Below are 63,139 nucleotides of genomic sequence, written 5' to 3'. Positions count from 1 at the left end.
ACATTGCTGTGTGATAGATACATCAGTAGGTTGCCTCTCCCACACCCTAACTGGGGACCTGACCTGCAGCCCAGGCATGGGCCCAGATTGGGAATCGAACCAGCGACCTTTTCGTTCACAGGCCGGCACTCAATCCACTGAGCCACACCAGAAGATGTACTTTTGAGTAAAGGTCTTAATGACTTGTTGTATAAAATGAAAAATGTTTCTTAATGTTGAAGCAAGTTAACTGGGATTTTCCTGCTATTGCAACCAAAAGCACTGATACTGCTGTTTCCTTCTTAAAGTTTTCACACAGGATCCATGGAGTGGGGAAGTAATGATCATCCTGTTTTACAGATGAGGAGACTGAGGCTGGGTGGGGAAGTGACATACCTAAGATAACGCAGCTAAGGAGAGGGAGAGTCAGGAGTAGAGCCCTTAGGTGGGGTGGGCAGTGGGGAGCCATGGAAGGTTTGAGGCTTGGAATAATGTGGTGAGACGTGGGGATCAGGTGGGGGTGGGGCGTAAAGAGACATTCCACCTCCACACCTTGCTTCTGCAGTCCCACTGTCTGTGATGCCTTCCCTTTCCAACCCCAGCTGTAGCCACGCCTCCTTCAGAAAGTCCCTCTGGCCCCCACTGTTTTCATCATCTCGTCATACCCTCCACTGAGAGCTCACAGGGTTTGGGAACAGTTGCCTGTCCCTCTCCCTTTCCCAGCCACCATGCCATCCTGTTTATGCATCGCTCTGGAAAAAACTGATTACATTCCAGCCTGACCTTCTCTCTGTCGGCGGGGCCCATTACTGCATCAATCACACGGCTCAGAGGGGGAAAAATTATTTTATCTTTAACGATACTTAAAAGCGCTCAGCGGGGCTGTCACGGGGACTGGGCACAGGCAGCTGCCGGGCCCTGCACTCCAAATGCCTGCTTCTTGTTTGCTCTCTTTCCGTCTTACAGAAACTCCTGAAACCCTCTGATCTGCAAATTTAATTTCCACCCTGGGAGCCACCCCATTTCCAAAGGGGACACGTCTATCTTTCTCTGTTGCTCCCTCTTTGTCTCTCTTGCTTTCTGTCTCTGACTCTGTTTCTATTCCGCACTGTTCCTCTTTGTCTCCCCCCCACCCCCCCGCCTTTGTCAGTGCTCTGGGAAGCCCAAGTGATGAGCGCTCATCCAACGGGGTGCCCACAAGTCAGTTTCTCCCCCAAGCAGCCTGCAACGGAGCTGCCGCGATCACATCCATTTCACAGTGCTGGCAGTGGAGGCCCATCGAGGGCACACAGCATTAAAACAAGGCTGAGCTGGGGCACTGCGAAACCCCAGCTATCTGTCACCAGACCTGGTCCCCTACACCACTCTAACCTGTCCCTGCGTAGAAAGAAAAGCTGTTGTCCCTTTCCTCTGAGAGCAGTGTGGGATCCTGAAGGGCTTGGAAGCCTCAGACCTCAGGGCTGGATTTGAACCTTAAGTCAGTCAGTCACCCTGTGACCTTGGGCAGGCATTGAGTAGTCTCTGCCTCAGTCTCCTCATCAAGTGACTGAGCCTTCATGGGGCTGTTGGGATCTGGGGTCCTGAATGTCACAGTGTGATTGTCAGCTAAAATACGAAATGCCCAGTTAAATGAGAATTTCAGATAAATCATGAATAATTTGTAATATAAGTATACCCCAAATATTGTGTGGGCTATACTTATACTAAAAATTCATTTGTTGTTCGTCTGAAACTCAGATTTAACTGGATCTCTTGTATTTTTATTGACCAAACTTGAAACCCCTTGCTTGGGAATCTCTCTGGAGGGATAGAAAGTTCTGCACGCTGTGGGGCAGACTCATTCATGCACACGATGCCAGGCTCTCACAGCTGCTCTGGATGCGGCAGTGAGGTCTCTAAACATGGAAGCCACGGAGAGGTTTGTGGGCACCAGCGTACACGTCCCTCTGCTGGAGCCTCCAGTGTTTGGAAGTGGCAACCTTCATTGAGGCTTCACCCTCCTGGATAAAGCTGGCTGGAAGCCCAACACCTCATGAGGTGACAAAGAACGCAGCCAGATGCAAGCCACTGTCTCCCCATCCCTTTGTTCTGCACCCCAGCCAACCCCGCCAGCCACCCCATCACAGCCCATCCCAAGGCTGGTGGCCCTGCCCTCAAGGTGTCAATACCGCCTGTTCTAAATTTCACCCCAGAAATCAATTAGGGCCCTGGAAAAGTTGATTATAAATCAGCTATTCTCATAATTGCTATGTCTTTAATAAATCAAAGCTGCACACGTTGCCGGCAAAGTGGCGCTATTCTCTGGAGTCATCAATTACCCGGTGAGGACAGGGCTGCATCCACAGTCCCTCGTCCTGCACCCAGTCTGGAGAGGCTGCCGCTGCCCAGGGAGCTCCTGGACCTGGGCCGGGCTCTTCCATTACAGAATTGCTTAAGCAGCGTTTTAAATAACAAAAAGGGATATCATTTAATTTTTTTGCAACATGGAGATCAATACGCTGTCCTTCAGATGGCATGACGGATCGTCTTGGCAAGCTGCTTCGAGTTAATCCAATTTCTCTGGATCTGGCTGTGACTGGGTGGGCTGGGCCCAGCCTGGAATGCATGAGCTCGCAGGGTCTCCCCAGCCGCAATCCATGAGCTCTGCGGATACATACTTAGTGCGGGAAGCAGGGAGGTGGGCAAGGAGCCAGTTCTGCAGTGGGCCTCAACCAGGGGGAGCTCCGGGCATTATGTAGCCAGGGATGCTGCTCAACACCCCACTGTGTCCAGGACGGGCCCCGCAGAGAGTGACCCGATTCCAATGTCAGCAGTGCCAAGGGTGGAGACCCTGCTTTAGGACAATTCATAAAGGGCAGCAAATGAAAGGTCTTCCCTGTTGTCACTTCAGAGCCCTGTGTCCTAGTTATTCCAAAGCTTGGCGTAACCAGGCTCACAGTGCTAGCAGAGAAAACCAGGTTCAAGTTTTGGGTCTACCGCTGCTGGTGCTATAATTTGGGGCAAAATTGAGTGTTTAGTTTCTTCCACTACAACATGGACCTCTGGGTCCCTTCCCTGCCTTCTTGAAGGGATAAAGAGATTCTAGAATCAATGATTCAAGTCAGCCAGTATATATTGAACACCTACTGTATACCAAACACCAGTCTAAGTATTGGGGATCCAGCCACCAAGGTAGAGAAAACACCTACTCTCATGTGGTTTAAATTCTAATTGGGGGAGAGAGACAGAGTTGGCAAGTAAATATTCAATAAGTAAATGAGGAAAGCATTTTCTGAAGTCGATGAAGAAAATAAGAAGGGTAGTGGCTGGGGGTGGGCTATTAGGGCTGGAAGTCGTGGAGTGTGGATTAGTCAGCGTTCTCCAGAGACACAGAACCAACAGGATGCATATATATATAGAAAGAGATCTGTTTATTATAAGGAATTGGCTCATGCGATGATGAAAACTGAGATGTCCTACGACCTGTAGTCCGCAAGCTGGAGACCCAGGAAAGCTGATGGTGTAAGTCCCAGCCTGAGGGCAGAAGGGAACACGTTACAGCTCAAGAAGTTAGGCAGAGTAAGTTCTCCCTCCCTCGCCTTTTTGTTCTATTCAGGCTCTCAACAAACTGGATGAGGCCCACCCTCATGTGCTTTACTCAGTCTGCCGACTCAGACGCTGCGCCCCATGACCCAGTCAAGTTGACATAAAAGTTACCAAAGGGGGCTTTTCTGAAGAGGTGACATTGGAGCAAGAGCCCTCTGGCAGCTGCAGGGGGCAGAGAAGTCTTGGCTTGGACAGCAGTCAACTCCCCCAGCTTTCTTTCCAGGGATTCCACTGCTGTACTTGCTACCTGTGGGCCTGATATTTGGGCCAAGGAATGGGGGTGAGGGGGTGAAGAAGGTGCTTAGGAGGGGTGGAACGAGCCAGCCAGGTGTGAGCAGAAACCTGGAGGTGGAAAAACTTGGGGAGTTTGGGGAAAGGCTGAGACTAGATGTCGGAAGAGAGAGTGAACTTTGATTCTCGATGACCGATTGGAATGCTGGATCAGACCATTCTAGAAGTCCACACTACTGAATTAAATGAAAACCTGGCCTCCTTTGCCTCATGAGCCTCTCAGGATGGAGGACATGCAAGAAACCCATAAACTCAGAGAACAAAAATATGAAGAGGTGGCAAACCAGTCTTCCCTCCTGGTGCTGCTATGAGTTGTTGTTGCTTCTCAGGCTGAACCATTTGGATTGAAGTCTTTGGCAGCTGAGAGTCACAGAAAGTCTGGAGCAGAGAAACAACTCCCTTAAATCCCCTGCAATGACTGCACTTTTATTTCTCTAGCTGGCTTGAAGAAGACCTCAGGCTGGAGCCGGCCGGCTGGGACCCCCCGAGTCCCCCTGCATCCTCCCCAGACCTGCTGCTGGGTTGTCATCTCTGCGGGAGAGCCTGGGAACTGGAAATGAGAATGACCCATGATTGTCACAGAGACCTATGCTCTAATTTCCACGAATGGGTTTTGAGCAGCTAATGTAGTCCCTGCTGCGCAGGAGATGGAGCGCCCAGCAGGGCCTCCAAGTCGAGTGTTTGAGACCCATCCACAGCCACAGCCTTAACCCTAGACCCTTCACTTGCTGCCCTGGGCCAGGGAAACCTCCAGTCCTGCGGGCTTGGAAGAGAGAAGCTGGGACAGGACCCCCCCTGCCCTCTTGGAGCTGGCCAAGTCAGTGTGAGTCAGTGGAGCCAGGCCCCGAAGTGGGACAGTAGGGTTGGCTTTAGGATTTAGAGGTGGTGGGACTGGGAGGGGTACAGTCTCCTCTGGAGATGGATGTGGAAACTGAGGCTCAGTGTAGAGCAGGATCAAGCATTAGTGCCTAGAATCAAGGCTCAGCCTGGTTTAGACTAATCTCAAAGGGGGCTCAGGGCAGTGTTTGTTGACTGAATACAGGAATCCCACAGTGCGCACAACAAGGCCCATCAAGGTGGAGTCTAGACACTGAGACAGTCACCATAGTTCTCCTTGCATATGAAACAACTTCAAGGAATGATGTTGTTATAGCCTGTCTCCCTCCAGGTGCCCAGAAACTCAGGTGGGGGCACCGAGGATGTACGGTTTCTCTCCCAGACCCCTGCCCCAGCCCTGGCAGGTGGGAGATAGGAGAGACAACTGGGGGGTGAGGGGGCGGAGGGAAGACAAGTATCTCTGGCTGGAGCCCTGGATGTGTGGGGGCAGAGGCCAGCACAAGGGTTGGGAGAGTAGGGGGGCTCAGCCAGGCCATCCTGCTGGGGATGGGGAAGCCATTCTGGGGTTCCAGGTGGGGGCTTGGTCAAAACTTCCTGAAGGAAGAAATACCTGAATGATAACATGGAGCCAGGCCCACCTCCCACCTCTCCACCGCCCCTGGCAGGGACTCAGCTGCATTGAGCCAGCATTTCTGTGTCCCTACGTGTACAAGGCAGACCCAGAGGGGAGACTAGAAGGACGAGGATGTGTGACTAAAAACAGAAGACCTGGAAAGTGCCTCTGAAAGAGAAAACCTCTGAGACTTAGGGGGTTGAAGACCCCATTCAACAAGACACCACTTCCCCTTGGAGCACTCCTCTCTGGCTTGACCCCAGGACCAGGGCCCAAGAACAACATGATTTTATTGTGCACTTTTTCTTAAAATAAGAAACAAAATCCTATTGCAAAACACCTCTCTTCAATTCCTCAAGAAAGCCGTACTTTTTTTTATTAGATTGTTTGCAACGAATGAGGTGCACTGCACAAATGGCGCTGTGATTAATTCTGCCCCCCCTTGTTGGAGCTTTCGCACCCCCACGGGCTCCCCACCTCTGTTATGAGTGGATCCTGGGGTGGGTGGTGGTGCAATCAAGCTCAGGTGGTGGCAGTACATTTCTTGACAATGAGAAGATTCCCCTCCGCTCCCTGAGGAACACAGGTATATCTCATCAAAGAAAATAAAAGTCTGGGGCTGAGAGACAAGTGGGTGCAGAATTTTAGGGGGCAGTTTTGCCTTAAAGTAAACGAGCCTTTTGCTTCTGCCTTCTCCCTGGGCTCCAAGCCCAGGGCTTGTCATGGATTTGCTCATCCTCACACAGGTCTGTGGTGCTGGCACTACCATTTTTCCCATAATGGCCCAGAGAGGGAGGTGGCTTGGCCAAGGTCACACAGCGTGAGAGTGGCAAAGGTGGTATTTGAATGTAAGCAGGCTGTCTCTTAAACACCAGGTTGAACTTCTGTCTCTGGCAGGTCCCTCACAGTGATCATTTGGCTTCCCATGGCCCCAGGCAAAGTTGAGGCTCTAAATGCCAGAGCTTTGTCAGCTTACTTTGCTTCCCTCAGTTCTGCCCACCAGCTGCCTTTGGCCTGCTCCATTCCTTTGCACTAGGCTGGTCAGCCTCCTGATCTTTGCCAAGGCTGCAGCCCCACATCTTCCAGGAATCCTTCAGCTATTTCTACCCAGACCAGTTTTTCCTGTTTCCTCTTTGGTCCTCAGCGACACCAGACACTGACCTACCTCAGGCCTTTGCACTGCTGTTCCCATTTCCTGGAACGCCCTTCCCCTGTTCTCTCTATGGCTCTTTGCTCTGGCCCTTTCCCCTCAACATGCTCCATCTCACCAGCATTGCTGCTTCCTCCTGATGTTTTCTGTCCGTCACCCTGCGATGGGTGCAGGGGCCATGCTTGTTCTGGTCACTGCTGAATGTTTGGTGTTAAATGGTTGAGTAAAACTTTCTAGCAGTCCTGAGTCAAGGCATGTGATTGATACCCATTTTACAGATGGGGAAACTGAGGTCCCTTCAATGCCAAAGTTTTGTCCAGATCCTCTATTTTGACTCCTTTTGGGCCATGACTGCTCTGGGGGTAAAGGGGTGAGCAAAATCATGCCCCCAAACACATCCACATTCTAATCCCTAGAGTTTGTGACTATGATGTCTTCCATGGCAAAAGGGGACTTTGCAGATGAAATAAGTTAAGGACCCTGAGATGGAGGATGGCAGGAGGGCCAGAGTCAGAGGTGGAAGAGGCTGCACTGATGGGTGTGAGGATGGAGGAGGGGACCACGGGCCAGGGATGCGGCACCTCTGAAGTTGGAAATGGTTGGAAATGGTTCTCCTTGGAGCTTCAGGAATGACCAGCCCTGCCCACACCTGGGTTTAGCCCCATGAGGCCCATTTTAGACTTCTGACCTCCAGGACTACTCAGGGAACCAATCTGTGTTGTTTTACTAAGTATTTTCTCTAAATTTGTGGTCCTTGGTTATGGCAGCTAGGAAACTCATCCCTGGGGCAACTCGGAACCACCTTTCCACGTACACGGGCCCTTTGTCCTTGAAAGGTCACTGATGGCCCTACTTCATTAATTTCAACACTTCTCAGTGTAAAGGTGTTCATGTGGAAAAGCAGTGAGTGCAGGGAAGCCCTGTGACCTTGGCTCGGCCAAGCTCGCCACTGAGCAGCCTCCGTTTTCTCATCTGAAAAATGGGAATAAACGTTATCACCACCTCACTTCACCACATGTCTCGTGATGTGGCTAATGGGGGCTTTGAACCTGGCCTTCCCCTTCCCCACCTCTCTCTGGGCTTCTTTCTGCACACTGAACGCCCATTCACCCTGCCAGGACTTTGCCCACCCTGTGCCCTTTGCTGGGTCTTTTTTCTGCTTCACTTGTTTTTCTCCTGATTGCCCATAGAAGACCTGCGACACCAGGCATCACTCACTGCGAGAAATGGTGCGTGATGACTCAGGCTACCCTGGGTGTGTCTGACAGCACCTCTGTGACCCCCATCAAAGCCCTCATCCCCCTGAGGCTGGAAACTGCTTAGTCATACGATCATCTGTGGGCGCCAACAGGGCTGGGCCCATCTGCCTCAGTCGCTGCTGTGTCCCCAGTACCCAACACACAGCTTGACACACAGGGGACCTCAGTCAATATTTTGACCTGAATAACTGAGTTAAACATTGCATGGATTATTATTACAGAAAAGGCCCTCCCCAGGGAAGGGAGGCTCCTGAGACCTTCTGGGAACAAGCCTCAAGATGATGTTAAAATGGTGACTTTTGTCCTCCATCTGGCCATGCCAGGGAAGAGCTTCTGGGCCTCTCCTATCCTCCCTGCCTCTCGTAAAGAGCCTTGAAGCAGCGGGGTGACTCTCTGAGCACCCCCAGATCCCACATTTCTCCAAGGTGGGAACATAAAGGGCCAATGATTTTTAATCCTCACCTGAGGACACTTTTCCTTGCTTTTAGAGAGCGAGCGAGAGAGAGAGAGAGAGAGAGAGAGAGAGAGAGAGAGAGAGAGAAAGGGAGAGATAAAAATATTGATTCGAGAGAGAAGCATCAGTTGGTTGTCTCCTGTACACGCCCGGCCAGGGGATCGCACAAGGTAAGAACAGGGATTGAACCTGCAACCTAGGTATCTGCCCTGACCTGGAATTGAACCCACAACCTTTTGATTACAGGACAACGCTCCAACCAACTGAGTCACCTGGCCAGGGCAGGGCCAAAGATTGACAAGGCACAGAGATAGCAGTCAGATCCTTTGAAATCACACAGTAAGTCACGGGGAGAGAGAGGACTGCCCCACCCCCCAGCCTTCCTTCTGGAGAGCGTGAATGGCCATCTTCCTGGCATGGGTTAATGAATGTCTGGCAGCCAGACCATCATAAGGACAAGCGTGATGAATTTGTTTTTGTGGATATCTCAATGCAGCGGCCCAGGCCAAGCGTGCCCGCTGGATGCCGGGCCGACTCCCCCACCTGCCCCTCACCAGCCTTTGTCAATATCTCAAAGTGCCAGGCGAAATCCCATTCAATGCAAACCTCTGCTGAACACTCGAGAATCTCTTTTATTTTCCCCTCCCTATTTATTTACTCTTGCCCTCCCTTTTCTCTCCTCCCACAGCTCCAAGAAGAAGCGATTAAACAGCAGGGGAGGCCAAAAAGAGATGAACAAAGACCGCATTCTGAACTGAATGTTGGATTTTCAGGTGGAGAATGTGGCCAGCAAAGGTGGAATGTGGAATTGAGTGGGTTGAAAGGAGGCCGGTTCCCAGCAGAGGATTCTACCAGCTCAGGGCACAAAGGCAGTGACTAGGGCCTCCTCCGCAAAGTTGCCAACACCTGCTCCCTTTTCAGAGGCCACAATAGGGAAGTTAAGCTTCAGCCACCACCTCCTGGATCCCAGAGGCCCCTAGCCTGTAGAGCTCAGCTGCCCCGGAGTTGCGGGGACACAAGGGGGATAGCCAAGGGGTCTCTCAGCCCAGGGCTGTGAGTAGGGGGCTCTGACAATCAGAACAACCCAAAACAATCACCCAGCTTGAGTTTGAGTTCCAGCTCAGCTCTTTGTTAAGCATCTCCTGAATACCTACTGTGTGCTGGGCCCCGTGCTGGGTACCCATCAGTGAGTGAGACAGAGATGACATGTCTTGCCCTTGAGTGACTGACCTTTTAATGGACTGTATGACTTTGGGCCCTGCCTTTGCTGCTCTGGGGCTTGGTTTACCGCACCTGGAAAATAGGGTGGTGTTTATGTCCAGCTCACAGGAAATCAGAATAGGAAAGTTCTTGGAAACGCCTGTCAGAGAGAGTCAGTGTCCCTACACAGCTGGCATCGGGGACCCCCTACCCTACCTTGGCACTGGTGACATTTTGGCTGGATTATTCTCTGAGGGGAACCATCCTGGGGACTCTGGGGTGTTGAGCAGCATCCCTGGCCCCACCCACTCCATGCCAGGAGCACCCCCAGTGTGACAACCACAGATGTCCCTAGATATCACCAAGTGTCCCCTTTGGGTGAGAACCCCTGCTTAGCATTGTTAATTCTTAGAAATGATTTTGCTGGGTTAAACTATACATATGCCCACGGTTTTTAAATGATGATAGATGTTGTCAATTGGTCCGCTGCATTTTTACGCCCCTTAATGGCAAGATTGTCAAGTTGTAACTATGACTGTCCTCATAACTGGACCTATCATAATTGATGAGACTACATGTTCCCTGGCTTGAGGTGAGACTGCAAGAGGGACTTCCATGGCAGTTCCTCTGAACCAGACCTTCCTCTTCCCTACGCACAGCCATCAGCCTCTGCAGTGGGGGAGCCCATACCCGTCCCTTGGCCTGGGGATGGGGAAGGAGTTAGACGGAGGGGCTGGCCTTTCTTTAGCTAGAGAAATATTGCACTGATGGGGGTTCCTTCACTGGCTGGAGAAGAGAGCGACTAAAAAGTAGGAGTTGGGGCTCCAGGCCTGCAGAATGGTGAGCTTCAGGGCAGGGAGGGGTTGTTTGAGGGCTGGATGTTGGATCCACGGGGTCCCTAGCACCACTCACCCCAGTGCTTGGACTTGTTCTGGGTGCCAGGGACGTAGCAGTGACCAAGACAGACCTGGCCCTGTTCTCCCAGAGCTCACAGTCCAGGTGGCCAGGCAGTGACAACATGGATGGTGAGAGCTACAACACGGGGCATGCAGGCAGCTGCAGGAGCCCAGAGGGGGCCCCTGAGCCGGCCTGGAGGTCAGGGGAGACGACGTCTAAGTCTGGAAGAATAAGGGAGGTTAGTTGGCTGAAGATGGAGGTCAGGGAGCCCTTTGGGAAGAGTGGATAGGAAGGCTTAGGATTGGAGGCAGGGAGGCCAATGAGGAGGCAGAGGCTGGGATCCAGGAGGGAGAGGGGTGGTGGGAACAGGTAGGCAAACGCTGGGGTGTCCGTGAGATGGGAGGAGTTTGGGGGCAATGTTGAGGATCCGATGCCCTGACAGGGGTCCCTCCAAGGCCCAGATGGGGTGGGGAGGGGGAAGCCATGCAAATGCATCCTGAGCAGGCTGACAGCCCCACTGACGGCCTTTATTAGCTCCAGTCTTGTTTAAAATAGCATCGTGGTGGCAACAAAAGCAATTTGCCTTCTGAATTTTCATTCTGAACGGATGATCTGCTTTTAATCAAGCAAGGCGTCCCCAAACGCTCTTAATTACCCTGAGTCAAGGGCTAGGCAGTAATTTTGATGTCGAATTTCAGGCAGGCGTGATTAGGTTTTCACAAAACAGGTTCTGGGGAGATGTGGCTGGGGAAGGAGGATGTTGGGGTGAAGTCGGGCATGGGCTTCCCTGGATACCCAGTTTGGAACTGGTGAGTGGGGAGCCAGGCCTCGGGCAGGGAGGTCAATCTCAGGCTTGAAAGTGTGGCCTTGCGCAGGTGCCCTTCCCTTCTGGGGATAGTCTCCCCTCTGCAAAATGCAGCTTGATGGTGCCTGATGGTAAGGATGAAACAAGAGCACTTGCAAATCTCTTAGCATCAGGTCAGACAGTTCATTCATTCATTCAGCCAATATTTATTGAGCACCTACTATGTGTCAGGCCCTATTTTAGGCACTTAGCAAAGGCCAAGCAAGACAAACAATGTTCTGCCTACTGAGTCAAGCAGAAGAGACAGTCACAAACCACAAATATACCACATCTCACTGATTCTGTAATGCTCAATTTTCAAGTTTTAACATGTCTGAAATTGGGATGTGTCTTATTCACCTGTTCCATAATTTACTGTATTTTTCGCTCCATAAGACGCACGTATTTTTCCCCAAAAGTGGGGGGAAAATGTCTGTGCATCTTATGGAGCAAATATTGCATCACAGACCGTGATGTGTATTACCTGACCTGTCAGTGGTGGTGACAGCTATTAGAAGAGGAAGTGGTGGGCCCACCCAAAACCCCTGGGGACGCTTAAATGTCCCACTTTACTGCTGAATCTCAGAGCATCTGGTCAGTATGAAGATAGCGAAGAAAGTGATATTAGTGATTGTGAGCCACTGAGCTTCATAAATTCTGACACTAGTGATGATGAGTTCTTGGGGTTCCCAGAAAACTAGAAAAGTACTTGAACCTTAAAGTCTCTCCTCATTTGTTAATGACAGTGATGATGGTTCTTAATACGGCTGTTGCCTGCTGTTCACTTTACATGGTTGAAATGTTATTCTGTTATATTTTATTAAATATTTTCGTACACACCACTTGGTTCAGAATTTTTTTTTCTTGTTCTCCTCTAAACCTAGGTGCATCTTATAGTGTGAAAAATTCGGTAACTGGTGGGGCTGTTTTCTTCCTTAGCAGGATATAAAATAAACATGACTGTTCTGTCTGATTGTGTTGACAGCAAGAATGACACCATCTGTTACTGGCGATTGGACCTCGGTTCAGCAACCTTGGTACTTCAGTTCTGGCTAAGAAAATTCAGAGGCAGGACTCGCACTATAAGAGGAAGTTTATTTAGAAAGTTGCAGATGTAGAAGAAATGCACGGAAGAAGATATAGGCTCAGGAAACAAGTTACAGAGCAAAGGAAGGGCCCTTGGAGGTTAGGAGAGAGAAAGGTAAAGGTAACCTGGAGGAAGTTGGGCGGAGGCCGGGGGTGTGTGGGGGAGACCCACACTGCATCCTCCACCTTGAGGGTATTTATCTGGAGGTTTCAGGGGAGGACTTCAATAGACTATCAGCTTTCAAGGTGTGTCCTTTCAGAGTTGTGGTCCCTACTGATTGGTTGGTGCTCTAGGGGGTCATTGGTCAATGCAGCTGGTCCTCAGGCAGCCATGGTATTGCTTGTCTGGTTTTGCTTTTCTGGGCCTGGAGATGCAACACAACTGAGGCCTAGATGTCATCCCTAGAGGCTGATGCTTAAGGGAGTGGTCATGCAGGCACCGGAGTCACTTAAGGCCACTCTTCGGGGTCTACCACATGACTAGCCACATGCCAGGGGAGGAAAGGTGAGGGGAGGGTTCGAACTGCATGACCAGTGACAGGAAAGGGGTCTGAGTGTCTAAACCAGGTGACCAGAGATATGCTAGGGGAGGAAAGGTTACCCCGGTGCTAGGTCCTTGTTTTCCCAGTTTTGCCTGTTGCCAGGCACCCAGGGCTTCCCACCATGGAGACCCTCTGTACCTGGCCCATCGTCCGTGCTCTGCTCATGTCTGTTTAACTGCCTCCCACAAACGCATCTCAGAGTCCATGAAATAGAGTAATAAGTAAGTACGCAGCAGGGAGTGTTTGCAGGCAAGAAAAGTTAGGGAGGCAGAAATAAAAGATGCTACCTTTGAAGACTTCAACACAAGCCAAGAAGCACTGTGGCCTACATCACACAAGGTCCAGAAAGTGGAAATACCTGCACTGACCACATATCACTTGGTTACAATGCACTTAGAATAAAACGAGCCAGCATGCCATCTCTCACCAAGGATGGAGTTCTGGGTATCTGGTTATGACACCCCCTCTCATGTGATCACAGTGGGATCGTGGGAGGAACTGAAAGCATGGGTGGTGGCTACATGAAGCTGCCCTGGGGGAGGTACTGAGTTTTGTTTATTTAAATTCCAACAAGTAGGTCTGAACAATGTTAGGGCTTACAGATACGCCTCCTCTCTCTGCCAAACTATCAAAAACCTTCCTTTCCTATTGTATCAAGATGTGCTTCCCTGGCTGGTGTGGGTCAGTGGATTGAGTGCCGGCCTGTGAAACAAAAGGTCACCGGTTCAATTTTTGGTTGGGGCACATGCCTGGATTGTAGGCGGGTCCCCATTTGGGGGCGCATGAGAGGCAACCACACATTGATGTTTCTCTCCCTCTCTTTCTCCCTCCCTTCCCCTCTCTCTAAAAATAAATAAATAAAACCTCAAAAAAGAAAAAAAAAGATGTGCTTGGTTTTGCTGCAGTGACACACAGCCCCACGTCTCAGAGGCTAATGATGTCAAAGGTTTAAGTATTCTCCACTTATACTGTTTATTCACTGTGAGTTTTTTATTTTTTTATTTTATTTTATTTTATTTTTGCGGCTGGGGACCTGTCCCATGTCACCTGATGCCAGGGCCCTGGTGGATGGAGCAGCCACTGTTTGGAATAGGGCTGGTCTCTGTGGCATACAGAAAGAGAGCCCTGGAGGGCCTCTCACTAGCGATAAATTTTCTGCTCCAGAAGTGTCACAGGCCATTTCCTGTTCTGTCTGCCATGACTTGTTACACAGTCCCACCCAATCCAACCAGTCAAAGAAACCAGAAGTGCAATCCTATAACATGTGCTCATGTGATAGTCAGCTATTGCTGTGTGACAAATATCCACCAGATCCCTGATGTACAGAACAAGCATTTAGTTCTCATTTACACATCTGCAGGGCAGCTGGGCTAGGTCCTAACCTGTGAATTGAGTACAGATCTGGTCCCTGTATTTCTCATCTTCCTTGAATTAGTGACTACTCGTGACATATCTGTCTCATGGCAAAGGCAGGAGCACAAGAGGGCACACAGAAACAGGCAGTCTTAGGGCCTAGGCTCAGAACTGGCACACTGTCACCTGTGCTCATGTTGCCCTGGCCAAAGCAAGTCACATGGCTGGGCCTGACATCAGTGGGACAGGGAAGTATATTATTCCCATGGAGTTTGGGGAGTGGTTGAGTAAAATTTACTGAGTAATAATCTAACATTCCATATCCTAGAAAGTGAATATCAGGAAATATTTGGTGGGAGCATTATTAGTTACCACACAGAAGCCATATGCATAAATGCTTAGGTTCTAAGAGGGAAGTCCTGGTGAATGTGAGCTTCAGGTGTGGCAGGATCAAGGAGCTCATTTCTTTTTGTCTTTCTGCTCTGCTTTCTTTGCATTTCTCTGTTTTCAGGCTCCATAAAGTCTGTAGTGTGCTAATCTTATCGTTCCAGGTTTAAGTGCAGCAGGAAGAGCCTGCATTATGACACATCTTTTTTCAAATGTCAAATCTTTCAAATAGCATGTGACAAAGAAATAGCAACCTTCATCACTTGATTGACAAGTAAAATGCACAAATTATAGCCTTCTTTTCCCCTCACACTCCTGGTCACACTGAGCAGTTCATCTTCTGAAGAAGGCTCTCCTTTCCACAGGTTCCCCTCTCCCAATGTTTGCTCATGCAGTAACCCCCACATCCCCAACAGGGATCAGATTATACAATCCAATGTCGCAGTCTCCCAGGGGACTGGGTCAGAATTCTTTGTACAAACTCCCAATCTTGTGGTCCTTTCTCAGATCTGTCCACAAATGCATTTGCTTGAACCCAAGTTGGCCATCCCAGAATGTGAGCCTCTTGACCGAAGTCAGAAAAACAAGGCAGCAGTTTGCTTAATTGATTTGCTCTTAATTGGCTGTCTTCCCGGATGGTCCCCAGGGGAGGGAGCAGGGTGGAATCTGGAGCTTACTTGCTGACCACTTACCCCTTCACGAGGCTGGGGAAGAAAGAGCGGGACCCAGATACTCGCAGCCCCAAGTGCTGAGGATTGGGCCAGAGGGCATGACCAACGATGGTGAGGAACTGAGAGCACTGTCCAGGGAGTCCAACAGACTTGAGTTTAAATCTCTGTTCGGCCACTAATCCACTGTAACCTTAGCTAAGCCACTTAATTCTGTGTGCCTCAGTTTCCTCACCTGTAAAATTGAGAAAGGCAACAGCATCTAACTCACATAGCCATTGCAAGGAGTTAATACACTAACAGTAGGGGCCAGCGAACTTTTTCTGTAACAAGCCAGAGAGGCACAATTTTCGACTTTGTCGGCCACAGAGTCCACTCTGATATTGTGTGAAAGCCACCATGTGTAAAAAATGGGTGTCACTCTGTGCCAATGAAACTTTATTTATGGGCACCGAAACCTGAATTTCATATCATTTTTGTGTGTCCCAAAATATTATTTTTTAATTTTTTTCAACCACTTAAAAATGTCTGAAACGGGTCCCCCGTGCTGACCCCTGTTGTATATATAGCATTGAAGATAGTCCTCAGCACACAGAAAGTGCTCAACAAATACTACTACTCTTGTTATTATTTGTTGTTGTTTTTAATCTCAAGGTCATAGAAGGGATGTCAGGGTTAGGAGGTGAGAGTGAAGAAGGACTTCAAAGGTCCATTTTACAAATGAGGCTGCTCTTCTTCCCAGCCATTTGACTTGGAGAAAGTGGCTTGGCCTCTGAGCCTCAGTTTTCCCATCTGTACAAGGAGTATGTCATTACTTCCCTCAGAGGCAAAGTAATGACTCATCCCTCCACCCCCTTCATGACTATGCTGCTCTGCCAAATGTGCTCATCTTTCTCCTTCAGGCTTCCAGGTCCTTGCTCTTGCTGGTCCCTCCAACCAGAGCACACTCCCCCATCTCACCATTGCCTCTGTCTCATCCTTGGGGGTCAGCACAGAGGCTGCCTCTTCCAGAAAACCTTTCTTGACTCCCAGGGTGGCTCAGGGACCTTCTCTGGGCTCCCCCACCTTTTCTTGCTCATCGCAGCAGATGTCTATTGGGCTGGAACTGTCAGTGCTACACCAAGAGGTCAGTGTTGTGTCTTTTCCAGGTACAAGGCTAGACAAAAAGGGAACACTCAAAACAGGTGAACAAGTGGGACAAGTGGGGCACTAATAAGTGTAGGTGGTTTAAAAGATGCCATTTGTTGGTCTAGACAAGTCATTAAATTACATGAAGAAAGAGACAATTCATTCTTTTCAATTCTCTTTCAATCCTCCTAGAGCCACACTGTTTAGTACAGTAGCCATACGTGGCTATTTAAATTTAAATTAGTTAAAATTAAATGAAATTTGATTGAAAGCAGGGTTTCAAAGAGACATTTGTACACCCATGTTTATAGCAGCATTATTCACAATAGCCAAGGGGTGGAGGCAACCCCAGTGTCCACGGGTGGATGATGGATAAACACAGTGTGGTCCATCCAGGTACTGGAATATTATTCAGGCCCAAAAAGGAAGGACATTCTGACACCTGCTACAATGTGGATGACCCTTGGGGACATTATGCTCAGTGGCATGAGCCAGACACAAAAAGACAGATACTGTGTGATCCCACTCACATGAGACCCCTAGAGGAGTCAGATTCATAGAGACAGAAAGTAGATGGTGGGAGCCAGGGGCTGGGGGAAGGGGATGGGAAGTTAGTGTCTAATGGTGACAGAGTTTCAGTTTGGGAAGGTGAGAAAGTTCTGGAGATGGATGGTGGTGATGGCTGCACAACAATGTGAATGTAGTTAATGAACTAAACTGTACACTTAAAAATGGTTAAAATGGTAAGCTTTATGTTTTGTATTTTACTGAAATTTAAAAAAAATAAATAAACAAATAGTTTGAAATGTAGTCTCATAGTTGCATTGCACTCATTTTAACTACTCAGAAGCCACATGTCCCTGGTGGCTCCCATATTGGACAGGACTGATATAGACCATTTCTATCATTGCACAGAGCTTGTTGAGAGTGTTTAAAAACTCTTCACAGGTGCTAATTTTCCTCTTAGGGAGCAAGGAGGCCTGGGGCACATAGCCTGTGGGGGCAATAAGGAGAATTTATGAACTGAGTTTTGTTTTCACTGTGGAGCAGTCAACTGTTCTTCCCAGTGGCCAGAGGGCGCTGTGAGCACTTGAGTCTTAAGCTCTCACCTCCCTGGGGGTAAAAGCCCAAGTCATCTTCACAAGGTCCTGTATGACCTGCCTCCGTCCTCTCTCTGCCTTTACCTCCTTTCTTTCTCAGTCTCACTCACTCTGTTACAGCCACGTGGGTCTCCCAACTGTTTCTCCAAGACATCAAGCACAGTTCTGCCCCAGGGCCTATGCACGAGCTGTTCCCTTTGCTGGCAAGCTGTTCCCTCAGAAAGCTATATGGCTCCCTCTCTCACCTCCTTTGGGGTTTTTGCTCAAATGTCTCTAGTGAAACCCTCATTTTCATCCTAATAAAAACTGCAAATTCTGTCCCATACACAGAGCTTAGAGCCATCTCCTATTCCACCCTCCAGACAAGGGTCTGCAGCTCAGAATCTGGGACTCCCTGAACAGTGCTCCTCTGATGGGGGTTATCTAGAATGCCCTGGCATGCCCATGACCTTGTCCTCAGCTTGGCCTGTCCCCAGCTTGCTCTACCCCCTCCCTCCAGGAGCTCAGAAATTCGCCAGGCGCACAGATGCCAGACGGGAAAATTAATTGGGCCTTGCTGGGGCTGCTCTCCCTGCTCCCGTCAATAACAGCCGTAAAGCGGGATTTATGTGGCCGAGCTGGCTCTGGATGGAAGCTGGGAGGAGGGGCAATGTTCTAGAAAAGTCAATCGCTGGCCACAGAAACAGGCAGCAGCTGGGGCTCCAGGACCACAGCCATCTTCCTGCTGCCTTTCTCGAGGTTGCACCTTTCCCAAGTATTTTTTGAACATTAATGGCTTTAATGGGGAGGTAGGGATTATTATTATTATTTTTTACGTCTATTTCAACCAATAGGGGAACTGTGGCACAGAGAAGTTAAGCAACTTAAGGTTGCACAGCTGCTTCCGTCACACTCACCCTGAGCTTAGGGGTTTGTGGGGACTAGGGTGTGACAGGGACAATGCAGGCAGTTGCAGAAGACATGACCAGCCTGGGGCCTTCTCAGCTAGTGTACCTTCTTCAAGGCTCCACACAGTCACAAACTGATTTTCCCTCCTTTTTCCTTTCTTCTTTTTTCAATAGTTGACATGCAACATCACATTAGTTTCCGGTGTAAGTCACAGACTGACTTAACTGGTCCCAGCTGGAGCTATTGGTTGGCACCTGCTTGAGGCTCTCAGGGTATGCTGATGGGATGCCTCCCCCTTCCTTCTGGGTGGAGGCTCCTCTGGCCATCCCCCTGGGAAGTCCCTTAGGGTCTGGGTTCAGCCTGGATCTGCTGTGTGATCTTGGGGAAGAGTCTTACCCTCTCTGGACTCAGCTTCCTCATCTGAAAAACGGGGATAATAATCATTGACTTGGACAGGCACCTGGAGCAGGCATAGATAGGAAAGTGTCCAATCATGGTGGGTGCTCAGCAGCTGACATTTTACTATTATTCTTACTGCTTTTAGTTGCCCTCCAACTGCAGGGAGAAGTGAGGCTGCTGCATTGCAACTCTTTCTCCCTAGGGCCATTTCTGCCATCCTCGGACCAGGTCCAGTGGCTTTCCTCTCCCGCTGGCACCACTGGGACGGTTTTGATGGACATATTTTTTGTACGGAAAAAAGCTGGAGGAATTGTATTTTGCCAAAAGTGTCAGCTGGAGAGAAAATATTTCCTGTAGCTCTGGTGAGTGTTGATGTAGGAGAGCTAGTGTATTGGTGGCGGGCGGCGGTCCACACTGGGCTGGCTGTACATCCCCCCCCACCCCCAGTCCCCAACCACATCCTCCCCAACCCTGTCTGTCCCCAGCGCCCCACTCCCTCCTCTCCGGTGTCTGCCTGGCTTCTCCCCTTGGATAGCCTCGCATTCTCTCTCAGACACACTCACCTCTCTCCTCAATGAGTAAGTGACACGGGAGCTGTGGTTTGAGTCCCCCTGGAGAAGCGGGTAAGAGGGAGGAGCAGTCCCAGCAGAAAGCACAGCTCCGGCAAAGGTCCTTGGGCAGGACCGTGCATGTGTTTGAGAAACAGCCAGGAGGCCTATGTGCCCACTGCAGGGTGAGCGATGGGCAGAGAGGGAAGAAGGAGGGAAGGGCAGGGAGAGGCAGGGAGGGGATGGGGACAGGTTATGCAGGGCCTTAGGTGCCGAGAGGAGGATTGGGGTTTTATTCCAGGGGCACTAAGAAGCCCTGGGAGGGTTTTTGAGGGGAGGGGCACACCAAACACACATCCTCACCCACGTGAGGACAGAGAGAGGTGTCTGCAGCATCCACTGGAATTCAAAATAAACCAAACTCGGCCTCTGCTCCTATTCTAGAGCTACAGAGACACGCGTCCAACCACCTTCGTTTTGGCACTGAAGTACCAATAACTGGAAACTACCGGAAGCCCACCACCAGGGGGCGCGCGACCCCTTCTCTTTGCGTAAAGGAAAACTTCGCAGCCGTGATAAAGGACATCAGTTACGTGGGCGGACGCTGACCGCTGTCTGGGGTACAGGAATCGGGGCAAGTGGAAGCTGCAGAACAATGACGTGGAAGGAGAAAGTTCTGGAAGCATCTGCATCAATGTGAGTCACCCAAGGCAAGAAGATTTATTTTTATTTTTTTGAGTACTTGTTAATTATTGAGTTGAAATTCACAAAATTAACCAAGTCCGTGCATTTAGTACGTTCCCAGTGTTGTACTGCAGTTATCTAGTTCCAAAACATTTTCACCCCAGAAGAAAGCTCAGGATCCCCAAATATTACTTTGTAAAATTTAAAAATATTTCTTAAAGATTTTATTTATTTATTATTTTTCAGAGAAAGAGAGAGAGAGGAAGGGAGGGAGAAAGAGAAGGAGAGAAACAACATTACTGCAACCCAGGCATATGCCCTGGCCAGGAATTGAATTGGTTTGTAGACCGGCACTCAGTCCACTGAGCCACACCAGCCAGGGCTGAAAGTATTTTTTATTGTGGTTAAATATACAGGGGTGGGTAAAAGTAGGTTTACAGTTGTTTATATGGAAAAAGACGTGTCGGTTATGATTATTACAATAGCTTTATTAACTCTTGTTTCGTGTACTCATCATCTATACATAACCACTGCCAGTTTAAATGACCCAGGTGTCCCTTAGCTTGTGGCAGCATTGCTCCAGTCTCTGTCTCTGTCTTCACATGGCCTGCTTCTCCTAGTGCTCTGTGTCCTTTCCTCTTCTTACACAGACACCAGACACTGAATGTAGGGCTCACCTCAGATTCAAGATGATTTCATATGAGATCCTTAACTAATTACACCTACAAAGACCTTATTTCCAAATAAGGTCACATTCTGGGGTTTTGGGTGGTCATGAGTTCTGGGGGTACAGTATTCCTCCCACTATACCATGTAAGGTACCTTATTCACAGGTTCCAAGATTAGGATGAGAACATCTTTTGGGGAGACAATATTTTGCCTGCCACACCATCCATCCTGCTGTGCCCCTCCCCTGCTCAAAGCTTCCCTATGGCTCCCCATTGCCTTAGACTAAAACTCAACTCTCCTCACTGCCGCCCACAGGGCTCTGTGTGGTCTGGAATCTGCATCCTTTTCCCACATCCCCCTCCCCATCTCACTATCTCCAAGCTGTTCTTCACATAGGCCAGGTTTGTTCCTGGCTCAGGACCTTTGCATTGGCTGTACTCTCTGCCTGAAACACCCTTTCTTATCCTAGGTCTTAACTACAGCTGCTTCTCATTGGTCTCTTTAGAAATGCCTTCCCAGACCACCTGGGCTCAATCTGCCCCACCCCCTTCTCTGTCATTGACCATAATATAAACTGTCCAACCTGGTTCCTGTCCTCACCTCCCATAGCCTGTCCTCCCCATAGCAACCACCAGAGGGCACCTGTGAGCACCTGAGTCAGGTGTGGTCCCTCTGCCCATAGCCCTTCCTGGCTCTCACCTCCTGGTAAAAGCCCAAGTCCTACTCGTTGCCCACAAGGTGCTGCACAACCTGTCCTGTCCCCTCCCTGCTCTCACCCCTCCCTCTGTCCCCCCTTGCTTACTCTGCTCTAGGCACATGGACCTCCTTACTGTTCCTCCATCATGCTGGGCATGGTCCTGCCCCGGGGCCTTTGCACAGGCTATTCACTCTGCTTGACCACCCTTTCTCCAGATACTTACATAGTAATCTCCCTTACCTCCTCCAGGTGTCTGTTCAGATGTCACCTGCTCATTGAGGCCTCCCCCCATTTATAATTTTCACCATCCTTCATCTTTGGCACTTCATATGCCCTTCCCTGCTTCCTTTTCCCCCCATAACATTTATTAACCAACATAATATACAATTATTTTTAATGTTTATTGCTTTTTGCCCAATCTCCACCCTAGACATTAGCCCAGAGAGGGCGGAACCTGGGTCTGTCTCTGTCACTGCTTGTCTGTAGCTCCAATCCATGCCCCTCTAGCAAGAGGAGTGACTCAGATGAGTATCTGTGCCACCTGGAGTGACTGTGTCTCATCCTGGTACCTCAGTTTCCACATCCATAAAATGGGGTCATAATCCATCTATTCTTGGGGTCATTGAGAGTCTTGAGCTGCCCCAAGTTGGCAGAAGCACTAGGCCACCTGGGCTCTGGTACCCAGTAAGCACCTGACTCCTGCTTCCTTGGTCTATCACTGAGACCTGGAGTGGGAGGTGACAGTCCTGCAGATGCCTCTGGCTGAGGCTATACCATTGGGCCAAGACACTGTCACACTTGGTAAATTGCAGGCAGGTTGCTCCCACAGCTGCAGAGCCAAGGACAGGCAGGAATATGACTGGGAATATCTCAGGTCCCTCTTGGAGCTCAGGGCTGGGCTCAGAGGTGGAGGCCTGGGAGCTGGCTCTCGCACACGTGCACTCGCTCTCTCTCTCTGCCTCAGTTTCCCCATAAACAAAAGAAGAGGCCTTGAGATCATTGAGGCATCTCTGGATTCCTTCAACCATATCCTGCACGAGCCCCTGACAAACCTTTCTGTGGCTTTGAACCTCCATATATAAAGTACAGGGATGAAAGAGGAAATAAAATCTGAGTATGGTGGCAGGTAACAATTTGTCTCCTTCACTGCTCCATGCCTAGCTCCCAGGACAGGGCCCACAGCTCAGCAAACAGTAGGAATACCCCTGTCATGATAGCTACATTGATTGAGCACCTACTGTATACCTGGCCCCACATTGAGAACATTATCAGGATTTTAGATCTAATTTCAGCCTCAGACAGCAAGCAGCCCAGCAACATAGGATACTATTATTATCCCCATATTGCAGATGAGGAAACTGATGTCACACAGCCAAGAAGTCATGGAGGCTGAATTGGACCCAAGTCTCTCTGGTCCCAAGTATGTGCTCTAAACCACCACACTCTACAGCCCCAGGAAACGTTTATCAAATGTATGAATGAGTGTTTATTGAGCCTCTGGGAAGGAGGAGGGGGCTCTTGGCCACTTTCCCAGACCCCCTGCTACTCCCTATATGCCCCCAGCACAGCTGCTACCTTCAGAGAGGCAGTCAGGGAATCTGATTCCTTCCTTCAACCTGGGGCCAAAGGCTTCCCTCAACTTCACCTCCCTTTTCCTTGAGACTCCTCTAGCAGGGGAAGGAATGAAAAAAATACAGAAGGGGAGGGGGTCTAGCCATTGGTCTACCTGAAGCCTCCTTTAAAGACAAGCAGAATATTAAAAAAACGAGCGAGCCAGCCCACCAGCTGCATGTGAGTGTGTGTGCCGTGTGCGAGCGCACGCACAGATCTATGAAATATTTAGGCGGCGCCCAGTGTGTTTATGGCCATGATTAATCTTGTGTCTCATTGGCGGAGAGCAGATGTGGCCAGGCTCCTTTCCCAGGATGGGGGCGGGGGGAGGGCAGAGAAGAGGAGAATTTGGGAGGCAAGCTTGTGGTCCTGGTCTCTGGCTTTAGGAGGCTTCTCCTTAATTCCCCTGTCCAGCATGTGCTAATAATGGCTATTAAGTCCCCAACCCAGTGGGTACCCGCTGTCCCCTGGGCACTGGGCTAAGTGATTTTTTGTTGTTGTTGTTGGTTATTTCATTTTGTCTTTTAAGCTTTATTGAGTTATAGCTGGCATATAAGAGACTGCAAATACAAGGGTGGGCAAAAGTAGGTTTAATTACCAGCCATCATTACCTAAAAGACAAATTATAAGTAAGAACACAAAATAAGAGCAATAATAAGAAAACAAATATTACAAATAAATAATACAACAATTAATGAATAAAATATAATACTCACAACTGTAAAGCTACTTTTGCCTACCCCTGTATTTAAGATGTGCACACGCCCACCTGTGAAACCATCAGGACAGCGATTACATCCATTGCCCGCAAAAGTTCCCTCGGGTTTTTTTGTAACAATCACTGATCTGCTTTGGGTCACTGAATTCACTTGCATTTTCTAGGTACAACCCAGAGTGCCCTCCTTTGTGTCTGGCTTCTTAGGCACAGTGGCATGACTCTGGGGTTCGTCTGCGTTGTTGCGTTTCTCTCAACTTCGCTCATTTTTTATGACAGGAATGTTCTGTGGTTTGCATGGACTACTGTGTGTTTATTTGTTCACAAACTGTTTAAATTTATACTGCCCTTAACCATATGTGCTCTGCCTTGACATTAAACCTTTCATCCAGTACTTTCCAGATAAAGCTAAGCATTACTCATGTATGAAGCATTAAGGGCTCATTGTTGGAAAATTCAAACATTTCAAAGAAAAACTAAGAATAACTTCATTCTAAAGACACCAGAGCTGGGCACCATTATTGTATTAAAGAATTAGCCCTGTTTGACTCTGAATTAGCAGACCACTCTGAAACCTAACAAGAAAAAAGAATCCTTAAAAATGCAATGAATTGGTATTGAGCTCTGAGTTCTAGTCTTAGCTCAAAAATGGATTTTTGCCTCTATTTCTTACTGTCACCAGCTATAAAAATAGAAGTGATTTATCTACTATATTTTAGAGAATTGTTGTGAGAATGACTTGGATGACCTGAAAAAAATTAATGAACTTCTTAGACAATGCACAATAAAGATACAATCATTCAAGTTCTATTGTGGGGTTAAAGAGAACAATTCACTCAGAGAAGACAATGTTTGATTGAGAACATTCTTAATTTTATTTTCTTTAATTTTATAAAATACATTTTGTAAGATAAGTTTCTAAAAGCTTATCCATTATGTGTGTTAAAATTGAAATTCTATATCAGAAATGAAGGAAACTCTTGCAGTTGATTAACTCCCTCTGTGTGTGTGTATGTATGTGTATGTTTTAGGGAAAGGTTGGCTATTTGTATTATTAAATCAAAACAAAACACAGTTAGATGGTTTCCAGTTTGACGCTATTATGGCTAAAGTTGTTCTGAGCATGTGGGGATCAGTCTCTGTGTGGACACATGCTCTTGTTTTTCTTGGGTAAATTCCTAGGAGTGGAATTGCTAGGTTGTGTACGGTGGGTATAAGTTTCACTTTTTAAGACATGAGGGAGCATTTGAAAAGTGACAGTACCTGTGAACCACTGGATGTGGATCACCTTGTTCCATCCATGAGACCACTCAGTGACAAGAAGGGGAAACTGAGGACAGGCCATGTGGCTGGGAAGTGGCAGAGCTGGCACTCGAACCCAGGGCCATCCACACCCAGAGCACGACTGGTGGGCTGCATTCTCTGAGTTGAGACGGAAGTGTGTGGGCATATTCACTGTCTTTCTGTTTCCCAGCTTGGTCAGGAACAATTCTGCTTTTGTGTGGTATCACCTTCTGAGAGCCTGGGGTCTAGTAGGTGCTCAATAAATGCACTCAGAAATCAGGATGTGAGCCATAAGTCTGGCTGCAAATCAAACCTCACTCCTCCCCCACCTGAAACCCTGCAGTGGCACCCTAGTGTGCCTTTAGCTTAAATTCCATAATGCAACCTAGAGACTTACTCTAATTATGGCCCTACTCCTGTTCCAGGCACACTGCCTCTGTGCCATTTGTGAAATGCCTAAACATGGTCCTGCCACAGAGCCTTTGACCCTGCTGCTCCCCACTGACTGAACCTCTCAACACCCACTTTGCACATGAGCGGCTCCTCATCCTCTTTTAGGTTTCAGCTCAAAGGTCGCCTCCTCAGGGAAGCCTCCCTGATTTCCCCATCTAAATCAGGTCCATCCAGTCTCTTCTTTCTAGCCACTTTCGCTCTTTGCAATTCTATTCTGTATTTATTTACTTTTAAAAAGACCCATTAACATTTGCAGGCAGGCTTGCTGTCTGCCCAGCACTGCTCTGTGCCCCAAAACCTCCCAAGTGTGAACTCATCTAAACTTTTTATGACTGTGTGTCAGGTGCTATCATTAGCTCCATTTACAGATGAGGAAACTGAGGCACAGAGTAATTCAGGCTACACAGCCAGGAGGCATATGTTTACTGTCTGTCACCTCCTCAGTGGTCCATCCACAGTTGTCTTCCCGGTCCCAACACAGGGTACAGCTCAGCTGGGTAAACAGCCCTATTTTTACCGATGAAGCAGCAGAAACCCCAGGGGGGAGGTAACTATCCCAATGGCCTGGCTGGCTTCAACCTGCACTTTGGACCTGTCAGCCCTGTGTTCTTTTCCCTTCTCAGAGCTGAAACCAGGCACCCCCTCCCCCAGCTGTGAGCCCCGAGACTCAGAGTGGCCTCCGTGGGTGCTGGCTCAGACTACGAACAGATGCTCGCTATTTTAAACCCACTGTTTAACTCATTAAGACAGCTGTTTCCCATCCCTAAAGTCGGTGGAATTAGAATTAAATTCATTCCAGAATTAAACACACACATATACACGTGCACACCCCGCCACCATTTGGAGGCAAAACTTGTTAGCATCTAGGCAAGCTGTGCCTTGGGCCTGGGGATGCGGCTCTGCTTCTGCCTGACAAGTTACATCACAGCCCAGCGGTTGCCAGCTGGGCCTGTGGCCAGAATGCCTCATGGGCTCAGACTCCTGCATCTGCCCAGGCCTCTGCCATTAGAGTCCAGCTGCCAGCTGGGTGTCCTCTGGATTTCTCCCTGACCCCTTCAGACCCAGCAAGACCCACGTAAAGATCAGTATCTGCCCATGAATTGGCTTTTCTTCCTGAGTCTCCATCTTGGGGACAACCATCTCACCGCCACCTGCCACTCACAGCACAGTCCGAATCTCACTCCCTCTCCCTCTTCCTCCTCTCCTCTTACCTCCAAACGGTAGGACCCAATGGCAATGCTACTTCCAAGCAGCTCTGCTCCACTCCTACTGCTCCTGTCCTAGTCTGAGCCTCCATCACCTCTGGCCTGGACACTTGCCCCTGTCTCCTCCCTGGGCTCCTGGCTTCGGCGCTCAACCCCAACCGCAGTTGTTTTCCCTCAGTAGCCAGAGAGATTTTCCTAGCTCCTTGGTTAGATTGTGTCTGATACTTGCCTGTTTCAAATCCTCCATTGCGATAGAACTTCCTGTCGTGATGGGAATGTTCCAGACCCTGTGCCACCTAGCATGGTTACTCCCATGTGCCTGTGGAGCCCTTGAAATGTGGCAAGTATGAGTGAGGAACTGATTTTTAAAAAACAATTCTTTTAAATGAATTTCAACAACTATGTATAGCTAGTGGCAGCCATATGGGTCAGTGCAATCTCTAGGCTCTGTGGCTGATGTCATCAGTGGCCACGCAGGACCTGTGCCCTCCTGGCTTCCCATGCTGGCATCTCAGCCTTGACTCTCTCTCTGCCTGAGCCTGCTCTGCTCTTGCCCAGGGTTGATGCCGCTCCTAACCAATGGCTGACAGGCACTGGTCCCTCGAGTGGGGCATCTCTGAGATACCTGCTCTAGGTTGTCTCCCAGGGGTCCCCATGGGAGTGACCCCACCCGGCCTCCAGTTACCTGCTCATTTATGCATCCCATGTTGGCTCCCTCCCTGCCCTCTCTCACTTCCCCACTCCTTCCTGAGACAACCTCCCCACATAAGCTAGTTGTACCCAAATCCTAGCCTTTGGGCTACTTGCAGGGAACCCAGGTTGGCCAGGCACTAGGCTGCATTTAGAATAAAATGCAGACTGTTCATCATGATCTACAGGACCCCCCACAATCCAGCTGGTTACCTCTTCATTCCCTGCCATCCACACAGCCATAGCGTTCTCTCGCTCCTCCTCAAACAGACCAGACACATGCGACCATGCTGTTCCCAACCCTGTCTCCTTCGGCCGGCTCCTCCTCGCCCTTCCGATCTCCATGCAGATGTCAAACCATGCAGAGGGGACTTCCCTGATCACCCTCTGTTCCAGCCATCGTCTCTGTCTCAGACCTTTTTCTTCCTCATCCCTCTCCTCTCCTCCTCCTCCTCCCCCATTCCTCTCCTCCTGTTCTCCTCCTCCTCCACCTCCTTTCCTCCTCCTCCCCCTCCTCTCCCTCCTCTCCCTTCTTCAGCTCCTGTTCTTTCTCCCGTTCTCCTCCTCCACCCTTTCTCCCTGACCCTCCCCTTCCTCTACCTCCTCCTCTTCTTTACTCTCCTCCTCCTTCTCTTTGTCACTTCTGGTCCCCAGTGCCCAGCCCAGAGCCTGGCACACAGTAGGTGCTTAAGAAATATTTGATGAACAAATAAATGAAATGAAACCAGTCAACAAATCCCAAGTGCCCAGGTGGCAGCCCAAGAATGAGGCATGTTCTAGAAGGGATGATCTTCCCTCCTTCCAGGCTTCCCTTCAAATGTCCCTGCTTTGGGGAGACCTCCCTTGGTCACCCCAAGAAGGCTGTCCCTCTCTGTCACAACACCTGCTTTATTTCCACCACAGCACTTCACACTCTGAAATTATTTCATTTGATGGTTGCTGATTTGTTCATTTATCCCATTGGTTTATGGGCTGTCTCCCTTCTCTCAGCTCAGACATAACCTCCGTAAGGTCAGGGGTTTTGTGTTAGTCACCGACGTAGACACAGTGCCTGGCTCTTTGTCCTGCGCAGACAGATCCCTCTCTCCAGCAATGTTTCCCCACTCCTTAAGTTTAATTATTCGCATGTAAAAACTGGGACCCTGTGTTATAGTGGGCAGTTAGTTAGATATTAACCAAAAGGGAGGGAGCAAACCAATCAGAAGCAGATACCTGGTTAAGTCTGATTAAGCTTTACAGCCACCCTGGGGAGCCCACCCCACTAAGGGGGCGGGAGAAGATGGTGCAAGGAGATGTCTTCACTGGGTGCAGGCAAAGACGAAGCCAAGATGGCGACCATGAAGGGGAGGAGACAGACCTCAGAAAACCTGGAAAAAAGATCAGACAGGATAAGGACACAAGCCCAGGAAAAGCCAGGAGAGAGATCAGGTGAATTGAAAGAAAGCCTGCTCTCTCTCAAGCCCAAGGAAGTATAGGGAAGCTTAACAAAGGCTCTGTCTCTTTGGCAGCCGTGCTGGCCAGCGCGCAGCCTGAGCACAACCAGGTGCAGAGACGGTGCTGCACTGCTGGAGCCTTGGGTGGCGGGGTAATGGCACCGCAGCTCTGGGCCCTGGCCCTCTGGGTCCTGCTGGGTGCAGATGACTCCCGGCAGCCGCAGAAGCTGGACTTCTCTTGCAGCAAGATGGAGCTAAACCACCTTGTCGTGGATGAGGCATTGGGTGTGGTGTACAGACAGCAGACAGATAGCATCAACCCACTTCTGTAGCTGGGCCCGCCGGGGAAGCACCTCATCGAGTGTGCAGTCTTTTGGGGGGCATCTGAGGTCTAATAAATCTTTCCCCTATCGCTTAAAATCCTCCTATGCACGTGTCCCTGAAATTCCTTTCCCGGACACCATGGAAGAATCTATTTCCTCCAATAACACTTGGAGCAGGAAAGACAGGAAGACAAACAAAGCGGCCTGACCTCAGACAGCAGACCTGTTGATTTGCAGCTGGACGACAATCCCAGTGGGGAGCAGGCTGCCACAAAGCCAGCAGAGCAGGCAGTTTGGGAAGCCTGGGGCAGAGGAGGTGGTCCAGCCTCTTCTTAGTGGTGGCATTTGGGCAGGGTTGTGCCCTCTCTACATGCTGCTTCTGCCTGGGACAAGTTGGGGAAAGCGCAGTCCAAGCTCAAAGGATGATGGGGGTGCCCAGGGGTAGTTGTGTCCAGAAAGTGTTTCACAGGCAGGAAAGCTGTGATGCTGAGTGGGAGGACGCGCTCAGCCAGGAAGTGAGGGCCATGGGGTCCCTGAACCCAGATCTCCCCTCACACCACTTCAGGATCGTCTGGGACCACAGAGATATGCCTTTGGCCTTCAAGCTGATAAAGTCCATTGAGTACTGTGGGCCAGGTTAGGACTGGGGAGTCGGGGCAGAGAGAGAGAAGACAGAGAGAGACAGGCAGACAGACAGACCAACAGCGGCAATCATAGATCTGGAGACACAGGCACAGGGATGTACACACAGACAGGGACAGACATAGAGACAACGCACAGGATGGAGACATCGAGACAGAGACACTGAAAGACTGAAACAAAGTTAGGGAGAGAGAGGAACAGGCAGAAACAAAAGAGGAACAGATAAAGAGACACTGACAGAGACGGGGGCCAGGGGAGAGAAGGAGGGAGAGACAGCGTCAGAAAGTCACAAAGAGACAGAAATAGAGATACATGGAGAGGAGAGACAGAGAGAGGCAGGGGGCCGCCTGCCCCCCATGGTTCGCTGGCAGTATGTTACGGACCCCTTGCAGACCTCCCGTTCCTCCTCCCAGACTGAGCCCCGGGGGCATGACTGGCCTCCCCAGCACAGGCCTCTTGGGTGTGTGTGTACTGCTGATCCGCCCACGAATAGGCAAGTGTGCGATTCGGTTTAGCAGGAGATGCACTCGAGGCAAGAAGGAGATGCGACTGACTTCCAGGGAAATGTGAGGGAACACAAGATGTGTCCCATCTCCCCGGCTGTTCTGTATTTTATAGCGAATGGTCACTGGGGCCGGACACCTCTGGCACATTCCCTCCACGCGTTACTGAAGGAGGTGATGCTAGAAACATTAAGAGAGAGACAGGTGTAGAGCAGAAAAAAGAAAATCAAACTTATGATGCTGCCAGCGTCTCTCCAGTGAGCGTCAGGAAGCCTCCCTGTGCCCTGTGAGATTGGCTGTGTGGGGATGGAAACCCTTTCTTCGGTGGAAGGGGGAATGTGTTGGTTCACATCCCAGGGGTTCGGGTGTTGTTCGGCCTCAGGCTCAGCCAGCTCGAGGTGCTCCGATGATGTGTTTGGGCCCCGGGTCTCTCTCAGTCTCCTGTGCATCCTTGTATTCTTAGGCAGCATCTTTCTTTGTGTTCCCCAGAATCAGACACTGAGACGAGGGTTTGAAGGCAAATTATTTATTTTGGAAATGATCTCGGAAAACTGTGGGCAGGGCATGGGGAAAGGGAGACAGAAAAGGGAAGGCAGTCGGCGAGGGAAATACTGTGAAATAAGTTTTGGGGGGTGAGTGGCTAGAGCTCAATCTGCTGGGCGACCTCTGGGAGATGACGAGGGACTTGCACCCCAGAGCTATCTCATTTGAGGGGCAATACAGACTGGGTATTTGTCCACTTGCTCCCCTCAGCCATTGGCTCAGGGGTGCTAACGATCTGGCCTGCAGGACTTCCCTGCCAATGCCCTGATCTTGTACTTCTGGCCTCCAGAACTGAGAGACAATACACTTTCTGTTGTTTTCAGCCAGCCCAGCTCGTGGTAGTTGTTACAGCAGCCCTAGGAAGCACATGCACCCTATTGATCAACTTTCTGTCTTTGGAGACCCCTTACTTCATCTTTTCCCTGTCATCATCCATTTGTTCCTTTATTTAGCAAATATTCCCTAAAGCGCAACTCACCTGTTGTCTTTCTTTAAAAAGGAAACTTTGTGAGAGTCATAAATGAAAAGCCTGTATCTCTTGCTACAAAGAAATGGGGCCCCCAACAAACAAAGACACAGAAAACAATATGATGTTTAAAAATTCCAGGGGGACCAAGGACCTTTCTCTTAGGGAAATTAACAATTGCCTGAAAGATGTTCGAGGTGGTAGCACCAAGAGAGACCTTCTCAAAATCGTCCCCAGAGAAAGAGAATTGAAGGGAGTGATGTCAGGACGTTCAACCTCTCTCCTCTCCTTCCACCCACCCACGCCTTTAGGACCGCCATTCTCTCTGAGTCTCTCTGTGTTCCCTCCTATTCGTCCCTGCCCCTGCCAAGTTCCTTCCCCGATTCTCTGGCTGCCTCCTCGGCTTCTTAGCCTCTTTCTCCCTCTCCAGTGCAAGGTCCACCCAGCAACCAGAGGGCTCTTTCAGAAATACAAATCTCTTTTTATCTCAGGAGTAATAAGTGACTTTGTTCTCATTGTACGAAGTCCAAGCAATGCAGAAATATATAGAATGGAGCTGGGAAACACAATCAACCATGTCCTGCCTCTGTTCTAAACTTTCCTATGGCTCTCCATCATTCTCTGTGTAAACCCCAAGGCCATCGATGTTCAAGGTTCTGGTCAGGCCCTGCCCACCCTTCCCCCAACTCCCTTCTACCCCTGAGAAGGACCCTCTTTCCAGCCACTCTGAGTGGCTTGCCATTTTCAGCCATTCAACTCTCTCCCTTTCTCTGTCTCTGTATCTTGCTCACCTCAGGACCTTTTTACATGCCATTCACACCCCAGCACATTTTTCTGCCTCTTTACACCAAATTCATCCTTACTCCCCCTCCGGTCTCATTGTGGTAGGACCTTGCCTTTGGCTATCGCCACTGAGATGCAGATCCTAGGACAAGTGTGTATTCATTTTCTACATCTGCCATAACGAAGTACCACACACTGGGGGACTCAAAACAACAGAAATTTATTCCCTCACAGTTCTGGAGGTGGGAGGTCCAAAATCAAGGTGTTGGCAGAGTTGGTTCCTTCTTGGGGACTCAGAGGGAGACTCTCTTTTGTGCCTCTCCTGGTTTCTGGTGGTGGCCAGCAGCCCTTGGCATCCCTTGACCTGTCCAAGTGTCCTTCTGATCTCTGCCTCTCTGTCACTGGCTGAGGGCCACTGTGAGAGGTACTACACTGACAGAAAAACAACAACAACTAAAGAATAAATAGTCAACTGGCAAAATGCAGTTGAGAGAATTCTTTTCCCAGCAGAGAGGAGACCATTTAAAAATTTCTAGAGGTCAACAAGTCATGATGTAGTTGGAGCATTGAAAGGCATTCAGGTTTTCAAGATTGGCAGGGACTTGACCATGGCGGGCCACAGAGAAGAGGATGGACTTGATCTGGAGGACAGTGGGGAGCCATGGGAGAGTTTAGAGCATGGGAGAGACCAGAAGATTGATATTTTAGAAGCATCTCTGACTGTCATGTGGTGACAAACTGGAAGGGTTGCAAACTGGAGGCAGGTCTGTTCTGGGAGGATTTGTGGCCGCCCCACCCATGCCAGCCCCACCCTGCCCTCGGCACTGTCCCTCCCCCCCAAATCAAGCCCAGTTAGACTCTGAGTACATATTAACTCAGACCTGAGTCGTGATAAATAGCCACAGGGAGAAAGGTCATTGTAGACAGTGAAAGTAGCCTGTGCAAAGGCCCTGGGGCAGGACCATGCTTGGCATGTTGTAGGAATAGTAAGGTGGCTCATGTGGCTGCAGCAGAGTGAGTGAGGAGCAGAGAGGGAGGAAGTCTGGAATTTGGGTTTTAAGAACTGACCTCATGGGGATAGGGTGCGCTGAAAAATTCTGGGTCTTTCTAGGAATCTCAAAAAGGGGTAACATTGGCACTTTCCTTGGTAGGTCGCTGAGAGGCACAGGGAGATGATGCTCATAGAATGTGGGAGTCCTGGCTCTGTGCCACTTGGGGCCGCAAGCTCACATAAGGCCTTATAAAGTTGATGAGCTGGGGATGCTTTGAGACTTCTAGAAGTTTTTTCAGAGATTGCTCAGGCCCCCAGGTCAGAGACCTAGGAATTCTGTCTTGGCCACAGGCCCAGGCAGCTGGGGGCTTCTGGGGGCAGAATATAACTGGACGATGTCACAGAGGCTGGGGGCATCTAGAACCCTAGGGGGGCCTGGCCTCAGTGTCATCTGTCAGCAAGGCCACCCTGGTAGGTCAGTTCCTCCTGAGACCAGCCTTCAAAGACACAATGCAAACGTGTCTGCCACCAGAAGCACTGTCCATCTAGGACCACCCACATCCCAGCTGTTCCGCTTACTTGCCTCTGAGACTCCCATTGAAGCTCATCTCCATTCCATCCTGGCCACGGACCCCTGGGAGGCCCTGGAGATGCCCAGAGGCCTCCTATCTGCCATTCCCAGTGGGACCTAGGTTCACACTGAAGCAGGAAGAGGAGGAGTGGGGCTTGCCATGGGGCGGCAGCAGCCAGGCCTGGTCCTGAGGGCCGCCGGGGCCTCACTGATCATGTGGGCTCTGCTGGTGCCCTCGCAGGCGTTGGTGAGGGCCGTGCTCGACAGCAATTTGAGCACAGTGGACTTTGAAGATTTGCCAGCCATGTTTGGGGTGCCCCTGGCCCCCGAGGGCATGCGGGGCTACCTGATGGAGGCCAAGCCAGCGAATGCATGCCACCCCATTGAGAGCCCACAGCCGGTGGCCAATGGCTCCCTGGGAGCCATTGTGCTGATCCGTCGCTATGATTGCACATTTGATCTGAAGGTGCTGCATGCCCAGCAGGCCGGCTTCAACGCTGCCATTGTGCACAACGTCCTCTCGGACGACCTTGTGCGCATGGCGTATGTCTATGAGAACCTGCGGCGCCAGATCTCCATCCCTGCCGTGTTCGTGGGTGAGTCCACCTCACAAGACTTGCGAGTCATTGTGTGTTGTGACAAGTCAGCTCATGTCCTCTTATTGCCCAACTACCCGCCGTGCCCCAACCTGGACTGCCATCCTGTGCTGGCCATCTCCTGGGTACTGGGTCGTGCCCTGGCCCTGCTCATGTCCTCCTTCTTCATCCTGCGACACCTGTGGAACTGGCTGTGGGCCTGGTGGACCTGCGGGCCTGCAGTGGTGAAGACACCAGCCTGCCGGAAGGCCCAGGTCCGCACCTTCACACGGCTCAATGACACATGCGCCATCTGCCTGGACGAGTATGAGGAGGGTGAGCAGCTCAAGATCCTGCCCTGCTCCCACATCTATCACTGCAAGTGCATTGACCCCTGGTTCTCCCAGGCTGTCCAGCGTTCCTGCCCCGTGTGTAAGCAGTCAGTGCCCAGCACAGAAGACAGCTCTGACTCCACCATCGAAAGCATCGACGAGGACCCCTCACTGTTGGGCTACCAGCCCCCCATCTGGGCCATCCAGGCACGGCTGCGCTCCCGAAGGCTGGAGCTGCTGGCCCAAGCCAGCCCGCACCACTGCTGCCGTGCCACCTCTATGGGGGTAGCTGAGGCCATGGAGTCCTCAGAGAGGCCCCCAGACTCAGTCTGAGACCCTCAGACCCTGGCTGGTGACAATCAGGGTGGGTAGGGTAGCAATAGTGTTTCTAGTCTGAAGAGAATAAAATGGGTTTGAAAACAGATTCTCGCCCTGGCTGCTGTGGGGCTGCCTGGGTCTCTGGCCCCTCATGCCACCCATGTGACAAAGCCCTGTGGAGCCAAGGCTGGCTGCCATTGTCTGCAGGTGAGTGAGAAGATATGGGCTGGGTGGGGGGAATATTCAAGGTTGCTATGTTCATCCGGCCTCCGTTCCAATCCTGGGCACATGGGCTACTGAATTTGGATATGTTTATTCATTATTCATTTAAACTTTAAAAAAAATAATAAAATTTTTATTTTGGAATCATTTTAGACTTAAGTAAGCAGCCCAGGTTCTAGAGAGTTCTCATGTACCTTCACCCAGCTTCCGCTGATGGTCACACCTTTTATATGCGTACAGCGTGTTTGTTATAACCAGGAAAGCAACATGGGTATCCTATGATGAACTGAAGTCCAGATTTTATTCGACTTTCCCTCATCATTCCAACTTTTTATAGTGGAAAATGTCAAACACATCTGAAGTAGGGAGAATAGAATAATGACACCCCCCCCCCCACACATGTACCTGTTATTCAGATGCAATTATTGCCTTGTGGCCACTCCTGTATCTTCTCTTTCACTCTCTCCCTCCTCCCTTGCTATTTTGATGCAAATCCAAGATGTTTTTTTATCATCTGTAAATATTTCAGTCTGTGTCACTAAAGTAGTTCTCAACTAGGGTAGGGGTTTTTTCCCCAGGGGACACTTGGCACTGTCTGGGACATTTCTGGTATTCACCACTGGGGGGTGCTATTAGTCTCCTGTGGGTGGGAGCCAGGGTTGCTGCTCAATGTCCTACAGCAGCCAGGACAGACCTCCCCACAGAGGATGGCCAGCCCCAGTGTCCCAGTGCTGAGGGGAGAGGCCCTGCTCTTTAAGATAACACCTCTTTAAAAAAAAACTACTACAAATACCAGCATCATGTTAAAAATAATGATTCCATCTGGAGGACACCTGAAAGTGTGAACATTTATGGTGTACATTTCTCTTATTGTCTGAATCAGGCTGATGGGCTCTAACTCTCTCAATGGAGAGCTTTTCCCTCCATCTCTCTTTTAATTTTGCCTTACACTTCATTTGCTGAAGCAGCTGGGTCATTCACCCTGTGGTGATGTCCCTAGTCTGGGTTTTGCCAACTTGGTATCCCTGTGGTGTCATTTAACATGTTCCTCAGTCCCTAGTATTTCCTGTGAATTTCTACTTGGATTCAGAGACCAACTCAGATGTGGTTTAATTTTATGGCGAGCAGATAAGGTGCCTCTTCAGTCCCCAGCATGCCCGCACCCCCAGCCTTTAAAAGGTTTGGGCCACATTAAGAGTTGTTCTGGGCTGTGAGTGAGGCTCTTGCTTGGCCATGTGGCAAGCGTGGTCAGGGAAGTCATGGATCTGGGACTGGAATGGTGAGAAAGAGGTGAGTGTGCAGGACTAGTGTTCCAGGCAGAAGGCACAGTGCATGCAAAGGCCCTGAGGCAAGACCATTCCTGGAGTGCTGGAGGAACAGTGGGGAAGCCCTTGTGGCAGGAGCAGAGTGAGCAAGGGAGAGAGGGAGGTGAGGGCAGGTTGTGCAGAGCCTTGTAAAGCTTGGTAAGGTGTTCAGTTTTTTTCTGAGGTGCTGAATAAAGCCATTGGAAGGTTTTAAGTAGCTCAGAGAAAATTCCTGTTAGTGAAACTCCAGGTCTTTATTTTACAAATGAGGCAACTGAGGCCCAGAGAGTCCAAGCCACTTGCTTGAGATAACACAGCATGTGGGCGATGATGGGATTTGGACCCTGCAATCTAGTCTTGGTGGGTTCACAAGTGAATGTTTGTGTTTAGAGGCTTCCTTTTTTACACACACACACGGAAGTGTTTTTCACTTGTGCTTTGCTGTAGGTGGTTTAGTGGAAGATTTTCCCTTCTCGGATTGATGATGGCAAAGATGGGCCCTTTGTCGTGGCTTATGTGTGTGACGGGGGCTGACCAACCAGAGCTCTTAAGCGCATGGGGCTTATTTGCTCATGAGCATGAATAGTCAGTTCAGGGACGGCAGGGAGGTTCCGTGGGGTCCATAGCCCAGGCTCCTTCTATCTTATTGCTCCATATCCTCAGCGAGTGGGACAATACAGCTGCTTGAGCTCCAGCCCTCACATCTGATTCCAGTCAGTGAGGAAGAATGGGTGAGGAAGGGCTCACCCTCTCCCTTTAAGAACACTTCCCAGTCCTGGCTGGTGTGGCTCAGTGGATTGAGTGCCGGCCTGTGAACCAAAAGGTTGCCAGTTCGATTTCCAGTCAAGGCACATGCCTGGGTTGTGGCCCAGGTCCCCAGTTGAGGGTATGCAAGAGGCAACCAATCAATGTTTCTCTTTCTCTTTCCCTTACCCTCTCTCTCAAAATAGATAAGTAAAATCTTTAAAAAACAAACAACAACAACAACAACAACAAAAAAGCCTTTCCAGAAATCCCACACATCTCTTCTGCTCATAACCCATTAGCCAGAACTTAGTCATGTGGCCACACTTCCCAAAAGGATGCTGGGAAATGTAGTTTTTATTCTGAGTGGCCAATGGTCCAGTGGACAATCAGGGGTTCTGTTATGATGGAAAAGGAGAGAACAGATGTTAGGGGCAGCCAGCAGCCATTTAGATTCCTTGAAGGCCACAGGCACCACAAGAGAGCAAGCACATCCTGGTTCCCCAGACAGATGACCTTCCTCACAACCAAACTGCCAAAGGAGAGAATGAGTTCACTATCACTCAGAATAAAAACAGCTCTTACTACTCTACTGTGCTCCGGCTCCAGGCTACCTGGCTTCTTTCCACTGTTAAATCTTTCTGAGCCTCAGTTTCTTCATCTGTAAATAGGGGACAGTAACAGCACCTGCCCTGCAGGGTTCCCTAAGCATGGATGGTCATGCACAGTGCCTAACACCTACTAAGTGCTCTGTCAATAATTGTTGATCGACTAAGTGACATGCCCTCAGCCCAGTTATAATATTGGGTGATCGGACTTGTGATGGGAGGAACTCAGGCATTGTGTTAACCCAAATGGAGGTGCTTGACCCAACTTAGAGAATTTTGGAGGCTTCCTGGAGGCAGGGTCTTCTGAGCAGAAAGAGCAGGGATCAGCACCATAAACAGGAAAAGTGATTGTGGCAACCGGAACAGCATGGGAAAAGTCCCCAAGCAGCCTGGTCTGGCATCCAGTGGGTGCTTAATAGGTGTACATGGAGCCCTTGCCCCCAAATTGGGAGCTTCCCACTCTAAGAAGGGGCCTTAACTTTATCTCAGCCGCCTCAGTCCCCCGACAGCCAGGCTTGGGCCCTTTTCCAGCCACCCCCAGGAAAGCTGGGCATTGCCAAGGATGCCAGCTTAGCGAGGCTGGCCTGTGCCAGCCCCATCAGTCCTGCTTGGTGGCTGCTCTAGGTAAACACCCATGGAGGCTTCCTCCCATCTGTCCATCCAGTCAGTGGCCTGTCAGTGCAATCGAAGGGGGAGTATGGCCCAGTGGGGGGACTGAGACTCAGAGGAGGCCTGACAAGCCTCAGTGAGGGGGGTGGACTCAGGATTGCTAGTAGCTGCCAGCATGACTCCTGAGTACACTTGGGCTGCCCGGTGTCTGCACTAACTCCCTGTGTACCCCATTTTCCAGAGCAAGAAACTGAGCTTGTGAAAGAGGATGTGGCTTGCCCAGGGCCACATCCCTGGAAGCTGACTGAGCCAGTGGCAACAAGAAGCTCACTCCTGCACCCGAGACACTCCTTTCCATTTTCAAAAGGCTCTAACTTCCAATTCTGCATTCTGCTGGCCCCCACTGCTCGACATGTGGGTCATAGCGCCGAGCGTTTGTCTGCATGACCATATGTGCTGACCACCTACTTGCCGAAGCCTGTGCTGGGTACTCTAGACCCAGACCTAGTCCCTTCCCTGTGTGGCACCCAGTCTAATGCGGGGGGGGGGGGGGCATGATGAGGCAGTGTCAGGGTGACTGGGGTTGTGATAGGAGGCACACAGGTGAGGGTTCAGGGGGGTACTTGCTCCAGCCTGGAGGGCCAGGGTAGGCTTCTCAGGTAAAGCATCTACCTCAGGACTCGAAGGAGAGAATGGAAGTAGTAGGGCAGGGGTGGGAAGGGTCTTCCAAGGGGCGGGAACAACATGTGCAAGGACGCAGAGTCCTAGAAGGCACAAGGACTCTTAACCTTTAGGACATCTCGCAGCTCCATACATATACCCACTTATAACAAATAATGATACTTCAAGTTCAAAACAAAGCTCTCTTTAGCAGCCTGAAAATGCTTGGGTTCTATTATCCTAGAAAGACAAACGATAGTGGGTCCCTTTATAACCAATTTCAATTTCCAGATGAGGAAACAATGGCCCAGAGAGGTTAAGTGACTTGCCCTGGAACAAACACCTCAGCAAAGACAAAGCTGGCCTTCAAACCTGAGAAGCCTGTCTTTGGATGCTGTTTGCCTCACTTCTATACCATCCCCATGGAGAATGGCTGGGATGGAGGAGTAAAAGGTGGAATGAGAGGCACAATGATTCACCCGTCTCCTCTCAGGCCAGGGTGCTTAGGGCATCCCCCATCCCAGCTATGTCCCAGGCCCTCCTCCCAACCTCTTTGGATGAGTGCCCATCCTCTCTGATGCGGGTTGAGGACAGTGTGCTCTTCACCTCCTGTACTCCACACCCCCTGCTCCTAATGATAGGACCTATGAGAAGCACATTCCAAGGAACCATTACTGCCACTCCCAGCAGCCAATGGAGACAGCTGCAAAAACAGTGGAGGCCACAGGAGGCTGGCTGCCAAGATCTCAGCCTAGATGGCATCTGAAAGGGGGGTGGTACAAAGGCTGATTCATCACCTGGTTTTCTTTCCTTCCTCTTCCTCTGTCCCCACCTCCTCCCTACTTTGTTCTCTCCTTGCCCATCCCTTCCAGCCTCCCAGCTGGGCCCAGGAGGGGAGGACGTTTTTAGGAACAGATGGCTGCCTTCTTTGCCCAGCACTCTGCCAGTTAATGCCGCCTGTAATTAAACTTCCCACAAATTAGCTGTCAGCTACGCTAAAGGGAACCATCCCTCTCAAATGCCACCTTGACTTGCTGAATTGTGAGCCTTGTCGACAAAATAATTAAAGGCAGAGGGAGGCAACCAAAATTTGGAGCCTTTTCCTTCTAATATCTCTATTGATGTCCATGGCCAAACACTCCCACCCAGGACTTACAAATACAAGGCTTTATTTCTGAGGTTCCGTGAATTAATGCCATCCTCTGTGGAAGGAATTTTTATTGAGTACTTATCGTGTGCCAGGCACTGTGCTAGGAGCTGTGGACACAACAGTGAACAAGACAAACATAGTCACTGCCTTCTTGGCATACTCATACATTTTAAAAAGCAAAGTAAATAAATTAGGTTATTACATCTGGGAAGGAGCATTTAGGGAACAAGACCAGCCAGTGCAAAGGCCCTGCGGCAGGACTAGTTGTGATGGGGGTTGGGCCAGGTGGAGATGGAGGAGAGGGGAGAAGTGGGCCAATTTGGGATAGATTTTGCAGGCATAAGTGACAGGACTGGTTGATATATCATATGGAGGGGAAGGGAAAGAGAAAGGGGAAGAAAGGAGCTGCCGACTCCCAGATCTTTGTCCTGGAGGCAGAAGAAATGGATAGTTGATCCACAAAGATGCCAGATTTCCATAGAATGGAGCCTTTTAGAAAAAGAAAAATCTTCAGTCTCTTACAGACCAATTGTCAAGGTCCAGGGAGTGAGGTTGGATGGAGTGAGACACCCAACCCAGGTGAGACAGTCTCCCCTGGGGTTGTCCCAGCATTAAGAATGGGTGTGAATACTACCCATGCCTGTTAGGATATAATCAGGTCCTGATGGCTGCAGAACCAAGTCCTCAGGACACCCCAGGTGAGACCAGTGATGTATCTGCCAGATGCTCATGGGCTGCAGAGGCTCAAACCCAGCTCTCTGGGGTCAGAGAAGGATTATGGGACCCTCACCAGGCAGGCAGGGAGGCCAACATGGACATGAGCATTCTCGCCCCTCCCAGGATACCTTACAGCTCTGCAGGACAGACTTCAGGTCCCCAAAGCACCCCAGGACCTTTGTACAAGCTGTACTTATTAGTGGAACACCCTGTTTCCCCTCCCTCACTATCCCTTTTTTAACCTTCATGTCTTTGCTCAGGCACCAGAGATACCTCAGTCCAAGTTAAGTGCTTCCTCTGGGTCCCCACTGGGTCTGTGCTTACTCTGTTATAGCCCCGATCACGCTGTGTTATAATCACTCCACACCATGCTTGTCTTCCTCTCCCCTCTACACTGTGAACCCCATGAGGTTTGGATCTGTTTTTGTCACTGCCCTTTGTTGTCAATGCCTGGCAGAGTTGGGGACACACAGTAGGCTCCATAGATTATAGTAAATAACAAAGATTATCTGAAACTCTTGGGGCCAGATGTGTTTCAGAATTCAGAATGTCCTAGAATTTAGGAAACTAATAGGATACACTCAGCATAGATTACATAACCTCCCAGCAGGGCCTAGGGCAGCCTGTCCCTACTCCCAAGTAAACACAGTAGCAATATAATAGCAATGTTCAGAAAAATGGAATAAATAAAGCTTATTAATAGCTAAAGACAATTAACTCTTGATCTCAATGAGTTTAGAGTTGTCCTGATGAAAATTTCCTATTTTCAGAGCTTTTTTGATATTGGAATTGTGGGTGAGGAAGTGTAGGCTTGTGGTCCAATGTGTGTCGAGTGCCTTCACCTGCTTGGGCATAGAGAGGCAGCCTCTGCCATGGTCAGGAGGATGGGCCGGGTTCAAACCCCAGCTCTGCCCACTTTGGAACTGTGGGGTGGGCACAGGAAATAGCACCTTCGTGTACCATGGTTTTTCCATCTGTGAAATGGACATGATAATGTACCTAATTTGTGGTGCTCTTGGTGAAGAGGATTAAATAACTTCATTTATATTTAATATGTATAAAGTGATTGGAATGTCACCAGGCCACTGTGTCTTCAATAGCTATTTGTTAAATTTTAAAAAGAATAATTAAATAGACTGCAGAAGACTCGGTAGAATTAAGATTATAGGCACCCTAATCACTGAGAAAGCCGTAACGAGCAAAAATGTTCCTTTTGAGGCACATGGATGGGACTGCAGAACAAACACAAAGTGAAGAAAACAAGAAAGTGAGATCTCTCTCTTTCCTTGCTCTCTCTTTGTAACTTAAAAACACATCCTGAGGGAGCTTTCTGAAGTGAGAGAACTGCTGTCTATAGACGCGTAGGTATACAGGTATATATATTTGTTAAATATATACAGGTGTATACAGTATTCCCTCACTTATTGCGGGTATTATGTTCCAGACCCCCCGCAATAGGTGAAAATCCGCGAAGTAGGAACCTTACATTATTTTAGTATTTATATATATTTTAAGGCTTTATAAACCCTTCCCACACACTTGTAAACCATTCCCAGTCCCTTATTAACCTTTCCCACTCCTTTATTAACCTTTTCCACACTTTTATAAACACTACTTATGTTCTTAAACATATTCTACACTCTTAAACCTGCGTAACTTTAACAACATACATATATAGTACCACAAAATCCCGCGATATAGCGAAAAATCCACGACAAATAAATATAATATTTTTAAAAATCCCACGATACAGTGAGGCTGCGATAAGTGAACCGCGATATAGAGAGGGACTACTGTATATCTGTTAAAACTCCATAAACTGTATACTTAAATTAAACTTCAGTACAGGCAAAAATATATACACGAATGCCCAGACATGTGCTTCCAGTCTCCTCTGTGGCTGGGGGGAATGCAAAATGCTACAGCCCCTCTGGGGAACCGTTTGGCAGTTTCTTCCAAAGTTAAACATACACCTACCATATGACCCAACCATCTTCCTCCTGGGTGTTTGCACAAGAGAAATGAAAGCATATGTCCACACGAAGACGTGTGTGACAATGTTCGTAGCAGCTTATTCAGAACAGCCAAACACAGGAAAGGACCCAAATGCCCACGAGCCAGTGACTAGCTAAACAAGCCTCGGTCCTTCCATACACTGGAATAAGACAACAAGAAGAGTGAACTATATTCAGATACACAACCACCTGGAGTGAAAGAAGCCAGATTCCAGACTATGTCCTCTGTGACTCTATATATAGCAATTTAAAAAATAGGCTGACAAAACTGTGATGATGGAGAGTAGAAGGAGTTACCTAGGGTGCGGGTGGGAGGGGTACTGATTGGGAGGTGGCCCAGGAGGCCTTGTCTGGTGGAATATTCTATACAGGGCCAGAACTAGGGGCAGGGGAGGGAGATACGTTGCACAATTGAAAGGAGCACGGAAAAACTCAGTTATCAAGCTAAATAACATTGGACTGCAATATTGTGAAAGATCAAAATTAATGCCAAAAAACCCAGAATGAAAAAACAATTTTTAAGGAATAACTAAACATCAAAAATTTTAAATAAAGATAGTATTTGACCTGGCACTCACTAGACTCACCTCCACTTTCCTCCCTGGACCTGGCCAGGGTTCTCCCTCTGGGTCCTCCTTTTGGGTGCTGAGCTGGCCGCTAGGATTTGTGCATGGATAAAAGTGTACCCAGTTCTACACTTAAGATTTGTGCCTTTGCTGTGTGGAACTCACACCTCAAAGAGAAAGTTATGAAAAGAGACCAAGTTCACAAAACCTTATTTATTCTCAAAAACACCCACACTTTTTTTTTTTTTTTTTTTAAAGCCTACTGGAATGGTTCTGGGAGGGAAAGGCGATAAAGGAAGAAAAGTATGTAGTGCTAGTAGTAGTGAGGTGGGGATGGGATCAAATCATTGTTTGCTGAATAAGTACAGCAATGAACAAGGCATAGCCCCCAGCAGCGCCCGGGAGCTCCCAGTAAATAAGTGAACAAGATAATTAAGAGGGGAGTGCTCCACCCATATCCCCTGCCTCTGCCGCCGGGGCTGGCTTGGCAGCCTCTGACAGCGCGCAACCCGCTGCCGACACTTCCCACCACCAGTCTGCACCGCACTGGCTAGGAGCGGGAGGAGAGGTGACCATCCGTTGGTGTGTCCCTCTTCCCCATTATTCTGTGAGCCCCCGGAGGGCAGGGATGGAGGGCAGGGACCTGGATGCGATTAGCTACCGCTGCGTCCCCAGTGGGCCCCGGGACTGGCATACAGCGGGTGCTCAATAAATGTGTAACTGTCCTGGAAGATCAAACTCTGGGGTCTTTTGCCTACTGGGAAGTGTAAAAGGGAGAAGGGTCTGCATCCTTCCGGCTCCTATGGGAGGACTGTGCGCCCCTGAGGGCAGAAGGTGATAGGCAGAGCTCTCTAAGTCCAGCCCCGCTCCTTCTCGCTAGGGCCTGAGTCCAAAGAGGGGCTTAAGCAGATGGGGGTTCTCACAGTCAGGAATGGGTAGTGATGCTCAGGTGCCACCCGGGTGGGCCTTCGCTTCACAAAGGGCTCCGCCTTCCTGGGGGACGGGAGACCAGATTGGCCAATGGGAATGCGGAGTGGGCGCATTACCTCATCAGGCAGTGCGACTATTGGCTGAGGTCTCCCAGCGGGCGGGAGCTGGGGACCCGATAGGGTTGCTTGCACCCAGTGGGGAGTGTCTGGGGAGGGTCTGGGGGGAGGGTTGTGGCAGAGGAGGAAGAAAAAGGGAGGGGAGCAGTGGGGAGGGGAGGGAGCTCCTGCGTGAGGAATTTGCGGTATCTTCACGGCTGTGAGTGGCTTTTTATGATGTGTGTCATCCTCCTTGTTGCCCTCGCATGTGGGTCCCCTCGCCTGGTCATCCCGAGGCTCATTTTAGCAGGGAAGCAGAAGGGGAATGAATGGTCCCCTCACCCCCTTACTGATTAGGAGCCCTCTCCCCGCAAACACACAAAGTGTTTGCAAGGCAGCATGGACAGACCCCGTTCGCCCCAGTCAAACACGACCTCAGTTTGCCAGTCTGCCTGCCATGCCAGCATTCATCCCACACAGGCCACAGATGGCCTTGGAGCACCTGCATATTGCAGGCAGCACCCCGTGGGCCTCAGTTTCCCCTCAGTTTTCCTTTGTGTGAAATGGGGGTTGATAAAAGTCCCCAGGTCTGAGGGGTTGGTGCTGTGAAGATCCATTCAGTCAGCTAACAAGCACACAGGTACCCAGGCCCTGTGCTGGGTACAGGGGATATAGCAGTGACCAGCTGAGCCTTGGCCCAGCTCTCTGGACCTTAGGTCTGGTGAGGAAAACAAACACACAGATGAACATCCATTTCCGAGGACCCCAGTGTTAGTCTTATGAGGAAAATAAAAGCAAGGAAGAGAAGGTGGAAGGAGAGTGAGTTGCTTTAGCTCAACAATCAAGGAAGACTCACCTGAGGAGGTGATATTTAGATAGAATAAAAAGAAGCAGAGGGAACCAGCATGTGTAAAGGTTCTGAGCGTGTTGGAGGAACAGGGAGGAGTCCCATTGACAGGAGCAGAGTGAGTGAGGGAGAGGGTGGGAGGAAGCGAGGACAGGGAGTGGATGGGCCATTGGAAGGTCTTGGGCTTTTTACCCCAAGGGAGGTGGGAGCCTTGGAGAGCTGTTAACAGTGGAGAGACAAGACCTGACTTGGGTGACAACAGGTACCCCCTGATGGCTACTTCAGAGAGGATGGACAGTCGGGGACTAGCGTAGGAGCAGGGGGGCCAGGTTAGAGGGGACTGCACTGGTCCAGGTGGGTGACGGTGGAGCCAGACCAGGGTAGGAGCCATGGAGGAAGTCAGAAATAGGTAATAAGATCAAGGTATATTTTGAAGCCAACAGATTTTATTCCAGAGGATGGGAGAGGTGGAGTTTGGTTCCTGTACATGCCTTGGCCCACAGTAAGTGCTCAATGAGCAGGAGGGGTGAGCAGTAACAGAATTAATTGGGTCGTCTCTCCCTCCCTCTCCCCTACTTCCACCAGCCTCTACACTCCAGGCCACGTGAATGAGTGAGTCACTTTTGGTGAAAAGTGGCAGGTAATGGTATGCACTGGGCCCTGACGCAGGCTTCCGGTCCAGGTGTCTTTGACTCATCCACACTCCCCCATTCCCCACTGAGAGTCCAAGTGTGCCCCCCAAGTGAGATTAGTAACACATCACACACCTCTCGACAGGGTCCTCCCACCTCCTTGGCTGAGAACTTCAGCTCTGCAATTCCAGCCTGCCTAATGCCAAACTCTCCCCAATAAACCCCCTCCCCGTTAGTGTGGTGTTATCACGCATACCTCCAGGACTGGGAAACTCACTCTTTTTGAGGGCATAAAAGGCCTTATGATTGACCCCAAAATCTGCCTCCATTGGCAGAGATATGTTTTAAAAGATAAATCTGAACTTGTTCCCCATCACCCCCAAAACAACAGCCTGCTCAGTATGCCTGAAAAGGCCCGGTGAAGTCTGGCGCCTGCCGGCTTCTCCTGCTCAGCCCTCCCTGTGACGCTCAACGTTGTCTGCCTGTTTCCTTCTCAACCTTTGCACAAGCTGTTCTCTCCACGTGGAAGGCCCTTCTCCCTTCCTTTTTTTCCCTCCTTTTTTCTTTCTTTCTTTTTTTTCTTTTTTGCTTGCCTGCCTCATTTGGTACATCTGAGCACAATTTAGATGTCAGCCCTTCTAGGAAGGCTTCTTCCACCCCGTAGGGGGAGGTAAGGGACTGCTTGGTCCCTCTTGGATACATGGTACATCCCCTAAACAGGCCTTGCAAATTAGAATTACTACTGCCTGCTGATGGCCTCTAAATTGGTGACTGCCTGTGTGGCTCTGAAATTCACCAATCCTGACTTTTGGGGAAGTTGGACTCTCCCCGAACTGCCCCTCAGGCTCTCCCTGAGGCCATCATTAGTTTAAAACCATCTCTTCTGATCTGCTCCTCCACAGGCCACCCCCCCTCCCCCGCAAAGCCAGCGGCCCCTTTTGAAGAGTGACTAACAGCTATTAGATTAATGGGAAAGGTGCAGTGTTTTCATTTCTGCCGAATCTACAGACTAAACGTTCCCGTGTAATTACAATTAAGGACATATGCCTGTGTGACTGCTCCTGGCTTTCAGGCCTCCTTCCCCCTCTTCAGGCCATTTGCCCGATTCCTCCTATTTCTCCTCTTCCTTGGCCTTCTCTTCCTTTGTTTTCTTCCCAACTTCTTCCTTCTTCCCACCTTTCTGCCCAGAAACTCAGTTTTTTTGCCCCTTCTTTCTTCCTATCTCTCTCTTCATATCTGTTGTTCCCCTCTTTCTCTCTCTGTCTCTCTTTCTGTACCTCAATTTCCTTAATCTATGTGTTTCTCCATTTCTGTTTGCATCTCTATCTTCACCTGTCTCTCCTTTTCTTTCTCTGTCCCTTTCTGTCTTTGCCAGTCTTCCAAGTTCTTCTTCCCTGCCTTTGCCTATGTCTAGCATACAGTCTAAAGTGCACAGGTCTTAAGTATAAGAATCATCACATGGGTATAGACCCTTGTGGACACCATCAGATCAAAACATAACCTTCTAGTCCTCAGAGTCCCTTTGTGTCCCCTCCCAGTCAGGCCCCCTCAACAGTACTGTACTTTGTTTTATTTCTTTCACTTTTTCTACCCTGATCTGGGACCAAGCAGCACCCTTTACATCTCCTGCCCTACCAGTTGCCCTTCCAGGGCAGGACCAGGGGAGGGGCTATGTGCCTGGGATCCAGAGAAGCCTCCTATGGATGAAGTGATCCTTCTAAGAAGCCAAGTATGGCCCACCGAGGCCCCAAGATACATACAGGCCAGGACCCAAGAGAGGGAAGTCGCTATGTAGCCAGGACATCTTTTGTGCTAAAACTCTTTCAGATCCTGGTCTGAAAATCTCACATTATTGCTTACCAATTTCTCATGAAGCCAAAGGCCCTCCCAGGGTTCCCAGTGTCCTTGACTGGACCGACAGATGAGCCTTTTAGCATGGGGAACCTTGGAGGACCTCGGGGGCCCTTTGCTTCTCTTTCGCCCTGTACAGACAGAAAAACTGAGGCCTGGCATGGACACCTATCCAAGGTCATAGAGTCTGGACCCAATAGAGTTAGGACCCGGGTCTCCTGAGACCACCTCAGATTGGTCCCTTGTCTTTCCTGAGCCTTAGTGTTCCCCATATGTGAAATGGGAGGTGGAGGGTTGAGTTAGGGGGTGCTGATCTCTGGGCCGTGAATCTTGACGCTCTGGCACCAGCCCCATTCAGGTGGGCAGTACCAGGGAGAGCAGCAGGGCAGGAAGCTTTCTTCCAGCCTGTGAAGTTCATGGTCAAAATGGGCTCCCAGGAGAGAAAGCAGGTTATATATACACTGTCTCCTGTTGGTGCTCTGGTGTTGTGATTCATCAGCACTTTCCCTGGTGAAATGGGACACAGGATGGATAGGTTTTGATAGAAGAAAGGGTTGGGCTTCTGAAAATGTATTTAATCCTGTCTCACCCTGTCTGAATCCCAGATTCTCCCTGACCTGAGCAGCCTTCATACTTGTTCAGTGGCCCATCTGTAGTACACTTCAGCTTCAGTCCTTTGCTTAGGCCAGTCTACCGTCCAGGCCATCCTTTCCCTTCCTGCCTTCCCTACCCAAAACTTCCCAGCCTTTGAAATCAGGTCTTTTCTAGCCTGACACTCTTCTTTTCTCTCCCCAGCAGAGACCTAGCACAGGGCTGTGCTTCTAGTTGCAAAGCAATAGCAATTCTAATGACCTTCCTCCTCCCCCTCCTCCTCTTCTTCCTCCTTGCACTTACTGAACAGTCACTGTGCCAGGCATTGTGCTAAGGGCTTGACCTGAATCTTCTTGGATAATCCATTGTTCACCAGTCTTTGAAGACAAGCACAACCATTGTCCCCATTTTACAGAGGAGTACACTGAGGCACAGAGAGGGTGCTATACTTGGCTAAGGTCACACAGCCAGTGAGTGGTAGAGCTGGGATTCGGACCCAAGTCTGGGTCACCCCAGACACCACTTCCATTGGAAATGAATGCCAGAACATAAGCTCAGCTTTTCCTCTTCCCTCCTTGTGGCTGAAACTGGATTTGCAGACACCAGAACGCCTGTTGTCAGCAGCTCCTCTGGCCTCTGATAAATCGAGAGAATTAAAATCCATTTAGAGGGAAATCTCTAAATAGGTCTGTGTTGTGTTTTGCGTGTGTTTTTTCCCTGTCTTTTCCCCCCTGCTGTCTCCGGCTGGATAATGCATTCCAGGAGCAGAACTGAATCTGACTTAATTGAATTTAAAAGCAGGTATTACATTTGCACCTTGTAAGCAAAGGCGGGTGGAGGAATCACTGCAAGATAGAGCACTTTTTATCCAGTGTCATGTAGATCTTTGCACCAAGGATGTGGTGGAACATTAATCTTCATTCAGGGCTTCTTGTTGGGGGTCTCCCTGGGTTCAGTCATAAAGGGTGCAGGTTTGGAGGGGAAGAGGCCATGGGGACTTATAGGTGAATGGGGTTCTTGAACCCCTGGAGAATGGATGCGGTGAGCCCTGTTGCCTGCAAAGGCCACCTTTGGAAGTGGGGCCAATAAAAGCTGATGTCTCACCTTCCCCCAGCTTCCTGTTAGTCCCACCTCCAAACCATGTCCCCAACTGCCTCCTTCTCACCATTTCTCCTGCCTTCACCCTGACCTCAACACCCACCCATCATGGCTTGCCTGGACTCGCTGTTCCATCCTGAGTCACCCACAGCAGCCAAATGCCTTTTTGCTTTTTAAATTGTAACTCTTTTTTTAAAAAAAGATTTTATTTATTTATTTTTAGAGAGAGGGAAAGGGAGGGAGATAAACATCAACGTGTGGGTGCCTCTTGTGTGCCCACAATTGGAGACCTGGCCCACAACTCAGGCATGTGCCCTGACTGGAATCAAACCTGCGACCCTTTGGTTCACAGGTCACTGTTCAATTCACTGAGCCACACCAGCTAGGGCACTATTTCTCCCCCCCACCCACCCCCCTTTAAATTGTGGTAAAATATATATAACATAGGGTTGACCATTTTCACCATTTTAAGTGAACGATTCAGTAGCATTAAGTAGAATCACAGTGTGGTGTAACTGTCATCACTATCTGTTCCAAGATTTTCATCTCCCCCAAGGAGACACTGTATGCATTAAGCAATAACTTCACTCCTCCTTTCTCAGCCCCTGGTAACCTCTCATCCACTTTCTGTCTCTATGACTTTGCTACTTTAGATACCTCATATAAGTGGAATCATACAATATTTGTACTTCTGTGGAAAAAAGGCTTACTTTACTGAGCATATTGTTTTCAGGGTTCATTCATGTTGTACCATGTATCAGAACTTATTTCTTTTAGGGCTGACTAATATTCCATTGTATGGCTAAACCACATTGTCCCTCATCTGTCAGTGAACACTTGGGTTGTTTCCATCTTTCGGCTGCTGTGAATCATGCTGTTATGAACATGAATGTGCAAATGCCTATTGGAATCCCTGCTTTCAATTCTTTTGGGGACATACCTAACAGTGGAATTGCTGGGTTGTATAACTCTGTGCCAAAATGCTGTTTAACAAATATCACTTACTCTTCTGTTCTAAATTCTTCCATGGCTCCCTACTGTCCACAAGAAAGTTGAAACACTCACCATGCTTCTTGAGGCACCGCCAGCTTCTCATTCCTCATCTTTTCCACTACTTCTCCATCCTCCAGCCACACCAAATTACCTTCACCCACCTGAGGGCCTTTGCATGTGCTGTTTCCCCTCCCTGGAGGGCTCCTCCCCATTTTGGATTTCAGTTTGATATCTAATTCCTCCTTAGCCTTCACCTCTCAGCTTTTTCTGACACTGGGAAGCCTTCCCTGATCTCCCAGGCTGGATCAGGCATCCCTCTGCACCCCAGAGCTGCCTGATCACTCCCTGTAATGGCCCTGGTCATGGGTCACAGGTGACCCTCTTGTCTTTGTTGCTCGTTTGGTGGGGCTGGGTGTGTCTTGGTCACTGCTGTATCCCCAGAACCCAGACGAGGATGCAGCATATAGTAGGTACTCGATAAATGCTTGCTGAATGCTGACATGATTCTTTCTCTTCTCCTGCAGACCTCATGCCCTTGGGAAACAAGACACAGCCACTTCCAACTTCCTCCATCTAATAGCCAATTTCAAACAGTATCTTAGGCTGTCGATTAGAAATAGATCTAGTCAATGCACTTGTTTTTCATTCTGCGGTACGTCTGTGATGGATGGGTGGGCCAGTGGGAGTGCTATTAAGCCAGGAGAATTTTCTATATGTTTCAGGTTCTGGGTAGGCTTTCTTCAAAAAGCTATCTGGCCTGATCTCAAAATGAGAAAGTCATTAGGCACACACACTCTCTCTCACACACATGTATGCAGGAGACCATCTCATTCCTGGAAAAAAAATTAAAAAGGAGAAAGCAACTAATACACAACTGCAAATGTCACAGTTTGTGTGTGGAGACAAGTGAGGTCCACAGCTGACAGGGAGCAAGAGGCAATGGCTTCCCCCCGCACCAAAAGCACGTCAGAGTTCTCCCTGGAAGAGCTGGTGACTGAGTTAGAGAGTTGAGAGATTTCCATTGTGCAGTGTCTTAGGTTGGGAAGCAGTCCCAAGCGGGAGGGGAAGAAGCCAATATTTATGAGCAGGTGACTGCCAAGGGCAACTGGGGCTCAGTCTCACTGGGGACCCTTGGAGATGGCATAGAACATGCACTTGAGTTGTGCCTCCTAAGGTACGGAAACTGGGGTATTTATGCTGCCTGTCACTGGTCGAGGGCTACTTTAGCTCCCTGGCATTTCCCACCTGTCCCTCATCTGGGCTGAGAAAGCCTCAGGTACAGAGAGGCAGGCGACTGCAGAAGGATGTTGTTGGCTGGTATTGAAATGTGGGTGCTGAGGGCAAGCAGGTGGGTCACCCTCTGCATCTGCTACACACAGTGGCATTCACAGTGAATCATCATTCATTTAAAAAGGTTTATTAAGTCCCTACGGGGTGCCAGGTGCTGTGTTGGGTCTAGGGACAGTGCTGGTCAAGACGATCTCAGCCCACATCCTTCTGGAACTGAGGGACACCTAGCCAGGCCGTTACGGCTTTGGGTGCTCAGATCCGTGATGTGAAAAGCTTAGGCATCTGTGGCAGCTCAGAGGAAACTTCTCTCTCAGCACTGGGCAGGGGCTTGCGGAAGCTTCCTGGAAGGGAGACACGTAAAGATGAATAGGTGTTAGGTGAATAAGGAGGGGTAGGGGTGGGGCAGGGAAGAATGGAACAGTTAGATTAGCAGGAATTTTAGAGTTTCTCTTGAGGGCACTGGGGAGCCATGGGGAGCTATGGAGGAGGAGAGAGGGAGGGTCAGAGTTACACTTACAATCGATCTTTGCTGTGTGGATGCTGAGAGGCTGTCAAGGAAGCTGTTGCAGGAACTAGGGCTTGTCTGAACACAGTAGGGAGGGATAGAGGGGGGGCGGTCTGGAGACAGTAATAATGAAGTTGAGATGGGACACAGAAAGAGGAGCTGGTGTAGGGTGAAGTAATACATTAGGGGTCAGTTGAGTAGGTTGCACTTGGACATCCAAGATGGGGTGTCCGGGGGGAACTGGATAGAGCTCTGAGACCATGTCTGGTTGGAGATGGAGTCCAGGGCATCAGGTTGATTAAAGCTGTGGAAACAAGTGTCCAGATTTGGGCCATCCAGGACAAAGGCCAGAGCATTACAAAATGATAATAAAGTTCATTTTCTCTCTTCCCATAGCAAAGGTTAGAAACCCAGTTTTCTGGCCTAGTGCACTAGCTTCAGTGCTCCCCAGTGTGATGGTCCCTGGAAACTCATCATCTCTCTCAATCTGCATCCTTTGGCCCTGTGCCCATGGCTGACCCAGTCAGGAGGCCAGTAGGGGTAGGTGTCAGTGGTTGGCTGAATACACCTAGGCCCTATCCAGAGCTGGGGGATGGCAGTGAAACCATAGGATTGGAAGAGGGGAAAGATGTGGATTGGTTAAGGTAAGACTTCTTGCTGTAATAACCAGCAAAACTCAGTGACCTGACACAACAGGAGTTTATTTGTTGCTCATATAAAGTGCAGACAGGTGTTTCTGATTAGCAGGCAGCTTTTCTCCACCCAGTGACTCAGGGACCAGCCTCTTTTGTCTTGTGGCTCCCCCATCATCAATGTGGAGAACATAACCAGGACTGGAAGTGACAGGCACATCACTTCCACCCACATTCCATTGACTAAATTCAGTCACATGTCTACTCCAAATGCAGGGGGTGCTGGGAAATGTAGTTCTGCTGTGTGGATTTGGCAAGGACTCAAGCAGTCTCTAATATGCAATAGAGCCCTGAGGCAGTGGCCAAACCAGGGTAATGCTGCCTCCTGAAGGTGGGGAGAAGCATACAGGTTGGGAAAGGAAACAAATGTCCAATACGATGACCTTAACCACTAAAAATAGAGAGAAGCTCTCGAATTCATCTCATGATGTTGCTCAAAGGGATGGAAAATGTCCTTCCTAGTTTAGAAGCTCCTGTTGTGTAGGAACCTGATATGTCTTTATCATGACTTTGTCAGTATATTGTAGAACAGTGCCTGGCACACGGCAGGTGCTGGACATATATTTACTGAATAGGTGAAGGGGTGGCTAGGTTGGAGGATGGAGGACAGGCTGGATGGGTGGGTAGATAAGAAATGGATGGTAGATGGATGGATGGATGATGGATGAGTAGAGAGACTAGATGGATGGTTGGATGGGTGGGTGAATGAATGGGTAGGTAGGTGATGGTTGGTTGGATGCATGAATGGACGAGTGGCTCTATTTATGAGTGAAATCATCCCTTCTCCATCTTCAAGCTGCATTGTTAAGGCTATGGATGCTGATAGTGTGAATACCCAAATAGGCCTCTGGCCATAACTCTAGAATTCTAGGGTATTGGGACAGACTTTTGCCTTTCAGGTACAGGGACACCAACCTGATGGCCATGAGATGATTTTAGGTGATACATAAAACCAACTCAAAATACCCACTGAATCACCCTGGCTGGATGGCTTGGTTGGTTGGAACCCTGTCCCTTACACCCAAAGGTTGCAGGTTTGATTCCCATCAGGGCACATATACCTAGGTTGCCGGCTCCATCCCCAGTCTGGACACACATGGGAGGAAACCAGTCAATGTTTCTCTCTTACTTTGATGTTTCTCTCTCTCTCTCTCTCTTTCTTTCTCTCTCATCAATGAACATACCCTTGGGTGAGGATTATACATAAATAAATACCCACTGAATCTCACAGTGAGAGAACTCTTCCTTTCACTTCTTTTTGAAGAAGAAAGTCTTAATCAGGTGGTAATCGGTCTTTAACACCTTCCTGACACAGAATCTTCCTTTTGAACAAAGAAAGAGCAGGCCCCAGCTCAGAGCCTTGGGGACGACTGTCTCTTGTCAGAAATTAATAATACGGTTTTGCTTATATTGAGTTAATTTCCACTTATGGTCAGTGATGCTGGCTTTTCATTTACAGTCATGATAAACAATTTCCTTTTAAATAGGCATAATATTTTAAGAGTGGGTCAGTTTGAAAGAACATATTGAGAAAATGATAGGAGAGGTGATTAAAAAGTGGTAAGACATTGACTGCAATTTGGAAATCTGAGGCTTGGGCAGCCTCACGGTTGCCGTGTGACCTGGAGCAGATTGCTTCACCTCTCTGATGCTCAGTTTCCTCATCTGAAAAAGGTTTCAATAATTCTATTGTCATGGAATGGTTTGGGTGAATAGACGGGTTAACTCGTCTGTGTGACCCTGAAGCCAGGTCCCTTGGAGTGTCTCTGGGTCTCATTTTGTCTGCCTGCCTCAGAAAATAAGTGGGACAGGGAGATCAGGATGGAAGTTTTCTCCTCAAGTGAGCCAGGCTAAGTATGGACTTACTATGGGTAGCAAACACCTCTTTACCTGTCCAGGTCCTTGGGAGATTTGGGGGTGAGGGCAATTTGTGTTGGGAGGGAGACTCCGTTTTTAACCTGTTCTCAGGAAGGATGCTGGAGTCTGTCACCTGTGCTGTTTTTCTTCTGTGGAATAATAACTGAGCACATGTGCTGGTCTGAGAGGCATTGCCACCTGGAAAGACTTCTCAAGCCCTTGGCCGAATGCATCGGGGGGAGACTTTTGAGAGGATTTATAGAGATCTCTGAGGATCTGCCCAGGACAGGAATTGGGACCACCCTGGAATAACCTGTGTGTGTTGTGAAGCCTGATGACATTGGGGCTGAACACCCCGACCTTTCTCAAGAGCCTGGGCTGTGTCCTCTCCTCCCATCCCCTACCCTCTCAGCCCAGACTGGTGTGTTTTCCCTAGATGACATTTGGAATCTTTTAATAGTTGTCACATTAGCATACATTTGCATACCTTATGTTAATAGGGCTATTTATTTTTGAAAGAGCACTTTGACTCGTGGGACCCTGTCTCACTGGGGATCTCGCACCAAGTTTTTCCTGGAGACTGTCTACTGCCTTGGAAGGGTGGGGTGTTGCACTCTGTCACAACCCAGGGCAGGGGGCTACCACCTCCCAGACGCACCCTAGCCTGCACCTTTGCTGGGTGCCTGGATTGAGCTGGGATCAGCAGCCCAGAGGGCGACACTTGTCTTGTGCCCATTTTGCAGATGAGACACCAGGGGCAGGGTGAACAGAGTGTTGGACGAGCACCAGATCCCCACCCTAGGACATGGTTTCTTCTCTGACATCTGGCCCTGCAGGCCCATTCTCATCTGAAAGAGAAAAATTGAACTCCATGCCTCCCCCATGATTTTGCTTCTCTTAGGGCAAACCTCCTTGAGAGAGTTGTCACACTTGCTCCCTCCCTCTCCTTCTCTAACCAGCTTCTCACACCTCGCAGGTTCCCCACCGCTAAAGTCTCTCTCTCCAAGTTCATAGATGGCCTTTGCCATCCTCCTCGCCGGAGTTTGACTCTGCTGGGCCCCTCTTTTCCTGAGAACTCAGGGACACCCCGTCCACTGGTCCCAGGCACCTGGCTTCCCTCTCACTTCTCCTGGCCCCTCCTCCATCTCCCCTCCACCCACACCTCCTCCCTCACACACCCCTCCCCTCCTGAGGCTTGTAGGGTCTCTAACACCTCTACTCCTCATGACTCCCACAGCCAGATTTGGGGTTCAGCTACTCCTCGACATCTTCACGGGAACGCTCATGGAGATCTCACCCTGAACACAGCCACCTTATGCCAGACCTTCCCCCAAAACTTGCTCCTCCCGTGTCCCCCATCTTGGCTGAGGGCAGCGCCATCCTAGTAGCTGCTCAGCCAGGATCTGGGAGTCACCCCCTTACTCCACATCCTCAGTAAGCCTTGGTCCTCCACCTTCAGGAATTATTGTACATTAAGTTCTCTCCTTTGCCCTGATTCCACCATGCAGGCTCCCTGCTGCGCCCCTCCTCTCTCACTTCCACACCCCTGCACCCGCTCTGCTCCAGCCTCCTTGTTCCTCCCACACACCAAGCATGGTTCAACCTCAGGGCCTTGGCACCAGCTAGCCCGTCTGCCTGGACTGATCTTGACATAAGTCAGTTTTGTTTCTTGTTGTATCCCCAATATTCCCAGCACTGAAAACAATACTCAGTACACAGTAGACACTCAAACATTTGGCACATGAGTGAATATGTATGCATAGAAAAAAACCTCTGGAACAAACACCCCCAACACACATAACATTTGTGGTTGTTATGGCTGAGATGATAAACAATTTCAATGTTTTTATAGACTTATTTGTTTTCTGATTTTCACCACAAAGAATGTAGCTCCATTGGGGCTTAAACAAACAACAGAAAAATCTCAGTGCCATTTTGGTGCAGGGCCCACCAGCTGTGTGACCCTGAGCAAGTGGCATTTTTCTCTGAACCTCCATTTTCTCCTCTAGAAAATGAGGTTGATCCTAGCCCCAGCCCCAGAAAAATCCCTTTGAGAGTCAACTTCCCAAGTTTCAAAGAAAGAGTTAAATCCAATCTGGGGCGGTGACATTTGCAATGCATGAAGTTTAAACATTTTCAATAAAGGAAAACAAATCCTCCGACATGCTTTCTGATTTATAGTAATCGCAAACCAGCAGCGGTTAATATAATAGTCCAGCGGAAGGGGGGGGGGCTTAATGTGGGGCTCATCAGGGTTGTGGCCCCAGTCAGGTTAAGCAAATGCATTACTGTAATAACTTGGGAGGTGGCTGAAAGCATTAGCAAGAAGGAAGAATAAATATTATCCCAAGAAGCCCCAGAATCGGCGGTTTTATCACTGAGAATTGTCCCCGTGCTATTTACTTTCAATTTAAATTTTCGGGAAAGTGGCTCTTGGCACATTTTATGTATGAAGGAGAATGACTGGAATTGAAAAATGACCTGATTTTGCCATCCAGGAAGAAAAGAGCCATGATATTTTGGAGTCCTGCTCTGTCCTACTGAATTGCTCTTTCTCCAGGTCGCTCTTAAAATCTGAGCACCAGGTCCCAGGCTCAGGCACTTTCAGGAGGCGCTGGAGTTTGACATGAGTCTGTTTCAGAGACCCAGGGATCATGGTGTCAAATATCCAGGGACTGGCCTCATTTAATTACAGATGACCTTACAGCTCCTCTGGTCTGCTCCATTTGTTGACTGATGGGGGAAACTGAGGCCCAGAGTGAGGATGTCATGAACTACTTGCCTCTCCTTGCCTAAGGCCTCCTCCCAGCTATACCTCCTGTCACTCAAGAACCTTCATTGTCTCCCTATGGTCCCTGGGATAAAACCCTCTTGGCTATATATTGCACTCAGAATAGAATTAAAAATAGATCCTAGATCTACATGTAAAATATAAAATCGTAAAACATCTAGATGAAAATGTAGGCGCAAGTCTTCAAGACCTGGAGTTAGGGAAAGAGTCTGTAAGCATGATGCCAGAGAATAAACCATGAAAAAGGTGGATAAATTGAACTTCATCAAAATTCAAGCTTTTGCTCTGTGGAAGTTACTGTTAAAAGGCAGAAAAGTCAAGCCACAGAATGGGAGAAAGTACTTGCAAATATCTGACAAAGGATGTGTATCTAAAATATATTAATGACTCTCAAAATTTAACAGTAAGAAAACAAACAATCCCATTCAAAAATGGACAGAGACAGAAGCAGATATTTCACTGAAGGGGATATATAGAGGGCATATAAGCACATGAACCATTGTTCAACATCATTAGCCCTTAGGGAAATGCAAATCAAAACCGCAGTTGGCAAATCGCTTCACACCTATCAAAGTGGGTAAAATAAAAAATAGTGATGATGCCAAATGCTGGTGAAGATGCAGAGAAACTGACTCACCTATAAATTGCTGGTAGGAATGCAGAATGGTACAGCTCCTCTGCAAGAGTGTGGCAGAATTTTGTTTTGTTTTACTAAATTAAACGTGTAAAAAACCCTAAACATGTACTTGCCATATGACCCAACAATTGCACCCTTGGTTATTTATCTCAGAGTAATGAAAAATTTATGTTCATACAAAAATCTGTACATGAATGTTCAGAGTACCTTCATTTGAAATAGCCAAAACTTGGAAAAAACTGAGGTGCCCTTCAATAGGTGAGTGGTTAAACAGACTTGGGGCCATCATCCCATGGAATACTACACAGGAATATAAAGGAAGGGACTAGTGATAAATGCAGTACCTTGGAAGGTGTCAAGGGAGCCATGCAGAATGAAAAAAGCCAGTGTCAAAAGGTTCTTGAAATGGCAAAATTATAAGATAGCAAACAGGCAAGTGGTTTTCAGGGAGGTGGGAGGAAGGTCTCGAGGCTAAGAGGAAGGCCCTACTGGCTTACAAGGTCACGCCCACTCCCAGTACACTTCAAGCTCTACGGGCTGCCAGGAACAAAGTCCAGAAGACCGCCCGCCACTGTGCCAACACCTATTGGCTAAACCTGTGCAGAAGCATTCAGGAAGCCGCCGATATAGGCAACGCACGAGGAATGTATGAGGGTATCAAGAAGGCAACAGGCCCAATCCCCTCCAAGATCGCCCCCCTTAAGTCCAAGACAGGTGAGGTCATCACTGACCAGGAACAGCAAATGCGGCGGTGGACCGAGCACTACCTCGAGCTGTACGCAACGAAGAACACCGTAACAGACACTGCTCTTAACGCCATCCCAGACCTACCAGTCATGGAGGAGCTAGATACCCCACCTACTGCGGCAGAGCTCAGCAAAGCCATCGACCGCCTCGCTTGCGGGAAAGCACCAGGAAGCGACGGAATCCCTCCAGAAATCCTAAAGAGCGGGAAACCAGTCCTGCTACAGCCGCTCCACCATCTACTCTGTCTCTGCTGGAAGGAGGGTTACATCCCCCAGGATATGAGAGACGCCAACATTATCACCATGTACAAGAACAAAGGAGACCGCAGCGACTGCAACAACTACCGGGGCATCTCTCTCCTCAGCGTCGTCGGCAAAGTATTCGCCCGGGTCGCTCTTGCCCGCCTGCAGACCCTTGCTTCCCGCGTCTACCCAGAGTCCCAGTGTGGCTTCAGAGCTGGCCGATCAACAGTGGACATGATCTTCTCCCTACGCCAGCTGCAGGAGAAGTGTCACGAGCAGCATAAACCACTCTACCTCGCCTTTACTGACCTCACGAAGGCGTTTGATCTGGTCAGTCGAAGCGGACTCTTCAGCTTGCTACGGAAGATTGGCTGTCCACCACATCTGCTTGCTATGGTCATGTCCTTTCACGACAACATGCACAGCACGGTGTCCTACAACGGCGCAACCTCTGAGGCCTTCCCAGTCAGCAGCGGAGTAAAGCAGGGCTGCGTCCTCGCGCCTACGCTGTTCGGAATCTTCTTCTCCATGCTCCTCCAATACGCCTTTAAGGACTGCAGCGAGGGTGTCTTCATTCACACCAGATCCGATGGCAAGCTCTACAACCTGGCCCGTCTACGAGCCAAGACCAAAGTCAAAGAGGTGCTCATCCGTGAGATGCTCTTCGCCGACGACGCAGCTTTGACATCACACTCCGAAGAGGGACTCCAGCAGCTAGTCACTTGCCTTTCCCACGCATGCAAGGAGTTCGGACTAGCCATCAGCCTGACGAAGACGAATGTTATGGCTCAAGGCACGGGGACTCCCCCATGCATCACCATCGACGGATACACCCTGGAGGTTGTCAACGACTTCACTTACCTCGGGTCCACCATCTCAAGCTCTCTGTCAGTCGACTTGGAGGTCAACCGGAGAATCGCCAGGGCAGCCACAGTTATGGCCAGACTGAACCGGCGAGCGTGGAACAATTCCAGCCTCACTGAGAAAACCAGACTGCGCATCTACCAAGCCTGCGTACTCAGCACTCTCCTCTATGGCAGCGAGACGTGGACCACCTACGCAAGGCACGAAAGGAAACTCAACAGCTTCCACATGAGGTGCCTGCGACGCGTCCTGCATGTCGCCTGGCAGGATAAGGTCCCCAACACCGAGGTGCTGAAGCGAGCCAATATGAGCAGTTTGCATGCAGTTCTTAGCGAGAGACGCCTCAGGTGGCTCGGCCATGTCAAAAGAATGGATGCAGGCCGTATCCCCAAAGACCTCCTCTACGGCGAGCTAGCAGAAGGCAAGAGGATGACAGGGCGCCCAAAACTGCGGTTCAAAGACATCTGCAAAAAGGACATGACACAATGCTCCATCAATCTCAACACATGGGAAGTTCAAGCAGACGACCGCCTAGCCTGGAGGCTCGCGGTCAGGCAAGGTACGTCACGCGCGGAGGCTGCGCGCAACGAGGAGGCGGTCCAGAAAAGATCGAGGCGGAAGCAGCGTCAGCAGCAGCAACAACAGCCATCTGCCTTCACCTGTAACAAGTGCGGCAGGGATTGTCACTCCCGAATCGGACTGCACAGCCATTCTCGGCGGTGCAGATAGACTCTCAAGAAGCTACGCCATCGTCTCTCGAGACGGACGGCTGCCGACGGGAGGAAGGTGGCTATGGCTATGGAAGATAAGCATGAAAGACCCTTGTAATGGCATCTTCTGTGGTGGTGGTCATGTGAAACACACACATACACATACACACATAAAAGCATGTAAAACTGAACAAATTTGATGGATTTTATTACTGTTAGTTTCCTGATTATGATATTGTAAGATGTTACCATTGGGGGAAACTAAGTGGAAAGCATATGAGATCTTTCTGTATTCATTATTCTTTTCTTTTTTTTTTTTTTGCAGTTTCTTTAAAAAAATCTTATTTATTGATCTTAGAGAGGGAGGGAGGCAGAGAGAAAAAGAGAGAAACCTCAAATTGTTGTTCCACTTATTTATGCATCCATTGGTTGATTCTTGTATATACCCTGACTGGGGATCAAACCTGCAACCTTGGCTTATGGGGATGATGCTCTAACCAACCGAGCTACTAGCCAGGACTCAGTTTTCTTTTTTCTACTTTTTTAATTAAAAAAATGTTTATTGATTTTAGAGAGAGGAAGGGGGAGAGAGAGAGAAACATTGATGTGAGAGAGAAATATCGATTGGTTGCCTCCCACACACACACCCTGAGTGGGGATCGAACTCACAACCTAGGTATGAGCCCTGACTAGGAATCAAAACCACAACCCTTTTTGGTGTACTGCACAACGCTCCAACCAATTTAGCCACACTGGCCACGGCTGGTGACAAATATTTTATAATTTACCGTGGACAGCATTGCATGCATTCTACTTTGTGCTGAAGAGTGCCAGGGTTTACACTAGCCTCACAAGCTGACAATATCAGGAGGAATGACTAAGGGTGCACATAAATCTAAACTTAAATTATAAAGACCAACTCCAAATGCACTCATGTGATATATTGTTTATTAACAAAAATAACTTCACTTGTGCCTCTGTACTAGTGTGTCTATTTAAATTCATAAACTTTGAGAAAGGTGGTTGACTCCAAATCCAATAGGATTTGGTCAATAGGAGACTGAGAATTTTCACTTTTTAGTATCATGTAACTATTGATATTTGTCTGTCTTTCTAGATGCATTTATGATTTAATAACAGGGGTAGGATAGATTCTTCTATTCAGCTAAAATATTTCTTTTCTGTTTAATTCTGGGTACATGTGTAATTCCTTTAAGGAGACTGGAGTGGCGGGGAAGTCTGGCTGAGATTTTGTTAGAATCCTTGACTGACTGAGCTGAAGATATTCACAGCCAGTCTCAGGCAGTAATGCACATTCAATTTTATATCTAAAATTATTTTTCTATATTATAGCATTGAAGATTAACAATTTTATATTTCTTCATGTTTGTTAGGTTTTTCCACGATTATTCTTTTTAACCTAGATATAGCAACCAAGCACTAAGATAGATGTTTGGAAATAATAGGTACATGTAAACTAGAATTGTATGAATTTTGTATAATAGCTATATGGTATACCATTCCATAGCCCTGGCTGGTTTGGCTCAGTGGATTGAGCGTCGGCCTGCGAGCTAAGTGTCGCTGGTTCGATCTTCCAGTCAGGGCACATCAGAGAAGGAAAACTCTGACTCCAAAAAACCTCCGCTGCCTTGCGGCATACCTCTTCAGGGGAAAGGCTAAGGGAGTAAACCCCGACAGAAAATCCGGAGCCGGAGTCCCTAAGGCGGTTTGACGTTGTAGTCAACACCGGCAGCTCCTGCGGCGCACCTGAAGCCAAGCTGTATTGACTCCGTCTTTCCCTTGGACCCTTCAGCTGCGAAGAGAGGGGGGGTCTGCTGCATGGGCAACAGCAGACCCTCCATATCACCCTGCCCAGGCTCTGTAGCTTCAGCTTCACTGGAGAGGACACTCCAGCGTCATCGCAAGATGTCGATTCAACACGGGAGGAGACAGATACCGTGTCACTCCTGAGTTGGACTGCACAGCCATTCTCGGCGGTGCAGATAGACTCTTAAGAAGCTACACCATCGTCTTTCGAGACGGACGGCTGCCGACGGATACCATTCCATGTTTTCTCTGTTTTTAAAACTTAAATGTAATCATTGGCTCCCCCCACCCCTTTATTTAGTATTACTGAAATCCTTATACTTCCGGACATTTGTGACTCTTTGGAGGGTTTTTAAAAAACTCATACAAATACATATTTATAATATTCTATTTTTATTTACATTGACCAACACAGAGATAGCTAGTGAAAAAGAAGTCAATTTGGTATAAGTTCTGCAAGAATCAGATGTATCAAAGCATCTCTCTATAGCACCCATTTGAAGTTATAGAGGAGTTATTTATAGAGGTGTAGTCAGGATAATGGTGAACCCTCAGGACACAGGGCAGCTCTTGGGGGAGCTGTTACCATGTCTAGGTCTGAGTGGGCAAAGGGGGACGTGGTTGCTGAAATCCAGTGGAAGTTGAGACT

At 49.1% G+C, this 63,139-nt stretch overlaps 1 protein-coding gene and 1 long non-coding RNA gene across 2 annotated transcripts; both read left to right on the top strand.

Moving 5' to 3' along the window:
- The first annotated feature begins 8,238 nt into the window (after positions 1-8,238).
- LOC149999730 (uncharacterized) lies at positions 8,239-10,559 on the top strand. The gene is made up of 3 exons (XR_016513535.1): positions 8,239-8,338; positions 8,415-8,507; positions 8,857-10,559. It is a non-coding gene; the product is annotated as an uncharacterized LOC149999730 (long non-coding RNA).
- Positions 10,560-33,298: 22,739 nt separating this feature from the next.
- ZNRF4 (zinc and ring finger 4) lies at positions 33,299-34,711 on the top strand. Its single transcript, XM_090290083.1, has one exon. It carries the CDS (start codon positions 33,632-33,634, stop codon positions 34,709-34,711), a length of 1,080 nt encoding a protein of 359 aa, XP_090146209.1. The 5' UTR covers positions 33,299-33,631.
- The last annotated feature ends 28,428 nt before the right edge of the window (positions 34,712-63,139 follow it).

Source organism: Furipterus horrens, unplaced genomic scaffold (genome assembly GCF_987537825.1).
Source record: "Furipterus horrens unplaced genomic scaffold, mFurHor1.1.pri manual_scaffold_10, whole genome shotgun sequence".
NCBI lineage: Eukaryota > Metazoa > Chordata > Mammalia > Chiroptera > Furipteridae > Furipterus > Furipterus horrens.
Note: the sequence above shows the minus strand (reverse complement) of the source record. Positions and strands in the feature narration are given on the sequence as shown.

What these genes read in the sequence shown, in the direction of transcription:
- ZNRF4 (XM_090290083.1), top strand. Translation starts at nt 33,632, where the DNA reads ATGGGGCGGCAGCAGCCAGGCCTGGTCCTGAGGGCCGCCGGGGCCTCA.